Here is a 70496-nt window from a genome sequence, read left to right on the forward strand (position 1 = left end):
TAACAATTGGTTGCTTAAATACTACACAATTCATTTGACATTGCTGGGTAAGTCAACATATGCAGATAGTTGAAAAGAAAACTTACTTCGAACAAAGTCTGGACGGATGATTTTGTCGGGGAAGTTAGCATATATCTCATGACCAGGCCCTTCTATGTGCAGTGCAATTTTAGTGCCAGCTTTCAGTACATAAAACTTTGCAATTTCATTCCAAAAGCCAGTGCCAAAATAGGAGTCACCACGTTCATCAAGTCTTACAGTAGCAATGATTGTAAATCCATGGTTTGTGTGCAGTATGACATTCGTGGAGCCTTGATGTATGTAAAGGGAAAAATTGTGCACTACATAATCTGTTGCATAGCGAGGGATGTCCTGCAGAAAATGGTAGGATTGTTAAAGAAAATATGGTAACATGCAAATATGGGCCCAAATTGAAAGAACTGTACAACAGTTGAAATCGAAGGACAAAAGTCTATAATTAAACAGATAGGGTAAACATGATGTCATGGAAATATGAGAGTAATCGAAAGAACAATACATCATTAATTTGCCTAATATAGAAAGAAGAGGGGAAAATCCCCTTTGACGTATATGGTGCATGTGACACCTTTTATCCAAATGTTGTAATATTTAGAATATGTTCAGGAAAGTAGGCCATGCCAACCGATTTAGGGTGAGATTGAACATACCGCGCGCGTCCTCAAGTTATCTGGTACGATGAGATGGAATCTCTAGCGGCGGTCGCCAAGTCCTGAAGTGTCGGCGCACTGTACATTCTATGAATGAAAGAAAACCCTCAAATCAGCTCGAATAAAAATGAATTCACGGTGATTTCCGCCGGGTGATTAAAGGAGGCAGATGAACTGGGATAAGAGATGAGATAATATCTCGTTAAATTAGTTACCTTGTCGTCCATGAGAAAGAACCCTCAGTACGGCAGATTCCCCAACCGAGCGGAGCTGGGTCGACTGCGAGCAGCGTCGAGAAAGTTGATGGCGATAGGCGGCGGCAAGCGGAAGTGGCGAAATGCGGTGGGCTTTGCCAGCAGCCTGGCGGCGGCAGGCATCGAGCTAAGTGTTTACCGCCGCGATAGGCGGTGCCATGGCATAGACGCGGAGGAGCTTGTGCAGGTGTGAATGGGGAACGTACCGGAGGGGCCGAGGGGTGGCGGGCGGGGTGAGGGTTTTTGTGACGTGGGGATGGTGAGGGTTTTCTTTTTTCTTTTTTGAATTGGGTGGTGAGGGTTTTCTGTCCCACAAAGAATTTTGGGGGCGACGGTTTGCTAGAGCGAACCGTGTGTGATTGACGTAGCAGGCAAAATGAAAGTCATTGCACACGGTTCCAATTTTGGGAACCGTGTGTGATTGACGTACTACCTCCGTCCTGGTTTATTGGTCCCCCGTTGTAATTTTTACCAAAATTTGGCGAAATATTTAACATACTCAGACATAGATAATAAGCGTACACGTACATAAGCATAGTTCAACCATAAGTACATAGTTCAACCGTCATTAAGCATACTCAAGCGTACATAGTTCGATCCATCCCACATCTCATCTCACATGCGGCCGGCACGATCCTGAAGCTTCTCCAGGTACTCGGCGTACGCGCCGTGCGCCACCCTGCGAGAATACTTCTGCTTGAAGGAGCCAACGGCCCGTCCTCTTGCATGCGCCAGAACACTTAGATACGCGTCATGAATCTTGTGGTTGCAAAATGGGCATCCATAGCCGTCGTTCCAGGTCCTAATACGCCTGTTATGCATTCCCGCATAAAGCTCCCTCAGGATTCGCCTCTTGTACCTCCTCTGGGCATCTTCATCCTCGCTGTCCACATCGTCAGACAGCACCTATACAAATAGTAAAACAAATTTGGCATCAAATCACTGATTACATGCCGTGAAGTAGGATTAGGAATTTATGGCTATTTATTTATACATATCCAGAGATTATGGTTCGATTTTTAAGCACAGTCGTCTATGTACAGACCAATCTTGAAGAAAATAATGGCACAAACATATGTAGGTCATTCAAAATCAATTGTCAAGTCCTGGCTAGGAATTATTAGCACGAACACTAACCCTAGTCGGATTACTAGCAGAAATCATTTGCACAGATGAAACAACTAACCACTTATCACCTGTACCATTCAAACAATCAATACACTACACGGATCTAACGAAACTTACTCAGATTTCATGGATTGGGAGAACATAACCACAGGATTTCTATTCCAAAAAGGGGGAGGCAGGAGTAACCAGAGAAACCCTATGATCTATTTGACACATAAATGGGTATAGATGACTAACCAGCTTCGTCCGTCGGGTCGTCGGAGTCATCGTCGGAGTGGTCATCGGTGTTGTCGCCGGAGTGGTCGTCGGAGTCGGTGTGGAACTCTGCCTCCGGCTGTGGAAACTCGACGCCGTCGACGACGTCAGGGTGCAGCGATAACTCGCCGGCGGTGACGGCAACCTCTGTCTCCATCTCCACGCCGTGCTCCGGTGCTTTAGCAGCCCCGGCGTCGCCACTCCCTCCGATGGGGCGCTTCGGCGCATCCTCATACACTGACGGCTTTGAGGACTGAGAGCGGCGTCGAGGATGCAAGAGGAGAGAGAGGATTGTGTGTGCGTAGCGAGGATGGGGGTGCGGCCGCTCGGGCGCACCATTAATATGGAGTAGTGGGAGTTGTGGGAAAGAGACGGGCGGCGGTCAACCGATGGCTCGCCTCCCGGTGAGCCTGCGCACCGGACTGCTGGCATGCCTACCAAAGTTTCACACAGCTACTCGCACGCCTCCCGATGACACTGCGCAGCGAGCACGCCTCTGCCAATTCACACACCTGCACGCACGCCTCCCCGTCTGCCTGCGTGGCGGACTGCTCGCATGCGTCCCGTCAACTCACGCCTGCTCGCACGGCACACGGGTCGCGCGGCGGCACGTATATTGTTTTTCTATTTGGATGATTAATGCTTCCGCTTTATTGCTTAACCGAAGCATGGCACGTATCCATTGTTGGTCTAACGCTCACGGTTCGAATAAATAATCCGTTTGGGATATTGGTTCCCAATTATTAATAATCTCCCGTCTGTAATTAGATAAAGATTACATCAAAACTGGTCTCAAATTTGACAAAAAAAGTACAATGCCACTTTGTATTGGTGTCCATATGACAACACGATAAGTTTCATGAACTTCAAATAAGTTTTGGATGTACTAGAATTTAAAAATCAAGATTCTCAATGTTTGAAATTTGTTGCACGGGGAGTAAACATGCACCCAGTGAGACACATGTGTTTTTGCAATCCATTTAGGTGCACTGTCACGTGTGCATGTAGCTCAAATTTGATTTTTGCACATTATACCCATAGAAAATCAATCAATCAATGTACTAAAACGTCTTAATGATCTCTGTGATTTTTTTGAAATTAAAACGTCCCTCCTTTGGTAACATGTATGTTCACCGCGGGATAATTAATTTAACATGCATCGTAGTTGCGGTGGATTCGCGGTGTGTGTGTGGGTGTGTGCGTCTGGGGGTGGCGGGTGGCTCGCAGTACACTACGAGTTGTGAGCCACCGTGTGGGTTGGCCGTTTTGTTAGGCAGGCTGGTGCCACATCAGAGTCGTGAAATCGTTATTTAAAACATTACACAACCCTTTCATACATAAATGTTTTGGCCACATGCAGTCGATGGTTGTCCTACACGACACTCGATACTCGCGTGTGACGCTTTCTGTGGGCCCGCGAGGTCGTCGTCCATCACTTTGACGAACAGCCGGCAGTGAGGTTAATTTGACCAGCAAGGTAGAATCTTTTTTGTTTGTGTTATGGTGGTATATAGTACGCGTCGAAGAGGTGGGAGGGGACTAGCATATATACTATACGTATGCGTCCGTGAACAAGTACACCTCACTCAGTGTCGGGACTTTTTGGTTACCGAGGCACGTGCCACATCAAAATTGTGAAATTGGTTATTCAAACATCACACAACACCTTTTTGGGCCACATGCATATATATCCTAGCTAGGACACTCACGTGTGACGCTTCCATCTGTGGGCCCACGAGGCCATCGTCGATGCATGCATGCATGCATCACTTTGACCTACATCGGGAGAGGTTAATTAATTTCACCATCGATGAGGATTCTTTTGGGTTGTACATATATTACGGCAGGAGCATATAGTATGCGGTGAAGAGGGGGGAAGGGGACCATCATATGTAGTACGCTTGATATGAACCTCGCTCTGTGTGGGTGCATGGTTTACGGTTTTTGAGGCATGTGGCACATCAAAGTTGTGCATTTTGGGTATTCAACATATATATGTTTGGCCCACATGCAAAGCGGTGGTGGTTGTCCTCTCGCACCCACTTAAGCGGTTATCAGCGATATCGATGCTTTCCATCTGTGGGCCCGCTTGGTCCATCACTTCTTTTTGCCTGACAACAAGAGAGGTTAATTTGACTTAGGAGGGGATTATTATTTTTGCTCTGGGATGACATGCATGATACACTTTGAGCACACACACATGCATGTGTACGCATGAATCCCTCCCATCGAGTCGAAGTGGCTAGTACAACGACACCATCATGAACCGATCTCGCTCTGTGTGGGGAGCTAGTGTACGATTTTTGACACACGCGCCAGATCAATGTTGTGTATTCAAACATGCATGCACGCATCACCTCCATACATATGCATGTAGTGGTTGCCTTCGAACGATACACTCCCTCGCGTGGTTATCGGCGACAAGCCTATATATTCGTGGGCCCGCGTGGACATCCATGATCACCTTGACCAACAACAAGATAGGTTACCATGGCGGATTCTTCATTTGGTTCGTGTTATCGTAGTATAGGTCATGGTGAGATTCAGACCTAATTAAGTTTGAGCGCATATACTATGCACGCATGCATGCATATATGAATCCCCGTCGTTGGCTTGAAGTGTGGTGTAACATACATATGCATCGTCAACCTAACCCTCACTCAGTGTGGGGATTTCAGTTCAAAATCACGGTGCCACATCAAAGTTGTTCCATTGTTACTCAAAAACACACCTCTCCATACATATGTTTGGGCCACACGCATGCAGTGGTTGTATTCGGGGACTAGCTACTTGCGTGATTATTGGCGAGCTAGCCCATCTCCGGGGTCGCATGGACGGCCATCACTTTGACCAACAACAAGAGAGAGGTTGTACGACCAAGGTGGATTATTCTTGGTCCGTTTTACGATCCATCTTGGTGAGATATATGCCTCTCTGGCCCGCCGACTGAAAGTGTGTGTGTGTGGGGGGGGGGGTTGCTACATCGCACTTTGCTAGGTGAACCTCGGTTGGGGGGCATGCATTCATAGCTTAATTAGGATTCCCTTCGTGGCGACACGAGGGGGTGGGGGCTGCTAGCTACTTCGCACTTTGCTAGGTGAACCTCGGTTGGGGGGAGGGGGCATGCTCATAGCTTAGGATTCCCTTCGTGCCGACACGAGGGGGGCTGCTAGCTACTTCGCACTTTGCTAGGTGAACCTCGGTTGGGGGGCATGTGCATTCATAGCTTAGGATTCCCTTCGTGCCGACACGAGGGAGGGGTGGCTGCTAGCTACTTCGCACTTTGCTAGGGTGAACCTCGGTTGGGGGGAGGGCATGCATTCATAGCTTAGGATTCCCTTCGTGCCGACACGAGGGAGGGGGTCTGCTAGCTACTTCGCACTTTGCTAGGTGAACCTCGGTTGGGGGGCATGTGCATTCATAGCTTAGGATTCCCTTCGTGCCGACACGAGGGAGGGGTGGCTGCTAGCTACTTCGCACTTTGCTAGGGTGAACCTCGGTTGGGGGGAGGGCATGCATTCATAGCTTAGCTAGGATTCCCTTCGTGCCGACACGAGGGAGGGGGGCTGCTAGCTACTTCGCACTTTGCTAGGTGAACCTCGGTTGGGGGGGCATGCATTCATAGCTTAGGAATCCCTTCGTGCCGACACGAGGGAGGGGGGCTGCTAGCTCTACTTCACACTTTGCTAGGTGAACCTCGGTTGGGGGGCATGCATTCATAGCTTAGGATTCCCTTCGTGCCAACACGAGGGAGGGGGCTGCTAGCTACTTCGCACTTTGCTACGGTGAACCTCGGTTGGGGGGGCATGCATTCATAGCTTAGGATTCCCTTCGTGCCGACACGAGGGAGGAGGGGGCTGCTAGCTACTTCGCACTTTGCTAGGTGAACCTCGGTTGAGGGGGAGGGGGCATGCATTCATAACTTAGGATTCCCTTCGTGCCGACATGAGGGGGGTGGGGGCAAGCAATACCGTGCGCTTTGCGAGAGAGGTGCCACATCGAAGTTGCATTTGGTATTTGAAAATCAAACCACCCTTTTGATACATAAATTTGGTCCACATGCAAGTGTGTTCGTGTTCTGACCCTCTCCCGCGTCATTTTTCGCCAAATTTATGAACATTAGACAAGTCGGATGACGCAACAGACACGGTTCACTCAAACTAACCGTGTGCCACGCCGGTGCACCTGTCACGCACACATCCGCACAGTACATTGGGCTCCACGAGGCTCCCCCTCTCAAAAATATCTGCCCGCCTCGAGGGTTTTTCTGTTTCATAACACACGGTTGTTATCTCCGGACCGTGTGCGATGTTTCTTGTTCCCAATCCCGCCTGCATCCCTAGAAAATATCTGCCCGCCTCGAGGGTTTTTCTGTTTCATAACACACGGTTGTTATCTCCGGACCGTGTGCGATGCACTATCATCAAAATTTTCAATAGCCCGGCATTTCACTCCCGCGTTTGACTCCCGCGTAGTAAAATTTTCAGTACCCGCGTCATTTCCTCAAACACCCCGCCCCCCCTCCACACACACACACACACACCAAAACCTCCTCGGGCGTGCGCGCACACACACACACACCCTCCCTCGCTCGAAACCCTAGCAAAGTCCCCGCCGCCGCCGCCGCAAGGCCTCCATTGTCAACATCTGCCGGTTTGCCCGTGCAGCTTACCCACCGATCTCCATACCCAGGCCGCCCTGAGTTTCTTAGATGACGCCTGCCAAACGCCCCCTTTCCCACAGATCCCCATCCCCATCCCCCACTCCAGAGCGTCGCAGCCTAAGCCCGGCTACGCTTCCCGTGGAGCTCGAGGAGCGACTGGCCCAAAAGAGGTGTATAGCGGTCTCTTCGCCCGACGTCGCCGAGGAAGCTGACGACCATTACTGGCGGCAGGCACTCAAGCAGCGGGCTAGAGTATGCGGGCATGTCTCGTCCGCCGGCTACGACATCGAGGTCATCGACAGCGACGCCCTGAGGCGGGCTGTGTCACAGGTTAAGTGGCCCACCCCCAACCCCTCGGGTTCAACCGCCGTCGATCTCATCCATGGCCCCGCCGCTGATCTCCTCTGGCTCGCTGTCAACAATTTGCCATTCTACATCGCCATCGAGCCCCTTTTGTCATTTCTGAAGGACACGTTCTGCGACGCTGGCTTGGGATCCACAGCTTCCAAGTCAGACCTCATCGACGGCGACCACGAGGAGGGCACCCTCTCCGGCTCTTCCAAGGGGAAAGAGCCCATCTGCTCTTCCAAGGGGAAAGCGCCCGTCTGCGACATCAGGGAGGGCACCCTACAGCCGTGCTCTTCCAAGGGGAAGGAGCCCATCTGCGACAACATGGAGCGCATCCAGGGTCCGTGCTCTTCCCACGGGAACGAGCCCATCCGTGACAAGTGAGGAAACCCATGATTTGTTTTGCCGTGCCTCTTCACAGGGGGAAACCCATGATTTGTTTTGTCGAGTCCCTTTTGTAGTGTAGTGAGAATATGTCCAGTTTTAATTGCTATATCTGGTTGTTTGCAGTATGCCTTGTTTATTTCAGTTGTTCACAATGTGATGCTCTATATGTGCAATTATTTACTGTGCAGTACATTTCATCAATCCAGTTTTAAACATACCGATAGGAATGCATATATTTGCTTGCTGTTAAGCCTGTTATAGCTAGCATATGCCTCTTTTAAAGTTTTTTGATTGTTCGGTTGTTTGTAGTTAGCATATGTTCAGTTTCAAATGCTATCTTTGGTTGTTCGTAGTATGCCTTGTTTATTCCAGTTATTCACAACGTGATGTTCTATATGTGCAAGTATGAACTGTGCAGTTCAATTTCATCAGTACCAGTTTCAACAATACCACTATGAATGACTACATTTGGTTGCTGCATCTTGTAGTTAACACGCCTTTCCATTTTTATTTAACCATAACCAGTGTACTTAGACCGGCACAATACCAGTTTGAATGACCATGTTTGCTTGTTGTTAAATGTTAGGCCTGTTGCAGTTAGCACACCTTTCCACTTGTTTTGCTTTACTAGCGTGCTTAAACCTGCACACTGAAGCTATCTTTTGGAGATTATTTTGTCTGCCATGTGTAATTTTGGTTGATGTTTAGCCTGTTGTGCTTAACATGCTTCTTGATGTACCTACACAGGACAATTTTGGGAACGACTGCTGTTTTCCATCGAGGTTAGTTTCATCCCATGGCTTATATCTGCTCACTGTTCAGGATATCGGTAGCTGGTACCATATAGGCCGGCGGCTGATAAGGGACTAATCGGTGAATCGGACTTTTAACTGAATATATCTGCAACCCATTTTTCCTTAGGTTAACTAGGGCCATATGTAATATATCTGAGGCTACATAGCAACATGCACTGTACTTAATGTCTAAATATGCAATCCTAGGCTACATAGCAACAAGGAAGAGTGTTACATTAATGTTCTAATGATGTCTAGATATACGTAGAAGAGCAGCAGCAGCAACAGCAACAACACAGCCCTGTTTGGATACTCAACTTAGCTAGAGGTTAGAGTTAGTTTCTAGCTCATTACTAACCCTGAACTAACTCCATCCAAAGAGTTGTTTGGATGGCAGGGTTAGATTGACAATAAATGCACTAGGAGAACTAGCTCCAATTAGCACCTCTTGGGTTGGATACTAGTTTTTTGGGTGGGTTATAGATGCAACTAGCTCAAACTAGCCCTCATGTTTAGATATACTTTAGGGCTATTTGAGCCCGAACTAGCTCAAACTAACTGTAACCCGTGGATACAGCAGCAGATAATTTGTAAGAATGAACTAAACTCCTTCCGGCCCATAATATAAGATGTTAATTCATCTAATATGTGAGTATATTGGATGTTATAAGATACTCCCTCCGTTCCTAAATATTTGTCTTTTTAGAGATTTCAAATGGACTACCACATACGGATGTATATAGACATATTATAAAAGAGTGTTGTACTACATCATTGTGCAATTGCTGTTTAGCTTCTAATATTAACTTGGTGCTTTTAGGTACATATGTCATTGGTAAAGATCCGCGTTTCGACCCTTTCTGCGTATGGGGCAATGAGATATCGATGAACCAGCATCAAGTGAGGAAGCTGATAAAGATTGTTAGTAAAATGGGTCCAAAGATGGCAATTAAACTATTTGTTTACACTTTATCCAAGACAACAGCGAACTGCAGGATGGTAAGTAAGAACTCTGCAGCCTTCTTTTTACTGCCCATAATGAGTTGTGTTAGATGACAATGTCTGAATCTTTTTCCTTTGCAGTGGTTGCCAAAGCAGTTTACTCAAGATTACCTCTCAAACTACATGATTGGTGGGCATGCAAAGGTTAAAGTATTTCTACCAGAACACGATGATTATCTAGATGTTTTCATGAAGACCGTGAAGGATGGGCGGTCGGCCATCACAAGGGGTTGGACTAGAGTCGTGCGTGCCTTCTGCATGGAGGAGGGCACAATATGGGCATTCCGCTTCACCTTGTTCAGCAACCAGAATATATTTCGCCTCTTTCTTTACCGTCTTTAATAGTACAAGTACACAACTGTGGTTCATCATTCCTTATTTGGTTCTTATGTAATTCTTGAACATATGTACCTATGAATCGAATAATGCATTGGTTGTTTGAACCTGGTGGATATGAATAAAGCAGTAGCATACATTCAAATTCAAATCCAAATCCGGTACAATTTGGAAAAGCAACAATTAAATTACGGTGAAATTACGCTCTTCAGGTTGTTACGGCATACACGGTTGGTAAAACACAAACGTTTGCGATATGCACCATAATCGGAGACGGTTCACAGAGAGGAAACGTGTGCAAGCATGCACACGGTTGCCGTTTGCAAAGCGTGTGTGATGTCAAACAATATCACAAACGGTGCGGGCAAACTAAACGTTTGTGTTAGTTGCCTTATCATACACGATTCACAACCATGAATTGTTTCTGATGAAGTATGCATCGTAAACGTTGCACCATAGAATAGCGTGTGTGATAGTTGTCGTGTACGACGATGTTACGACGGTCCGACGTTTCGTAATCCTGTCCGACACTCGTACGACGATTAAAAAATCTTCTTAATGGTAAACCGTTTGTGATGGGCCGCGCATCATACACGTTCTATAATAGTGAACCGTTTGTGATGGGCCGCTCATCGTAAACGTAGCACCACAGAATACCGACTGCGATGGCAATGCGAGCAGAAACGAGTAGGACTATTGTAGGGGCCCTATCCCCGACGGTTTCTGGGTCGTGTGGGAAGGACCCCCCCTATCGCCCACACTAACTTGGTGACGGTTCCAAATGTCGTCGCGGAAAGGGGCTTTAAACCGTTTGTTTAGGACAGACGCGCACCAGTGTACCACTGTTGGGGAACGCAGTAATTTCAAAAAAAACCTACGATCACGCAAGATCTATCTACGAGATACATAGCAACGAGAGGGGAGAGTGTGTCCACATACCCTCGTAGACCGAAAGCGGAAGCGTTTTATCAACGCGGTTGATGTAGTCGTACGTCTTCACGATCTGACCGATCCTAGCACCGAACGTACGGCACCTCCGTGTTCAGCACACGTTCAGCTCGATGACGTCCCTCGTACTCTTGATCCAGTTGAGACCGAGGGAGATTTTCGTCAGCACGAAGGCGTGGTGAGGGTGATGATGATGTTACCGGCACAGGGCTTCACCTAAGCACTACGACGATATGATCGAGGTGTGTAACTGTGGAGGGCGCCACCGCACACGGCTAAAAGATCAACTTGTGTGTCTTTGGGGTGCCCCCTCCCACGTATATAAAGGAGGGGGGAAGAGGAGGCCAGCCCTAGAGGGGGCGCGCCAAAAGGGGGAGTCCTACTTGGACTCCCGGTCCAGGTAGCATTCGCCCCCCCCCCCTTTCCTATTCCAACTAGGAGAAGGGAAGGGAAGGAGGAAGAGGGGAGAAGGAAGGAGGGGGGCGCCGCCCCCTCCCTATCCCAATTCAGACTAGCCCATGGGGGCGCGCGGCCACCCCTTGAGGCCCTTCTCTCCTTTCCCGTATGGCCCATTAAGGCCCACTACTTCCCCGGGAATTCCCCGTACTCTCCGGTACTTCCGAAAAATACCCGAATCACTCGGAACCTTCCGATGTCCGAATATACTTCCAATATATCGATCTTTACCCTCTGACCATTTGAGACCGCTCGTCATGTCCGTGATCTCATCCGGGACTCGCGAACAAACTTCGGTCATCAAATCACATATCATAATACAAATCGTCATCGAACGTTAAGCATGCGGACCTACGGGTTTCGAGAACTATGTAGACATGACCGAGACACATCTCCGGTCAATAACCAATAGCGGAACCTGGATGCTCATATTGGCTCCTACATATTCTACGAGATCTTTATCGGTCAAAACCGCATAACAACATATGTTGTTCCCTTTGTCATCGGTATGTTATCTTGCCCGAGATTCGATCGTCGGTATCATCATACCTAGTTCAATCTCGTTACTGGCAAGTCTCTTTACTCGTTCCGTAATGCATCATCCCGCAACTAACTCATTAGTCACATTGCTTGCAAGGCTTATAGTGATGTGCATTACCGAGAGGGCCCAGAGATACCTCTCCGATACACGGAGTGACAAATCCTAATCTGGATCTATGCCAACTCAACAAACACCTTCGGAGACACTGTAGAGCATATTTATAATCACCTAGTTATGTTGTGACGTTTGATAGCACACAAGGTGTTCCTCCGGTATTCGGGAGTTGCATAATCTCATAGTCAGAGGAACATGTATAAGTCATGAAGAAAGCAATAGCAATAAAACTAAACGATCATATGCTAAGCTAACGGATGGGTCTTGTCCATCACATCATTCTCTAATGATGTGATCCCGTTCATCAAATGACAACCCATGTCTATGGTCAGGAAACATGACCATCTTTGATAAACAAGCATGTTTTGTCTATGTACACTCTGTTTTGATAAACAGTGATGTGATAAACAATGATGTGATACTACGGACACTCTGTTTTGTCTATGTATTCACACATGTACTAAGTTTCCGGTTAATACAATTCTAGCATGGATAATAAACATTTATCATGATATAAGGAAATATAAATAACAACTTTATTATTGCCTCTAGGGCATATTTCTTCAAACTTTACTATCAACGACCACAACTACGACAAAGGATACTACCTGGGTGACGGTATCTGTCCTCAGTGGACCACTATTGTGAAGACAATCCCCAACCCTATCGGAGAGAAGAGAAAAAGATTTGCCCAAGAGCAAGAGAGTTCTAGGAAGGACGTCGAGTGTGCCTTTGGTGTTTTGCAATCTCGATGGGGCACCATTCGGGATCCTGCTAATACTTGGAGCACGCAGAAACTGTGGGAGGTGATGACTGCTTGTGTGATCATGCACAATATGATTGTAGAAGATGAGCGCCCGAAACGTTTGTACGATCAAGGGTTTCAGTTTCAGGGTGAGAATGTTGTGTCTGAGCATGGAGGAGCGGCAACGTTTGAACAGTTCACCCAATTTCATCATGACTTGCGTGATTGGGAAACTCACATGCAACTGCAAAATGATTTGGTTGAGCATATGTGGGCTCATGTTGGCAACCAATAGATGTATCTTTTTTATTCGGTCTACAAAATGCCCCAACATTTTTTACTTTTATTCGGCTTGTAGTACTATGCTATTTTATTCGGTTCAAACTATGCTATTTATTTGGTTGTGGACTATATGTTTGCTTGTGAAATAATGAAAAAGTTGTGTGTGAAATAATAATAAATTGTTCTATTTGTTGAAAAAGGGCGGCCAGCCGGCCACGCCAACACATATGGGTCGACGCGTTGGGCGCACTGCCGGCCCAAAACTCAAACAGGGCGGACACCAGGCGAGCGGCCGACCCAAACAGACAAAAAATAGACAAAAATGCCGTCCATTTGGGTCGGCACATTGGAGTTGCTCTAAGAGACTGTGGTAGAGCATGAAGAATAGCAAGTTATGACCAAGATGATGTTCGTGGTGAAACTCAATGTGGTCATGAGATAATTAAGTCATTGATGATCAAGTATTGAAGTAATGAAGTGAAGTGAATAGTCCTTTGTGGCTTTCAAGAAATCAACATGGAGCATGAAGTAAGATAAATGTTGACCAATATGAAGTGTGAAAATTGCATTTTAGATGGTCAACTCACAAGCGTAAATGATATACCAAATGTGATCAAGTGATTTCGTGGTGTGGTAAGAAGTTGTGATTGCGCTCTATGATTTGACCCATATACTATGTGTTTTGCATGCCTATGTTGGTAGGTGATACTCATGGGCATGCATAAAAAAGGGCGATTTCAAATAGCCCATGTGAGGATGCCATCAAATGGCTATGATCAACAATCTTGAGAAGGACATATTATAAGCATCATTGATTAAATAGAATTTATGGCTACACAAACCATTGAAGATAGTTCTAAACCTAGTCCAAAAAGAACTATTGTAGGTAGTTTGCTAAAACCCTTGAATTCGGAATAAGGGAATAAAATGGGGCGAACGAAAAAGATGTGTTGCTGAGGGGAGGAGAGAAACTCAATGGTTATATGCTTGAAGCTTGTCGTCCATCGGTGGTAAATGGACATGTGAATATGTGTTTAAGTGAAGGCTTCGCATATTGGCACATGGAGGAGAAAATTGAGAGTCTTCGTTGACAAGTAAAAGGTTCGGACTAGAGGCAAACATGAATGTTTTCATCAAGCTCAAGAGAAATGCGCAAGAAAAATGTACGTCTAATCTAGATTTATTAGTTTGCCGGTCTCAAGGTGTTTGGCAGGAAACTTGACCATAGGTTTAGTCGACATTATTGCTATGAAGGATGCTAGAGTACTCGCCGCGCGAGGTACCCTCTATGCTGGCCTCGCGCAGCTGGCTCCCAGGCGTGTTGTGCGCCTTCTGATCTGCGTGACTGCCTCACACCCAACCGGTTTGCCTTGGGGGTCCATGACGTGTGGGCCACGGCGCAGTCGGGGGGGGGGGGGGGGCTTCCTATGGTTTTTCAGCGTCGATGTGCGCTGCGCTGCCCCGCGCCCTTTGGGCGAGGCTAGGTCGGCCTATCAGCACGCTCGCCTCTTGCCGAGCCGTTTCACTCGCCCGACCTGGGGCCTCTCGCCATTGGCTTCCTGGCATGCTCTGCAGTCTGCACCATCCCATCTACGTGGCCTCCCCACTCCCGGCTGGTTTCGCTCGGGGGTCCATGACGCGTGGGTCGTGGACACGTGGGGGAACCTTCATATGGTGTTTTTCGCAGCGCTGACGTGCATTGTCTTGCGTGCTGCCCCGCACACACTGGGCGAGGCTAGGTCATCATGTTAGCATCCTTTGCCCGCGGAGGCGGCAATGACAATGCGGCAGAACGAGTGGCCGATGCTGAAGCATCGCGAGCATTGGGAGCAGGCTTCGTGGGCTTTATGACAACGACAAAGAGGTGTTGAGAGGGGGCAAGCGTGATTAGAAGATTTTTGCAACTAAAAGGTCAGTTCATTTCGAGGCACTCCCCAAATGGTATACATTTCTTGTTTTCACTCACCTCATGGGGGCATATCAAGACTTTGTAACCAAAAACATAGCCTTCACAACAAACTCTACGAACTGTGTTATTATTATAGCCACATGCGTCACTCATGTCATTGCCATTGAAACCACCCTCGTATTTAGACTGGGGTATCCCCCATTCAAATTTAGGGAGGGTTTTTGTCCCCTACAGTTTCATAGTTCATCATTGCCCAAATCCCAAATCGATGGATCAAACAACTTCTAGGAATCAACATCCATGTAACGTGCCTCGCTAGTGATCTTCGCCCATGGCTCATCGTCCTTTGCCCTATCAACGCTGCCGAGGTCACAACCGACAAGTGGGCGAACCTGGCTTGAAGAGGACGCTATCCCTACAACATGCCTTTCTTCCTGCTTCTAGCTCGTCGTGGAGCCCTTCATGTCTATGACACGGTACAACGGCTTGATGCCAACTATGAGGGCATACAGGGTTGACAGTGTCGACATCGTCACCCACGGCTAAAGATTTTGAAAGGGGGGGTGGGGAATCTGATACGGCGGGCCAGAGATTTGGATAGTGCTGCCCAGGAACCTTCTAAAGTAAAACTGGTACACTATGGGGAGGTTTTCTCAGATTTTATCGAGAGGGGGGTGCATGATGCAAGCCAGTGTGGCGTGCCGTGTCATCGTGGGAGCAATTTGCAGGAAAATAATTCTGCATTAGTGTTAAAGGGCCACTTTTCTGCGTTTTTGGTTCTTGTATGATTTTGTCCCACGAGCACAAGTTTATGTACTAAATGTGCTAGTATTAACTCTGATTTTTTGAGGAAAAATTAAGGGCCAACTCTTTTGGGGCTTATGGTCGGCTATGAAAATAAATTGTCCCCTTCCTAGATTATTATAAAAACCCAACATAAAATTTTATTTTTAGAAGCTTGCTAGTTCTTTTGGGGCTTATGACCAGCTGTGGAAAATAAGCTACCCCTTCTCTAGATTATTCTAGAAGCCCAAGATAAAAATTTACTTTTAAAAGCTTGCTCTTTTGGGGCTTATGACCGACTGTGAAAATAAGCTGCCCCTCCACAGCTTATTCTAGAAGTCCAACATAATTTTTTATTTTAGAAGCCTGCCAGTTCTTTTGAGGCTTATGGTTGGCTGTGAAAATAAGTTGTCCCTCGTCAACATATTCTAAGCCTAACCTAAAATTTTATTTCAGAAGCCTAGCCCCAAAAGAACCGTCCTTAACTCTGCATTCATATAGCCAAAAGAAACAGGAAAACGTTTGTGGCCGGCGAACCGGCTAAAACTTCGACCGGTCGCGCACAACGCGTACTATATAGAAAAATCGAACGTTTCCTATTTCTTCTCCACGGGAACACACTAGTGTGTGGGCCTCGTGCGACAGCTGGCCCACCTGCTCGCCCAACCCCTCCCGATCCTCTTCTCTTGCTCAGCCGCTCATCTTCTTCCTCTCGATCACCTTCTCTCTCTCAGCCGCTCCTCGTCTTCCTCCTTTAGATCCCGTCGCCAGCTAGCCCCAATCCCACGTAGGTCCCCATCCCCAACACCAGCGCCCACAAACACTTCTTCCACTGCCCCAGGCTTGCAAATTTCTTCCGCCCCGGCGAGCCGGAGTTGGGAAGCCGCCATGGACATGCCGTCCACGAGCTACTACTCACAGTTTCCTATGCAGGAACTGCCCACTGGAGATGCTACAACATTCTTTTGGGAAGTTTCAACCGTTGAATTGAAAAGCTTCAACCCGCTTTTGCAGAAAGCTTCAACCCCCGCAGAAAAGTTGCAACCCCTTGGTGAAGGTGCTGGAACCGTGGTGTAGAAAAGTTGCAACCCCCAAGTCAACAACGGCGATGGAGAAGCAAAATAAATGAGGCAACTGACGACAAGAACTTTTGCTGGAAACGATCGAGTGTTTTGCTGCAACCGTCGCCATTTTTTGCTACTACCGGTGACGGATTTACTACAACCGCTTCACCAAAAAAGCTACAACCATGTTCATCACAGTTGCAACCCGAGTTCACCGGAGTTGTAGCCGGGCGACGCCGTGCTACAACCGTGTGTCACAATGACGTAAATTGCTACAACCGTCAACGCGAAATGCTATGACCGGTGGCATTTTTTGCTGGAAACAGAGAAAGCAAGGGCTTCGATGGACGTGCATCAGAGCTGCAACCAGTACTGAAAAATACTACGTTTGGCAACCAAGAAAGCTATAACCAGCTTTGAAAAAAGCTTCAACTGAATATGGGGTAGCTCAAGGTCGGCCATCGTGCGAGCCGCAAAAAGCGGCAAACGGTGTCGAGAAAAGCTACAACCCGAGAAAAGCTTCAAACACAGAACGCTAGCTAACAATGGTGAGCAGCGACGATGGAGCTGCATGGCGATACAGTGACGGACGTGTGCCGAGCTATGACGGCGGCTGGTGGCGATGCTGCAACCAGGGGGCGGGAGACACGTCGAGATGTAAAAGGCATGTGGCGCTAGGGATGTCTTTCTTTCGACCGGGCCGCAGAAGCTGCATCCGGCGAGCAGCCCCGACGAGCTGCGACGGGGCGGCCAAGGGCGAGCACGAGGAGGCTGACCTGCAAAGATCTTTTTTTTTTGTTCTCGCGTGCGTTCGGAAGGAAGATGACCTGATCGCGGCAATCTCGTCCCTTGATGCGTGAAAAATCAGACGCTTGGCAGTCAACCGGCCCAAACCAAATTTGGGCCGGCGGGCCGGCGCCTATCAGGGCTCAAAGAAAAAGAGGAAGAAGCACGCTCCCCTCACGTGACCGTCCGCACAGCTTCTTTCCTTCCGTGCCACGCCTACAGCTAACCAACTTTTAACCCATCCCTCCTACGATCTACACACAACTCCAGCGCGCAACACACTTTCCATCAATCAATTAAACAAAGCTCGCAATCAATCGCAGCCGCACTCCGCTAAACCCACGCCGATCATCCCACGCCCACGCAGCTCGCTCGATTCCCACTCCCTCCCACCAAATCCCCTGCCTCCCCGCGCGCGCGCCCGAGATCCAAATCCGGCCGCCGCCCGCGATGCCGGAGGCGGCGTCGCCGCCGCCGCTGCTCCCGCCGCCGGCCTCGGCGAGCTCCCCGGCCGCCTCCGTGCTGCGGACTCGGCGGCGGCGCAGGGCGTGGCGCCGCCCGCGCGGGCTGCTCTGCTGGGGCGCCCTGGTCGCCTTCTTCTTCCTCATGAACTGGTGGATGTTCTCCCGCCTCCAGGACCCCGCCACGCGCCCGCGCTTCCGCCTCCGCCGCCACCCGCCCCGCGCGACCAACTCCTCGCTCTCCACCCTGGTAATGCCGCTGCTTCTCTTTGAGTGCTTCCTGGCTTTGATCCGGCTTAGGTCCTCGGGTTATGCTTGCTTCTAGGGGACTGAGAACATGGCTCGTTGCTACATTCCGCAATCTGGCTTTTGGTTAAGAGAGTTTTTAGCCGGCGGACTTGAAAGAGTGCAAAATAGCAAAATGCAGTGTGTCGCGATGTTGAGCTACTATTTCATAAGCTTCAAAATTAATGTTCTTTTCTTCGACAAAAAACTTCGTAGTTGTGCATCTACTATCCATCAACTTGCTTTAGTACTACTGAGCTCAGAAACCCACTCTCTTGAGGTCATGGAAATTTATGGACAAAAAGGACAGCATTTTCATCATATGCGCCTACCATGTCAGAAATTTCAAATCTAAATTCGAACTACACATCGAGAAAGAAAAAACAATCCTGCTGTCAGTATTGTCTGACTCTGTGGGCTATTACTCACCCGATTTGGATCAGACATTATTCACAGCAGAATTCGTCCTTTCCGTTTATCAATGTGTAGGCCGAATTTGGGTTTGAATTTTTATGTTATTGCAGGTGCATGCTGTGTTAATGTTGATATTTCGTTATTTTCAGAAATTTTCATGACCGTTAGAGAATTTCTCTGGGAGGTACTATAATCCTGGGACTAGTCAATACACCCTCCTTATTTCCATTACTGGCATACATTATTGTTTTTTCGGACAATGTCATTATGGGATGCCATGTAATGTGCATCCTGCTTGAGGGAATGAAAGCTACCTTTTTTTTCTTTGTATAAAGATAAACACGTATGCTGTTGGATATAATATAACATTACTGAGGGATGATTTTGTGTTTTCAAATGTTTCAAGGAAGAGGTGAATGCTACTGAAAAGGGGAAGAGGCCTCACCCGGTCATGCTCACACGCCTGCTCGCTTTGGCGGCCCATGCTTTGGCAGAGGTAGCAAAACATTCATAAATGCAACTATGTGTTCATCCCAAGTTCAAAGTTGGTCCGCATGTTCATGAAAACTTTTCTTTTGTAACGTGTACTGTTAATCACCTAGGTAGATAATAGGCCAGAACCCAAAGACCTATGGAAAGAGCCAATAAATGCTACTTTGTGGAAACCTTGCTCTGACCAAAGGGATTGGGAAGCATCAGGCAATATCAGTTCATCAGGTAAGCATTACTGTTGCTGTTTTGCACTTACCCACACACAACGATTTTTTGTCTCCACCCCCTCCCCCCCCCCCCCCCCCCCCCCCCCTCTGTGTTATGATTTATCACTCTGTTGTTTTAATTAGGCTCCTGTTTGGTTAACTACAGAGGGAACCAATGGTTACATCATCATCAGTGCAAATGGTGGAATAAACCAGCAAAGGGTAGCGGTGAGTAATCCTAACTTGTGTAACATCAGATGCGCTCTATTTAGTCCTCAAGGTTTTAGTGTGGAAGAGGTCTGCAGTTGTTACATGCAAATAGAGACTATGAGAAGAAGACTCTGTTTTCTTCGTTCCTTGATGGATTGGAGGATGGTGGTTTACTTGAGTTCTACTCCCTCCGTTCCCAAATATAAGTCTTTCTAGAGATTTCAACAGGTGACTACATACGGAGCAGAATGAGTGAGTGTACACTCTAAAATATGTCTACATGCATCCGTATGTTATAGTCCATTTGAAATGTCTACAAAGACTTATATTTAGGAACGGAGTAACATCATAAGAGACTCTGGGTTGTTCATTACCTGAATAATTGTAATCAATATCACACTTTACTTCATTTTAGGGGGTCATAAATTTAATGCATTTCATTTTTTTAAAGCAAGTTACGACTTATCCAGACTATGTAGTATGTTCTGTGTTGAATCCATATCCTCTTTATAAAAAGGTTTGCCATAAATATGATGTCAAAGCTTGGCCAAGGATGACAAGCATCATTAGCATGAATCCCACAAGACTCTCATTTCACAGCAAGTTGGAGCAAGAGGATTGTAAACATTTTTTTTGTCTTATGTAATTTGAAACATCTTTCAGTTTTTCTGGTCTAATTAAAAAAAATCTTCAAGGAAACTACAGTTCAAGCTCTAGATTTCTTAACTGCTATTCAAACTTATTTCGTTAATTTTAACTGCATTCTGGTTTATCTTCTAACAGATATGTAATGCCGTTACCATATCCCGGTTGCTCAATGCAACTCTTGTCATTCCAAAGTTCTTGTACAGTAATGTCTGGCTGGACAAAAGGTATATTTCAACATTTCCTTACAAAATAAGTTCATCTTAGTCTTATGTGTTGATAGCTTGTGTCAGTGGTTGAATAATTCTATTATGTTCTAAAGTTCAATTAAATTCAATATCGTAGCCAGTTTCGAGATATATATCAGGAGGATTATTTTATCAAATATTTGAAACCTGATATTCGGATTGTGAAGGAGCTTCCTTTGGAGTTGCAATCGTTAGATTTGGAGGCAATTGGTAGCCTTGTAAGTAATCTTTGATTTGCAGAAAGCTGTAGAGGTGGAAAAATGGTTTTGATGCTCATACTGTATTGCCCAATTCTTATTCTTCTGTAGGTTAATGATACAGATGTCATGAAAGAGGCAAAACCAAGTATATATGTAAAAAAGATACTACCAATTTTACTGAAGAACAGAGTTGTCCACTTTGTAGGATTTGGCAACCGCTTATCTTTTGACCCGATACCATTTCAACTTCAGGTATTGCCATTTTCTATTGATTGTTTCCATTTACCTGCAAACCCATATGCATGTTAAATTCCATGAGTTCTCTTCAGACATTGTTAATCTAGGTTGCATAAATACTGGTGATGGGCAGTGTATTTTTACAAAACGCATACCAGAGCTATGACATGAGTTTCAATCCATACATGAAGTGAGATACAATAAAGAAGCTATAACTATGTTTGCTAGGTTTCTTATTCCTCTGTTCCTGATTTAGCCACATATTAAAATTACATACATGAAACATGGATAAAGCATTAGAATTTCACTGTGTTAGTGAGAAATAATAATTTGAAAGCATGTTCTAACTATATATATGCTAACTGTTCTACAGAGATTGCGATGCAGATGTAACTTTCATGCTCTTCGTTTTGTACACAAAATACAAGAAACTGGTGCATTACTCGTAGAGAGATTGCATGGCCACATGCCCCATCTGTCTCCTTTGCAAGATAATCTTTTAGGTCATTTTGCTGGGAAATCCGTCCCCGGTGGGAACAGGAACGGGTCGTCCAAATATCTAGCAGTTCATCTCAGATTTGAGATTGATATGGTTGCATACTCAATGTGTTACTTTGGTGGTGGGAAAGATGAGGAAGAGGAATTAGAGATGTATCGTCAAATTCATTTTCCTGCTCTGACAGAAATCAAGAGGACAACAAAGTATGTATGCCATCCTATGTTTTCCATTTCCAGTTACTTTTTGATGCCCTGTTTGTGCATTCATGACAATGAAATGATCTTCTTTGTATGTCTAATGTTGAAAAATGTTCCATCCAAATCAAATGCTGTCCAATCAAATATATTTTGCTTTCAGAAAAAAATATATGTTTCTGAAAGTCCAACTATTGTTTCAGATTGCCCTCTGCTGCTTTCTTGCGATCTGAAGGCAAATGCCCCCTTGCACCTGAAGAAGCTGTGCTTATGCTCGCTGCTATTGGTTTCAAGCGCAGGACTAGTATATACATTGCAGGTGCTGAAATTTATGGAGGGGGGCGTAGGATGGCTGCCATAAGTCGCCTTTATCCTGCTTTAGTAACTAAAGAAACACTTCTGTCCCCATCGGAGCTTGAACCATTCAGAAACTTCTCATCGCAGGTAACTTGATAAGATGTTTTATTTGATTCCGTATATAGGTAGAAAATTGTGCAAACAAAGTGTTGTTAGACATGGATGTAAACCATTCATAAGCAAATATGCTTCTTGAAGGCTTTAAGCCTCGGATGGGTATGGACCTTAGATATGGCCTGCAATTTGATTGAAATGTATACAAGTTTGCACGTGCAACACCAGGAATGCTCTAATTTTATGTGCTCCACTCTAAAGGTGGCTCATGTGGGCAGCTTAAGTATTTCTTTCGCCAGTTCCGTACTAAAGGTGACTCATGTGTGAAATTCAAATTCGAACCACTAGAGTGGCATACATGATAAAGAATATTAGCAATATCAGAATTTTGAATGAAAATCTGCACCTGCATGATAAAGAAGTGGAACCTTTCGTTTTCGAGGGTCAGCACGAACAACTGTGTTATCAGTTTCATTTTGAATGAAATGAAATTGGGAGCTCTGCTCCTTAATTTGAAAAAGAAAGAAGCACCTTATGCGTTCTAATTATACTTGATGAAATAATTTATTTTTTCTCTTGCCATTTGCAGTTGGCAGCTCTGGACTTTATTGCATGTGCATCAGCTGATGCATTTGCTATGACTGACCCAGGCAGCCAGTTCTCTTCTCTTGTTCAAGGATACCGCATGTACTATGGTGGTGGGGACCTTCCCACATTAAGACCAAATAAGCGTCGCCTAGCCAGCATACTTGTGAAGAATGCCACAATAGAGTGGAAGGAATTTGAAACTAGAGTAAACAAACTCATACAACAAACTAAGCAAGTCCATGAGAGGCCAATTGCAAGGAGCATATTCAGACATCCGCGTTGTCCAGAGTGTATGTGCAGAACAGATAATTGAGACATTTTGGAAGTTTCTTGTGCCTGTAACGGTATTATGCTGCCAGAGGCCCAGAGCTTGTTTTGGCTCTTTGGCTGATACCTCAATATGAAGCACAACTGGAATCAACTTTGAGATTGGGTGACAAAGTTCTCACTTTAGCTGAACAACAACTGTGCATTCTAAATATGGTTCCAGCACAGCTGATTGGGATCAAATTCAATTTACTGACTGCTCTGATCAGCTTGACATTGCGTTGCATTTGGATTATGGTAGATCAGGAACTATTTTTTTTGCATCTGAGCTACGATGTTGCTGCTGCCGTATTTTTGATAAAGTCAGGCTGGGAACGGCATTGTTACCGCGAGTGTATCAGGAACTTTTTTTTTGCATCTGAGCTACGATGTTGCTGCTGCCGTATTTTTGATAAGTCAGGCTGGGAACGGCATTGTTACCGCGAGTGTATTATCTGTATATCTGACAGATGGAAAAACAACTAAATTATTTCTGTTCAGAGTTCAGAAGATCTATCATTTGTCAACACAGGCTTCTGGCTTTCTGCGATTGGAGCATGCCATATCAATTGTGGTTCGTCCATCATTTGTTTAGTCAAGTTCTCAAACTTGCTGTACATTTTGTTCCCATTCCTTTTCAGTGGATAATGTTGTACTATACGAGCCGTACATATTGTAAGTTTATACCAAAGGGCAAAGTTAGCAATGCTGCCATTTTGTGTATCTATACATTGTGTATCATCAAAGTGCAGACTTGCAGCGTCATGCTGCTGCTATGAGGACGATCTCCATTCTCTTTTTGAATTTCCTCAACCGGTGATTTTGGCAGGAATACTATTGAAATTTCTTACTAGGTCCTGTTCTTCTGCTTCCAACTTGTACAAGTAGTACCTCTGCAGCTCCCTCTTGGTATGTCATATGGCTGTCTGAATCCTTGATGGCTAGGGCCTATCAATTGAACAGTTGCTTGAGATCACTGAAATTTCAGTCACTTTTTTGTTAGCTGTGTGATTTGCATCTAATGAAGGTAGTACATCTTATGGAAAGTGGATGTTTACCTTTTTAAAGGAAGGTTGGCTGTTTACTTGACTGGTCAAAGTTCTTTCTTAATGGACCAGCTCATAATATGTGCGACTATAAATCTATCAGCAACCCAGATGGGTTCACTAGGATGGCCTACAAATGATCAAATAAAAATATAAGAAAGAAGGATTAAAAATGTTGGCACAAAACCCTGACAGAAGTTTAAAATTTAAAATCAAGAGACATAAATTATCACAACTTGAATAGAATAACATGTTCTATATACATGGCATGAATCATGCCCTTTTCTGAAACGTGCAAGCACAAGTGAAATATGGTGCGACTTTGGGTTAGAAAGTCAACTTAGATTGCAAAAAAATCTGCTGCCTAGGAATTAGCGAAAGTGTAATAGTTTTTCTTTTCGAATTGTGCAAGAGAGCTACATGTAATCAAATACTCCCTCCGTCTAGGTGTATGTCACCTTACGAAAACCAAATAATTCTAAAACACTTAGGCACGGTACATTGACTTCCACCTTGTTTCTTGTTTCGTGACATACTCCCTCCTTTCCGGTTTATAGGGCTTAATTCAAAAATCTCACCAACCAAGGTACATGGTGAGTGATGGAATACTTTTCGTAATTTGCAAAAGCACCCAATTAATGCTCTTGTTTTCCTCCAAAAATTATGTCTACCAATGTAAATTGCAATGCATGCATGCATAAAGTACATGCATTGGTCAATTTTCTCTTAATACTTGCATGCAATGATTAATGCACCTTGGAATCTGAACTTGTGATGGGGAACAACCAAGTTGAGCCTTATAAAATGGAAAAACTAAGATTTTGAGATAAGCCCTATAAACCGGAAAGGAGGGAGTATCAACTAATAAGAGATGTGAGCCGTGCATGCTTTCAATGACTTAAGATTACCAAACACGACATGTCGTGGTTAGTTCATTGCATGCAATGCTATTAATTAGAAAACAACATTAAGTTCTCTCGTTTTCCCCTCCGCCTTGGTCGCGGTGCACAACCTAAGATAATTTATACACCTAGACAGAGGGAGTAGGAGTAGATAGAAAGACAACGCTCCAGTTGATCAGTGCAACGTCTCAAGAAAGAAAGCTCCCTTAATGTCCGCAATCCTTTCTTCTTTCTTCCCTCCAACTTCCTGCCACTCCTCCCCCTTCCATTTCGTTTTCATGTTCGAGCTTGTTCCTATTACCACCTTCCCAAGAAGATTGGAGGAGATCAAAAGCGATTTTGACCTGCAAGAGATTTATATTAGTCCCCCTCAATCATCTTCAATCCCATCAAACCCAACAAGCCCTTAAGGTGTTGACGAAAGAGCCAACCAAAGTCATTAGTCGTAAGGTTTTTTTTGGCATGGTTAGGATATTTTTAGACGTATAGCCAAATGTGGTAGTTGTCATATTGTTAAATTTCATCGGTCGTCTTTGTTGTAAAAAATGTAAGATGTAATTAATTATGGCCTTGTTATTTTCCCCCTCAAAAAATAATCAAGCCATAATTATTGCGAAAGACTAAGGGATGAATGGCGAACCAACCTGTGATTAGATGATTAGAGGGACAATGGTATGCCGGCTCAGTCTTTCGGAGGTGCTCATAGGGGTAGGATGTATGTTCATAGGGGTGAGTGTATACGTGTACGTATGAGCGCTTGCGTCTGTACTGTGTTAAAAAAAGGACCAAGGGATGAATGTGACATATACTACGAGTAATAATAATGATTTTTTAGACGGTGTAATAAAAATGAATTTAGCGTGTAACAGATGTCCAATTAAAGGCCATGACCCATTTCGTTTCACACAGTTAGGGAAAAAAGATTCTTCATCCGAACAATTTGGTTTTGGCTACTATTCATGGTTATATTTGTCAAAAAAAGATTAGAAATGATAAATTCTGAACGTTCAGATTTTAAGCATGGCAAGCCGAACATTTTTCATGGCAACTTCAGTTCACACGAGGTTGGAAAACATGGCAATGTTCTAAAAAAACAAAGCGGGACAAAGTTGTCATGTCTTAACAACGGAAAAAGTCCATTTTAAACCCTGAACTCGTAGAGGTCGGGTGAAAAAAAAGTTTGTTTTATTTTTCAAATTCACGAACCTTTTTACAGAACTCATAGATTTTTTCAAATCCGTGTCAAATCCACGAACTCCTTTTCAATTTATAATTTTTCCCGAAGAAAGTGAATTTTTTCCCAAATCCATTGAATTTTCTTTTGAAAATCCGTGAGCTTCTTTTCAAAATCATTGTACTCTTTCCAAATCTGTGAACATTTTTTTCAAAAATTGTAAACTTTTTTGTTTGCTATTTCCTACTAAGATGGCCACCGGTTTTTTTCATGACATGTGTATCACATTTGTGTTTGAAATTTGGTGCCACGGCAGACACACGTTCAGTCAACGTCGCGTGCAGAATTTTGTATTTTACGAATATTGGAGGTGATCACCATTCCTTTCTTTATTTCGGCATAGCATAAACCCATTTGCCGGCAACCGCAATCCAGAATCGGCCGCAGGATATGTACGAATTCCGAAGAATTGACAGCTACCAGAAGAAAATACGGAAAGAATGTCAACTTTGGGCGAAATTTAAGCATCGAAAAGCGGAAGTGGAGGAGCACAACTGGCGGTCGACAGCGAGGCGCCGACGACGACTCCCAGGTTGAAATCCTATTGAATTTCAGGGACGGGGGAGAGGAATAAAAACGAGGAGAGTCGACACTCGACAGACAGGTGGCGAGATCCCCCGAAGCCGTCCGTACTCTCGCAGCAGATCGGCCGGCGGAAGCCAGCAGGATGGAGGTGGCGTCGCTGTACCGGCGGGTGCTGCCGTCGCCGCCGGCGGTGGAGTTCGCGTCGGCGGAGGGGAAGCGGCTGTTCGCGGAGGCGCTGCAGGGCGGGACCATGGAGGGCTTCTTCAACCTCATCTCCTACTTCCAGACGCAGTCGGAGCCGGCCTTCTGCGGCCTCGCCTCCCTCTCCGTCGTGCTCAACGCGCTCGCCATCGACCCCGGCCGGCCGTGGAAGGGGCCCTGGCGCTGGTTCGACGAGTCCATGCTCGACTGCTGCGAGCCCCTCCACAAGGTCAAGGCCGAGGGCATCACCTTCGGCAAGGTCGTCTGCCTCGCGCACTGCGCCGGCGCCCGGGTCCAGTCCTTCCGCGCCGACCAGACCACCATCCACGACTTCCGCGCCCACCTCACGCGCTGCGCCTCCTCCCAGGACTGCCATCTCATCTCCTCCTACCACAGGAGCCCCTTCAAGCAGGTTCGTTGGTTGGTTGGTAGTGCTACACCTTCTCTTTGTTCCTCAATTCCCCAAAATTCCCCCTGTTAGATCACACACAATGTCTGATGCGGCGTGCGGGGGTGCAGACTGGGACTGGCCATTTCTCACCGATCGGCGGGTATCATGCCGAGAAAGACATGGCGCTCATCTTGGATGTTGCGCGCTTCAAATACCCTCCTCATTGGGTTCCATTGACGCTTCTCTGGGATGCCATGAACACGACTGATGAAGCAACTGGGCTTCTCAGGGGGTATATTCTCTTATCCATCTTTCTGTCTATTATTATCACCATTTCCTTAGTCAACATTTGTACTCCTGTATATAAGATGATGTTGAATGTAGTTCAGTTTGCTGTCCTGTTACCTTGTAGTCAAACAGGAGATTTGGGCTTAAGCAGCTGCATTTAGGCTGCACTACTGTTCATTGATTATCTGGATACACGCCGCTGCTTTGATCTTGTATTGACACGCGGTTTACTAATAGCTCTAAAATTCATATTTGGTTCAGGAAAACCTGCTTTGTGTGGTTGGTATTTTTATGTACTTCGGTGTCATAGTAAACTTTGCAACCTGCCCTATGGACTGCAGTTCCATTTTCATTAGGTTCTTTAGATATGTTATTTTCAGGGAGCATCTTGATTTCTTCAGTTGCAACTGTTTAGTCATTTCCTTTTTGCCTTCTTGATTGGCTCAACATGCTCATTGGGAGAGGCTGAGTGTTTATCCATCTTTCTGTCTCTTTCCACTGTTTCCTTAGTCAACATTGTACTCCTGTAGTCCTGTATAAGATGCTGTTGAATGTAATTTAGTTTGCTGTCTTGTTACCTTGTAACCAAATCGGACAGTTTTGATTTAATCAACCGCATTTGGGCTACACTACTATCAGTGATTATCAGGATACGCGTTGCTTCTTTGATCTTGTATTGACACGCAGTTTACTAATAGCTCTAAAATTAATATTTGGTTTAAGAAAACCTGCTCTGTATGGTTAGTATTTTTATGTACTTTGGTATCATAGATAGTAAACTTTGCAACCTGCCCTATGGGCTGCAGTTCATTTTTATTAGGTTCTTGAGACATGTTATTGCAGGGAGCATCTTGATTTCTTCAGTTGCAATTGTTTAGTTCATTTCCTTTTTGCCTTCTTGATTAGCTCGACATGCTTCATTGGGAAAGCCTGGGTGTTTGCTCTAACTCAATGCTACTTGAGGTGCCTGATTGTTTTGGTTCTGATGTAATGCTACTCCAGTTGTAGTTTAGTACTCCCTCCGTTCCTAAATATAAGTCTTTTTAGAGATTTCAACATGGACTACATACGGATGTATATAGACATAGTTTAGAGTGTAGATTCACTCATTTTGCTTCATATGTAGCCCATACTGGAATCTCTAAAAAGACTTATATTTAGGAACAGAGTGAGTAGTTCTTACAACTAGCTGGCTAGCTGCATTGTATCATGTGTCTGTGTAGAGTCATAGACCTTGACATCACATTACACATGTTTTATCTCCTGTACATTCAGATCTTTCCAGGTAGCCGACCGTAGACCTGCCTCTTCATTTAGAGAAAACATAGACTGCAAAATTGAACTGTTGTTCTAGTTCTTCCTATGGGAATTCATAAATAAATTATGAAACTGCAGTGTTGCATGCCACCTTATGATGGTGTTGTCTTCGTATTTGATAGGTTCATGCTTGTATCAAGGCGCAGTTCAGCTCCTTCATTGCTCTACACAGTGGTAAACATGCCATTGCTATGCTGTATCAAATGCAAATTGACATCTTCGGCTCTCCTTTTCTCATTGCTTCCAATTTTTTGAAGAGTTGCGGCCATGGAAGTTGGAAAAGCATGGCAAAGTATTGTGTGGAAGATGTGCCCAATCTACTGAAGGATGAGAGTCTAGACAATGTTACAACACTTCTGTCCCGCCTAGTGGAATCTCTCCCAGCCAATGCTGGAGATTTGATCAAATGTGTCATTGAAGTTAGGAGAAAAGAGGAAGGTGAATCAAGCTTGAGTAAAGAGGAGAAAGAAAGGCTTTTTTTGAAGGTCAGTTTCCATTTGCTTTGCTGATGCTGATTTACCGTTACTGTTTCTCCCTTGCATAACACACCATATACTCTGTTAATTTTCAGGAAAAAGTATTACAGCAAATCCGTGATACTGATCTTTTCAGAGTAGTCCACGAACTGCAATATCCCAAGGGGCTATGTGGTAGTTGCTCGTCTTCAAGTGATGAAGATTCGCTTGCCGAGATTGCAGCCACTGTGTGCTGTCAAGGAGCTGCATTCCTATCTGGTAACCTTGTATCTAGAGATGGGTTCTGCTGCCGAGAAACATGTATCAAATGTATAGAAGCAAATGGTGATGGACTAAAGACTGTTATCTCAGGAACCGTGGTATCTAAAGGGAATGAACAGGCTGTTGATTTGCTTTTACCAACATCCTCGTCAAAAACAAGCTTATGCAATTCAAACTTGAGGAGCAAGATTGTCAAGTATCCATCAAGCACAGATGTTCTAACTGTCCTACTGCTGGTTTTACAGCCTAACACATGGCTTGGCATAAAAGACGAGAACGTGAAAGCTGAATTTCAGAGTCTTGTTTCAACAGACAATCTTCCTGATCTTCTTAAACAGGAGGTGCGTTGATTCAGCCCAAGTATCTCACGTATCTATTTACCTTGCTCCTTAGCAACATGTTTTAAATTTATGTTTCTTATGCAAATTATATCAAGCTTTGTGCTAAATGGATCAGTAATCCAGTATCCTATTAATACTCAGTAGGAAATCTGAGATAGGTATCCGAAACCAGCACCACTAACGACAGACAAATAGAAAGCGCAACTGAATCTTTCTTTATCCTCTTTACACTAACGAAGTTAATCTTATGTACTTCCTGTATTGAGTGTGGTAGTCTGGGACTCTGGGATATATTGCAAGTTTTGACTTTCTGTTGTATTTGGGGTGCGGCAGTGGTAATCTGCTACATGAGTCCATGAATTGCTCACAGCTTGCACAGCCTATTCCAACTTCTTTTTGTTTACCTGAAATGGATTTTGTTATGGGTGCATCTTTTTTATGTCTTTTTATTTAAATTTATCTTGCCACATTGCGCTTTGAGCCGGCTAACTCCTATAGATGCAGACATTGGTCTACATGCCATCGTATAAGATGGATATTCTAAGTTATAGCAACTTTTCGTATGAATTCAAGAGCTGACTTGTGTATCAAACTGTTATGGGCACACATGTGAGTAAAAAACATAAGCGAATAGATGAGATTAAGGGTAAGGATACAAAAAACGGATCTATTATCGCATCAAGTCAGTACTCGGAACCAGGTGGTTATCAGCCGGTTACTGTCTTACTGGTCTTTATGTATTTTCGTCCTCAATGTCTGTGCTCCTTTGGTGATTCATGAGCATTTACGACAAGGTTTTCATTTAGTTTAGTGTTAGAACACCTCTTTGCAGATGGGTATCTACTTTACCAGCCCAGTTCATGCTGTCAATTTTCCTGACTGATATCTCTCTCTGACAGCAGACTGCTACTTTTAATCATCATTGTACCCACATGTTTTTCTTCCTGAATAAGCCTTCATTCCATGGGACAGTCCCATTCATATTCCCATGAGAGGAAAAAATAGTTCATTTATTCCTAAATGAACTCCCAAAACCTATTATGCATGAAGTATTATATGTACTGTAACTGGATTCTCTTTCCTGTTAACAGATACTGCATCTAAGGCGGCAGCTCCATTATTTGGCTGGTTGTAAAGGACAGGAGGCATGTCAAGAGCCTCCATCCCCTTAGGGACGCTGCTGCGACAATCTGCTCACTTGGTTAGGAGATAAGGCCCTTGGAGATCCCACGAGCATACTATCGAGGCAAAAATATATGATTCAATAAACAGACTTACTTCGTGAGGTAGGAGGACATACTAAGGATCAAAGTAATAGGATTTTGAGAGAGTATTGGAGCCAAGATAGCTGGTAACATCCTGGTTACCGGTCTCTTTTGGTTCACTATATATGTAAATTCTTTTGCGTTTATATTATTTTCTTCGACTATGTATCCATTTGGTTCCATTAACCATGAACACCAAGATTTCACTTAACTAGTAAAACACCTGTCAGCCAATGTGGTGACACGGAATAACCTGCTTCTGCATGGAACTGGTAGATTCATAAGAGACGCCAGAGCCAGATCGCAATGAAATTTAAATTGGTATTCACAACAGATATGCTACTCGGTATCCAATTGTCAAACTAAGCCTGCATAATAATAGCCGGCCACCTGACTGTGAGTGTTGGTAAAAGTGTTACTCCCTCTATTTTTGTATACAAGGTCACTTCAATTTTTTTATCTAACTTTGACTTATAATTTTGGTGTTCATAATATGGGTTATATGTCATAAAAAATATATCAGCAGAAAGTTCTTTGAAATGTGCATCCAAAGACATACTTTTTGTGGCACATAGCTCACATTTTGTTGGTAAATTAATAATCAAAATTAAGCATAAATATATGATGTGGTCTTGTATACAAAAACAGAGGGAGTACTGAAATTTGTAGCTACTCAATCCTGACTACTTGGAGTGCAAGCCGCTTGTTCCTCTGCGCTGACCTGACAGTAGCTCAGCATTTGATATGTTTTGTGTCTATTCCCTCCATCCCAAAAAATAAGTGTCTTAATTTTAGTACTCCCTCCGTCCCATAATCTAAGACGTTTTTGAACACTGCAGTAGTGTCAAAAAACATCTTACATTATGGGACGGAGTAGTACAACTTTATACTAATACTAAAATTAGTACAAAGTTGAGACACTTATTTTATACTTTATACTAATACTAAAATTAGTACAAAGTTGAGACACTTATTTTATGACAGAAGAAGTACTATCAAAAGAGACGGCCTTTATAGAAGCTTGTTTTGCATATAGAAGTGTTTAAAAGCAACCGCTATAAACAGATGTTGGCGGCTCTAATCCTTGTGATAATAAATGTTGGAGTGCAGCTATCGCTGACTGATGTGGCGAAATGGACTTGTTGACCAAGGCAGAGAAAGGGAACTGCTGCCTTGTGGAAGGGGGTGTCAAGATGAAACGACTTCTTTTACTTGCTTTCCAAGAAGTTTTTTTTTTTTGGGGGGGGGGGGGGGGGGGGCTCTGATCTATTCATTTATTTCTTAAAATAGAGATTTTGAGTTAGAGAACATGAAATTGAGCTGGTTTGATTGCTACAAATAGGATGCACTGTATGCTCTTATCCTATGAATTTTCTTTGGTTTCATAGAGCTATGCCATTATATTCTTCTAGTATTGTTTGAATTATTCTTACCAATGAAACGATCTATTTGTGACAATCACTTACTATTTCTAAAGTTCCATTTTGGGCGGTTGTTTAAACCAAGAAGGATCCAATTTTAGGCGATTATGTTGTTTTGCAAAGAAAGGTGTGGCAAGTCATCAAATTCCCCCTTAAATGACTACATCAAATGAATATTTGTTATTGTGTTTTTTTACTTGGTCTATATTTTAGCAATCGAAATTATATCTCTAGTGTTATATTTGAAGATGCATAATTTCTTTTACTATCTTTTTGAGCAATGCTACACACACGGATATATTATTACGGGATCAACGGGGTTCCTCACGTGTGCTAGTTTGATTGGATAAAAATCAGCGTGGGGGGCTCACCCCCCACTGATAATAAGGGGGGGGGGGGGGGGATTTTGTTATGTAAAGGTCCGTAAACACCCCGTATTAGCCCGTTGATGTAAAATTATCGATTTTTTTTGTGGGTTCAATATTTCATATTTCCAATACTTAGATCTTTCTTAAATTTTCAATTCTGATCTTTTGTGTTTCAAAATTTCACATTCAGACATCGAAAATACAGACAGTTTTTCTGACGAGATTTAGAATAATTAATAAATATAAATACGAAAAATTGTATCTCAACTTCAATATTGAAATTTTAGTTCACAATATGTAAATAAAATATTGTTTCAATCGTTGAAAGTCCAAACTACTATACCCTGAATTACTTCATATTCCCTCCGTTCCATAATGTAGTGCGTATATATTTTTTGAAAAGTCAAACTTTACAATCTTTGATCAAGTTTATAGAGAAAACTAATTCGTAAAAAGAGTTTATAGAGAAAACTATTTATATCAAATTTAAAGATATATATTTGGCATTCTAGATGTTAATAGTTTTCTCCACAGACTTACTCAAATTTATGAGGTTTGACTTAAAAAAATCTACATTTACTAGATTATGAAATGGATGGAGTATTTCCTTCGAACCAACCAAGATAAAACAGAGATGATGCAACAGCCGAGGGTTTCATAATCTCTGTTTATGAACGTTCACTACATTGTAAAATCACATAGTAGTATAGCTCAAGTAGCTACGCTGCCATCCACGTCACTGCTTATGAACGGCCGTCTACATAAGAACTCGCCGCCTCCGACCTTTCCGCACACCACTGCACCGCACACCACCTGCTCGATCAAATTACCCAGCGCCCGAACAACGCCGCTAGCCTCCGGCCGCCTCCGCCCCCGCCGATGAGCTTTCTCGCCGGGCGCCTCGCCGCCCAGGAGGGCGCCTACTTCCTGCAGGAGTCCAAGCTCGCCGCCGGGCGCCTCGCGGCGAAGCTCCCCGCGTCCGCGCGTGGGCCCAGGCCGGCGTCCCCGCCTCCGTCGCCCGACGTGCTCCCGGAGATCCTCCGCCACTCCGTGCCCATCAGGCCGACGCCGCCTCCTGCCGACCCCACCCTCTACGGCTCCACCCGCTGGGCCCTCCCACAGGGCGGCGCCGAGGCCGCTGGGGTGTCCCCCGACGTGCTCAACCCGCTTCGCTCGTACGTCGCCCTGCCGCAGGCCACCTTCGGCCCCAAAAGGTGCGGCTCTGCTGCCTTCAGTTCTGCTCCAATTTTTTCGCTCACAGTAGCTTTGAAATCGGGTGCTTGTTCGTATATGTGTACGTTCTGAATTGGGGAAAAGTACACCCGATCATTCATGCTTGGATGATCAGCAAGCGATTACCTGTTGGTGTATATGGGTGATGCATCTTTTGATCTGTGAGAGCAATTGTTGGTTCGTGTGGACGTACCTGGAAAATCATATATACCCCCTCTGTCCCACAATATAAGATTTTTGCAAGCTAAAATAGCTTGCACAAACGTCTTATATTGTGGGATGGAAGGAGTATATGACTTATACACACATTGAAAGAAAACATGCTTATGAGCTCATGTGAGGCGGTGGGTGTGCTTTCATATGGAAATTGTTCTAAAATTGATTCTATTCACTCAATGCACTGAGCTTATGTAATTTTACACGGATCACTTCAGAATGTACAGCCTGATGAATTTGATATGTTTTCGATATGTGCAACCTAATTACAATGGACTTCCCAACCTTTACTCCAAATAGGTTCGCAATATTTTGACCAAACCCTATTTGGTTTGGCTTCTAGAGTGGCTTTCCACTGAAAAAGGCTGCAGCCCAACCAAACAGTCTTTTCCTACCTTTAGCTTCCTAGCTTTCACCAAGGCACTTTGGTAATGGCTGTGTGCGTCCTAGCTATGCAGAGGCCGGGTGTGCTCATTGTTGTTTTTATCCTCTTGATGCTCCATTTTGAGCAAATAAAATACACCCTTTATATAAAAAATGGGGAGCGAAGCAGCCAAGAGGTGCTTCTAGCAGGAAAACCCAAAGTTGCTTTCAGTGAAGCCACAACCCAACCAAAAGGGTGTTAATTCTAAGTTTCTAACTGAATTTGTATCTATATCTGCTACAAATCTCTAGTGACTTAAAGCATGTTGAGCCGAGCTAGAGCGGTAGGGATGTACATGGAGCAAGTCAATAATACTGAAAAATCAATTATAAATTTCATATGTAATTATCTGTCACTAGATAGTTGTGGTCAAGCAAGAAACCAATCACAAACCTACACTACTAGATCCATGTTATAAATCATGAATTTGAGACAATGTTCTTTTATTTGCAGCCTGCTTTCTATAATGTCATAACGAGAGGTTGCTTGAAGTGGTCATTTTTAGCATGTGCATAAGCACTTGTTATAAGTCATCCAGGAATGCAGTTTCGTACTTGCACATACTGTACCAGATACAGAACCGTTATGGGATAGCTCAACCTTTGTACTAGTTGGTTAGAGAACTCAACTTGATACTAGAGCAAGAGGTTATGTGCTACTTGCTCCATTTATTTATTTTTATAAGATGAACTCATAGTTTAAGATTAAAACTTTGCAACGTTTGATCAACAATTAGTTCTGCATACTAAGAGCTGCAAATGGTACCGTGAGATTTGTAGTGGGAGTACTACTTCCGAAATTTTAAATAAAAACTATTTCTTCTGGGTGTAGCATATAGTTGTTCTGCGTGTGAGTGAGTGTGTGTGTGTGTGTGGGGGGGGGGGGGGGGGGGCAGCGGCTCTTGTTGGCGCGAAGAAATCTGGGAGAATGCTCGTAACTGGAGGATAAAGAGGATCTACTTTCAGATGAAGAATGGGCGCTTGAACCATACTCCCTCCGTCCCAAAATTCTTGTCTTAGATTAGTCTAGATACGGATGTATCTAATACTAAAACGTGACTTGATACATCCGTATTTAGACAAATCTAAGACAAGAATTTTGGGACGGAGGGAGTACCTTGGTAAGTTAGAGTGGTGGAGGGTAGTACGGAATTTATATTTAAAGTTACTTGCAGAGCATTTCCTATGTTCTTAGGCCCTAGCCATTCTATGAGATAATTAAGTTAATGTTGTAAAACATAAGTTGATGATTCATTTTCATATTTTTTCTGTGTTTGGCGTGAATTTGTTTACAGATGGGAACTTCCAACTGAGCAGCCTTACTACTCAGCGGCAACTGCCAATGAGCGGCGGCGTGATATGCACCCTCCTCCCATGGATCCTGAGAAGTTGAAGGCTGTAATTGCTGGATACTCACAGGGTATGTAATTTTGCCAGAAAATTCTGTGTTCTAGTGTTGTTCAAGATCTGCTATTCTCACCTTTTCATTGATGCAGTTGGAAAGGCATTTCTTGCTGGCACTATATTGGTGTTTGGAGGAGCAACAGCTGTGTTGTTGTATACGGCGAATAAACTACAGTTGCATTCAGTAAGTCATGGAACTTGCTTTAGACTGAACTATACAAGAGTAAATATACTTCCTACCTTCAGGAAAAAGGAAAAAAAATGCTATATCAGATTGCAATTAAAATTCTAGGTTCGGTGATCTTCACCTGTCTTGTTTGAGACTTATGTTTTGTATTCAAGTTTTGTAATCTCATTGTTTCCCTGTCTTCAGTTGCTCATTGATTGTTCCCCAAAAATGTGGTCTTCAAATCCTAGCTGTTATGCTGTTAATCTTATTTCAGCGTTCTTTTAGTTAATCACTCAGTTATTTGGCATAGTTGTCCAAGAAAGCCCCCGCTGCCCCCTATTCCTGACCATTAGCCAAGTTGATTATTCCCGCATATCATTGTTGTTCGCGCTCTGACCAAGTACAGTTCGAATAGTTATATCACTTGCTTGCCAGTTACCATGTTGCAATAAATGGGAAAACATGTTTGAGCGATAATGGGTTTAGATCCAATTTACTGGTGGGGAGAACATTAAGGATGTTAAGGGGTTCTTCTGCGTAATGATATTTAAGAGATCGAAATTTTGAAATAGTAGAGCCCCACTCCAATGATGCAATGACATGTTAAATCTCCCTTTTTCTGTTATAGTACTAGCTTGATGCAATGACCGTATTATAAACCAATTTCGAATATTGTTGGATAAGCTGACGTTAACATATTAAACTGTGAGTAGTTCATATCCTTGATAATAACAATTGAACAAAAAAAAAGAGTTGAAAATCCAGACATCTAATTGGCAAGTATCCTCTCTGAAACAACACTGGTATCCCCTTTCAGGTAGACGACGTCAGAGCTAAAGGAAAAGACGCAGTGCAACCACATGCCGATATGATCAAAGAACAGATAGCTCCACTAAGGAAATGGGTAACAAAACTTCGGAACCCATCCCTTGTTTCTGGTTGTTGTATTGATCCTCTTGTCTTTGATGAGTCAATTGTACTTCAGATTGGTCCTGCTCTGGTTTCTTCTGTTTCCTATAACACATTTTTTTGTGTGGAAAAAGTCCTGTAACACAATTGACATGCCATTTCCACATACTGAAATTATAGGCTGAAGGCACATCCCGAAAATGGCATTACGAAGGCGACAGAGAGTCCGGGGAGAAGTCTGTCCTTGTTAGAGAGCTTTCAAGGGCACTTGGTTCTAAGACGCGTCCTCCGAATTGATCAATACTACTGGCGAGTGGCTGTTGTCGTTGTTGTTGTAACCTGTAAGTCCACCATTATGAAGCTTTCGCTTGTTTTACGTGTCTGCCTTGTCTATATGTGTAAGGCTACAAGGAACGAAATCAATGTACATATGTTACCCCTATGTTAAATAAAGCAGGGTTTGCCACTCTAGTGGGGAGGCAATAGCTGGTATGTCGGGGCTTGTGTTTATCTGGAGCCATTATCTAGTGCTGACGGCCAATTTGCCACTCTAGTGAAGAGAAGCTGTACAGGACGTATCTATCTCCAACAGATTCCGGAAGCCAAGGGCAAGTGTAGCGAGTGTAGCCAAGGCTAGTCTTGCTCTTCCGATTCCAGAAGACAGATTCCGCCAGCACCAACAGCAGGAGGCTTTCGTCCAAGTAAATATTTGCAAGACTGGAACATCCTCGCAAACAACGTCATTGTGACGGAAGTGCCGCGCGACATCCCAGGGCAAACCCTCCTCCCGGGGCTGAATGGGATGCACTACAGGTGTGTTTGGTTATCCGCATAGTTTTTTGGCTATTTGCGTATGTGCTTCGGTTGGGCCCGACTCGGTGAGTATATGAATAAAACTATGTTTTACACATAGTTTGATTGACTGCATTGTATCAATGCATGATTGTCACGGCCCGGCTGATTGCCGCGCAGGTTGTAGTCGTGGTTGGTAGGAGGACGAGGGCGAGGCCCTCGCTTGCCTATGGTTGGAGAAGGGGGTGAGGAGGGGCGCCGTGGCGCAGGAGCAAGGGAGGAGAGGTTGTAGGATATTCTGCTTGCGTTTATTGATCCAAGGGCTGACTATATATAGCCTAATTACAAGACCAGACTAAGACTCCTATTACACTAAGACTCCTATTACAATTGAGTGTTGGCAGGGTAACCTTCTTCGGGACTAAACCTTTCCAACTAATACCCAGACTCCTAATCTAAAAAGACTGTAATTAAACTAGGACATATCTTTAGGCAGGTGCAGGGCCGGCCCGTGCAGGTCCCTTACGCCTATAGGGCTGGCCGCACATGACATCTCCCCCTCCATTCTGAAACAACTCATCCTCGAGCTGGAAGCTTGGATAACGTTCGCGGAAGGTTGTAACATCCTCCCATGAAGCAGTAGACGCCGGCTGGCCCTCCCAGTGAATGAGCACATGCTGGATACCGCGGGCAATACGAGCATGCAATGCTTGGACAGTGGTTGGATGTACTCGACCCTGAAACAGAGGTGGAAGCATCGGCGGAACTTCCGGCGGTGGGCCATGGTACTTCTTCAGGACCCCGACATGGAAAACATTGTGAATGCGGGCGCGTGGGGGCAGCTCCAAACGGTAAGCAACCGTATCGATTTTAGCGAGGACTTTGAAAGGCCCATAATATTTGGGAGCCAATTTCCCTTTGGCGCCTACTCCAAGGAATGCCGCCGGCCGGTGCTGAAGATGGAGCCAAACCCACTCTCCAACATCAAAAGAAAGGGCCCGATGCTTATCATCATAGTAATGCTTGTACTGTTGTGCTGCCTGGAGGAGATGCTCACGAATGTCGTGTAAGAACTGATCGCGGTCAACGATCTGCCGTTCCACCGCCTGATTGCGAATCTCGCCCGGCGTATAGTCCCGGAATGAGGGGGGATCCCGTCCATAAACCACCTTGAAAGGCGTGTCCTTCAACGCTGAGTGGTACGAAGTGTTGTAGCAGTACTCTGCCCAAGGCAACCATTGGAGCCACTGCCGTGGGCGATCCCCAGTTATGCAACGGAGGTACATGGTGATGACGCGATTGACAGCCTCAGATTGCCCATCAGACTGCGGATGGAAGGCCGAACTCATGTGCAAGCGTGTCCCCGCGGCGGCAAACATAGCCTTCCAAAAGCCCGAAGTGAAAACCACATCCCTGTCCGAAACGATGGATGTGGGAAACCCATGAAGTCGGACAATGTTGGAGAAGAAGGCTTTAGCAACAGACTCCGCAGTGTACGGATGCGCCAAGGGGATGAAATGCGCATACTTGGAGAAACGGTCCACAACGGTCAGTATCACACTTTTGCCGCCCACCTTCGGAAGTGCCTCAATGAAATCCATGGAGATGTCTTCCCAGATACGAGAGGGCACTGTCAAGGGCTGCAATAAGCCGGCTGGATGAAGCTGCTCCGTCTTGTTGCGTTGACAAACCTGACAAGCACGAATATACTGCTGAAGTGCGGCCCTTGCTTGCGGCAGATGGAAATCCCGGCGAAGACGATGAAGTGACTTCTGGATACCTTCATGGCCCGCATCATGGGCTGCAGCCAGGACCTCCCCGAGCAGCGGCGACGCGGGTGGTACATAAGCCCGCTGTTGGAAGGTAACAACACCATCAACAAGAGCCCAAGGCTGTCCTAACTCACCAGATTCTAGTTGTTCCCGGAAAGTGACAAGCGCCGGGTCCGTGTGTGCAGCCTGACGGAGAGCTTCAAACAGATCAAAAGAAGGCCCGGATATGGCGAGTGCCTGGCCGGTAGGAGCATCACGGCGAGAAAGAGCATCGGCAACGATGTTTTGGCGACCTGGTTTATATTCCACCGTGAAGTCGAACCCCAACAGTTTGCCCACCCAATGATGATGTGGAATGGTAGCGAGGCGTTGGTCCAGCGAAAACTTTAGGCTGTAGTGGTCAGTTTTGACGACGAACGCACGTCCCCAAAGATAGGGCCGCCAGTGGCGCACGGCGTGCACCAGACCAATGAGCTCCCGCTCATAAGCGGCGAGAGAAGCATGACGCGGACCGATGGTTTTGCTGAAATAGGCAATGGGGCCGCCACCTTGATGCAGGACTGCCCCAAAACCAAATCCAGATGCATCACACTCCACAATGAATGAAACAGCAAAATCCGGCAGCTGAAGCACAGGGGCTGTGGTAAGAGCTTTCTTGAGGGCTTCAAAGGCAATAGTCGCTGCAGGCGTCCAAAGAAATCCGTCTTTCTTGAGGAGTGCCGTGAGGGGAGCTGCAATGGTGCCAAAATCCCGGATGAACTTGCGGTAGTATCCTGCCAGTCCTAAGAAACCACGCACAACGCGGACGGTGCGCGGAACCGGCCAGTCTACCACGGCAAGAACCTTGTCGCTGTCCATGGCAACTCCTGCAGCGGAGATGACATGTACCAGATAAGCCATGATTTCCTCCCCAAAGGAACACTTGGAGTGCTTGAGAAACAGTTGATGTGTGCGCATAGCCTCCAAAACGAGCTTGACATGACGTAGGTGATCCGACCAGGACGAGCTGTAGATCAAGATATCATCGAAGAACACAAGCACAAACCGACGAAGGTAGGGACGGAGGACGTCGTTCATGAGTGCTTGGAACATCGCTGGGGCATTTGTCAAACCAAAGACCATCACTACAAACTCAAAGAGGCCCTCATGTGTGCGGAAGGCCGTCTTGTGGATATCCTCAGGGGCCATCCGAACCTGGTGGTAACCCGACCGGAGATCCAATTTGGTGAAAAAGCGTGCGCCCTTGAGTTCATCCAGAAGTTCATCGACAACAGGAATTGGAAACTTGTCCTTGATGGTGACAAGGTTGAGACCACGGTAGTCGATACAGAAACGCCAAGTCCCGTCGGCCTTTCTAACGAGTAGAACGGGGGATGAAAATGCAGAAGAACTAGGACGGATCAGACCGCGAGCTAGCATCTCTGAACATTGGTGCTCTAGTTCATCTTTTTGAATCGTTGGGTAGCGGTAGGGACGGACAGCAACCGGCGGTGTCCCAGGAATAAGATGAATATGATGGTCATGTGCGCGCTGCGGCGGCAGGCCCTGTGGATCGGCGAAAACATCGGTGAAAGTGGCCAGCAAGCTGTCCAGAAGTTCCTTGCCTTCGCACACGTGTAGGTGGGCAGGACGTCCGAGGGAGCCGAGGCCCGACCACTCCACACGGTGATCCGAGTGCCAAAACGACATCCACTTCGTAGTGAAATCCCAGAGAATTAGCCCAAGAGTTTTGAGGAATCGTGTACCGAGGACGATGTCGAACCCGCCCAATGGAATGGCATGCAGATCAACAACGAAACGCTCCTTGTCAATGGTGATCGCGGCCTGCTGAAGGAGTCCCCGACAGGTCACCTTATCGCCATTAGTGACCGTGACTCCCAAACGACGATTGGAGGAGAAAGTTATGAGTGCTGCCTGAATCAAGCAAGGCGACCAAGTCACGGTCCCCGACGCGAAGAGTGACCTGCATTGTGTCGCTGGTGGGAATTCCGGTAACAGCCAAGAGTGAGATTTGTGCTTCCTGGAAATCCTCAAACTGCTCCTCTTCGGCGTCGGCGGATTGAATATAGAACAGCCGTTTGCAGCGATGGCCCCGCGCGAACTTCTCGTCACAATTGAAGCAGAGACCCTTAGCGCGCCGTTCATCCATCTCGACGGGCGTGAGTCGTTTAAAGACGAGTGCGGGCGTGGAGTTGGAGGAGTCCGGCAAGGCCGGAGTAGGTGCAGCCATGGGGCGGAGTGGACGGTTGGGCCGGCCTGGAGTGGTCACGGTGCTGGTGACAGTATTGAGGTGCTCAAAGGAGATTGCTAAGTCCATAGCTGCGTCCAAAGTCACCGGTTTCAGCATCTCGACCTGAGTTTTCATAGGCTCGCCCAAGTTGTTGGTGAAGATATCCCGCTCATCGTCGTCAGCAATGGGGCGCACCCGAGAGAGATTCTCTAGAAAGCGCTTGGAGTATTCTGCCCCGGTGCCGGAGCGGCGGGTGGAGATCAGCTCGCCAAAGGGGTTGGCGCGGGTCGGCGGTCCGAAGTGGTTGGCGATCAGTTTTTAAAACTCGGTCCAGGACGGCCGCTGGCCCAGCTTAGTCTCGAGGTGGCCATACCATAATGCGGCGACATCGGTGAGGTGGTATGAGGCGAGCCAAGTCTTATCCGACTCCGGCGTTCGCTGCCCGAGGAAGAAGAGATTGCAACGTGTCAGCCATAGCCGTGGATCGCTGGCCCCGTCAAAGAGGGGAAAATCAATCTTGTAGAGGTGCGGAGCCCTATCCCCTGGATCGTCCGAGGCCCCGGTATGGGATGGCGCATCTAGGGGCCGCAGGAGCCCGGTACCACCCAATTGAGGCGTGCCCTTGCCTTCCAGCTGAAGGAGGGCCAGGTTCTGCGTGCGCTGCTGCTGTGACGTGTCCGCCAGCTGGTCCTGGAGGGTTTTGAGTGTCGCGGCGATGGACTGGAGGGTGGCGCGGTCCTCGGCGCGCTCTGTCCGAGCAGTGTGGTTCTCCTCCGAGAGGCTGTTCAAAGTGGCGACCACGGCCTCATGATCCTCGTGCTGTTTGGTCGCGAGGTCTGCTAGGGTTTGCGGTAGAGGCGCCGGCGGCGGTGGCGGAGACATGGCCGCTGGGATCGACGAGGAAGCTGATACCAAGTTGTCACGACCCGGCTGATTGCCGCGCAGGTTGTAGTCGTGGTTGGTAGGAGGACGAGGGCGAGGCCCTTGCTTGCCTATGGTTAGAGAAGGGGGTGAGGAGGGGCGCCGTGGCGCAGGAGCAAGGGAGGAGAGGTTGTAGGATATTTTGCTTGCGTTTATTGATCCAAGGGCTGGCTATATATAGCCTAATTACAAGACCAGACTAAGACTCCTATTACAATTGGGTGTTGGCAGGGTAACCTTCTTCGGGACTAAACCTTTCCAACTAATACCCAGACTCCTAATCTAAAAAGACTGTAATTAAATTAGGACATATCTTTAGGCAGGTGCAGGGCCGGCCCGTGCAGGTCCCTTACGCCTATAGGGCTGGCCCCACATGACAATGATGTTTGGTTGGCAGTAGTTCTTGGTTATGGCTGTGAACATGTAAATATTGTGGTTACCCTTTCTTTCTCACTAGTGGTGATCTTACCCATGCATATGCAATATGAACTTAACACCGTTTCAGTCCTAAATAGTGAACAAATGGCAGTTCATCCTAGCATTGCAGTATAAATTGACAATCATCATATGACTCAATAGGGGAAGTTCATTGATGCCAAACTAGGGGGAAGTTATCAATCCTTGTTCTTTCATTGCTCCGCTTCTCCTTCAGATCCTTGTGTTATCTCCATTGGCGTACATTGCTCTGCTTTATTGCCTTCACACCATGACCGGGGTCATGCTCATCATCAGCCATTACATCCTCCTCCTTGGGCACAAGTTCGTCATAACTCCATTCCAAGATCAAGTCATGGAGAATGCAACATCCAAGAACAAGCCTAACTTGGGCGAGAAAAGAGTGAAATGCCTTCTGATTTAGGATCTGAAATTTATTCTTCAAAACATTAAATGCCTCTCAACCGTAACTCTAAAGTAGAGTGTCCGAGATTGAACAATTCGACAACGGTCCTAGGATAGTTTCTAGAGGAGAACTCGTTCGAGCATCTCCTTGTAGAGCTTACCATCGTGGGATATTGATCCCATTAGGTTGAGGCACGCTGTCAGTGGGAACGTTAGCATTATGGGATGATCCTTCCCAAGCAGCTAACATATATGTGGACTTTAGATCAAAATCAATAACGTCAAGCACATTCTGGCTGTATGTTGTAGCTTGTGACCTCAACACTCTAGCAGTCACATGACTACCATCTATTGCGCCATACAATCCTGCGATGGAATGAGAAAACCGGTATGACTCGCTTACAACAATACAAGCATGTCATGGCATGAACTACGAGTAATGCTCACCTTGAAATACGGATACTATATAGGACTATGCAAATCTTGGTAGAAGTTTGCCCAGTTGGTGTCTTGGTCATCTCTCCTCCGAGCTCTCCAATCGCATATAATACTTGCTTGAAATACCTTGAAAATTGTCTTAGTTGATCTCCGGAATATGTTGTGAATAACTTTGAACCTTTAATTATGACATATAAGGCTATAATATGAAGGAGCATTCCTACTTGCTCTTCCACAAATGTGTGGATGCTATCTTTTAGCAACTCACTGGTCATAAACGTCTCCAGTAACTTGGCAAAAGGTTCTTTTCACATTTGAAGGATGTTCATTTTTTTTATAAAGGGTGGATTTTATTAGCTCAAAGAGGAGCATCAAGAGGATACAAACCCAAAGAGCACACACCCGACCTCTGCATAGCTAGGATGCACACAGCCAACATCAACACACACACTAAAAAACACGCCAGATAGCAAAGTCATATAAGACCAAAGCTATGTGTAGGCGAGTAAAAGAAAAACCCGAAGCGTCCAGATCCACGATCGGCAAACTATATCAACGACCATATCCACACCAACCATCTCATGACATCACACAGACGACGAGGTTCTTCAACAGTAACGCCTTCAAGAAGGGAACAACACTCAAGTGTTGCCGTCACCGGATCCAACCACCAAGGCCTGAATCTTGGTTTTCACCCTGAAGAATCAGTGCAAGCATATCCGAGCAATGCCTTCAACAAGGTAACGACGTAAAAAAACATCGCCATTGCCAGGTATAACCAGCGCTGGTCAACCTAGGCTTTCACCCCGGATCTCGCGACCGGGTGCTCACAGCACCACCTTCGAAGTCACTCAAGTGTTCTCGCCACCACTTTTCCGTAATCCCAGCAGCTACATACGATGACCGCCGCCACTGCACAACCATTCCTCCGCGTCAAGCCGACATCTATAGTTTGCATCTCACCACCGAAGTCAACCATTGGACATAGAGAGATTAACCCTCCCGAAGATCCCTCGGTGACCACCGTCGCCGTGGAGCCGCAAGAGGTCACTGCAACACAGTCTGCAGTCACCCCACTCGACCGATCGAATCTGGATCACCACCACCAAGCCGTCCAGATCTGAATTGAGCAACCACGCCGGGTCGGTCATGAACAGACCATGATCTAGAGTCGCCGGAGCCCGCGACCTCGTTGCCTCCACGCCCTGCAGCAAGCCGGAGCCAAGCCACAAGAAGAGACAAGCCGGCGTCGCACGAAGGCGCTCATCCAGCAGAGGGCAGTCTTGCCGTCGCGGGAGAGCTGTGCCGCCCGACCATCAAGTCACCGCAGCAGGACGCCCATGCAGGAAGTGGAGCTGCATCGTTGCCCCGTGCAGCCATGAACCGAGGAGCTTTCCCCATGCAGCCGCCGCCACACGCAGATCCAGAGCGCTGAGGAGCCGCCGGCCGCCAGAGAGAAATCCCACCGCCGCAGGCACCGCGCGGGCCTTGCCCGGTGGCACGCGCCGGTAGCGGCTGGGGAGGAGAGGAGGTGGTGGGGAGCCGAGGCCTGCTAGGGTTGGGGCGCCCCGGTGCCGCTCGGGAGCGGCACGGGAGCGAGATCTTCCCGTAAGAATGTTCATAGCCTCTACGTAGTTCAGATTCTTCGCCATCTTCTCCCTATCTCAGGCTACCAATGGACCATAACAGGTCACATATTTATCACTCCGATGAACCACTCTCTTGTGGACCAACATGACCTAGGCCTGACTCACAACTATAAGTGATGCTACATAAACAACTAGGTTCATCCCAGTGAAACTGATGTGACAGTAAGTAATGGCGAAGCATGGCTGTGTGGTCCTTACCACCATCGAAGCCGATGATCCGCCCATGTTGGAGCGAGGGAAACGAACGGAGACGAAGGCGAATGGGATAAGCAGGTCATGTTGCCGGAGATGAGTGAGTAAATGGGGGTGTGGCCAGATTTTGCGCCATCACGCGTCGGCGGATTTTGGTCTCCTGCCATCTCCATGTTGATTCTCTCCTGCACCACCGCGTACGTCGTGCCCCTTTTTGTGCTGGAGTTAGCCCGGCTCGCTGAAAACGGCCAATTCGAGAGAATCCTGATAGGACGCTTTAAGGTTCGTGCGCGTGTGGAATAACTCTCGTTTATGCAACCAAACTGGTTTTTCTTGCACTCAATAAGTTTGTTTGACCTAATGCAGACTAGCAAGCACAAGACGCCACACATCAGTGGCGGATCCAGGATTGGAGCAAGCCCCGGGCTCAAAAAATAATAATTTCGTCGCGAGAGAAAAACTTAACGTCCATCAAGCTATAGCTACCTCAAAAGAATACCTCAAATATGGCTCAATTGCATCAAAAATTTAGAATTTAAACTCCATGCTTAGAGATACAGCAAAATAGATAAAAAAGATGACAAAAACTATAAACAGTACATGCAGTAAAAAGAATACCAAATCAATGGCTTGCAGCAGCAACATTCACATTTATATACAATTCAAGTGATTAAATGTTTGACAGCAGCAGCAAGCCAACAACCATAAGCAGCAGTAGCAGATCCAAACATTATAGCAGATAAAAAATGTTCAATCTTTAAAGTTTCTATCTACAGCAGGTCGGCACTCAGGTAGCAGCAGCCATTACCAATTTACACCCTGAATCCGAGGCCGCGTGGCGGAGAGCAGGAGAGCCGGAGCCTGGCCGGAGCAGAGTAGGCGAGGCGGCGAGCACCGGAGCAGCAGGGGACCGGGGCCAGGCTGGGCGAGCGGCGGAGGCCGGAGGGTGCGGGCGGGCGAGCGAGCGGCGGACCGGCGGAGCAGGCGAGCGGTGGAGCAGCCGAGCAGGGGAGCGCCGGACCGGAGGGCAGGCGGCGGCGGCTGGCTCGCTGCCTCGCTCCACAGGGCGTGCCGCGTGTGTCTAGGGTGTCAGGGTGGCGTCCTCGCTCCTGGGCCATGCGAATGTGGAGATGGAGTAGGTGGCCTGGGCCTCGGCTGTGTGTTGGGCTAAGCCCCCGGCCCATTCGAAAAAATGGCTATATAATAACTAAAAAAATTGCCATGCCCCGGGCCTGGGCCCAGATCCGCCCCTGCCACACATCATAGCGCACAGAACATGTGGGTGACGCGGTCGCTGAAGCCGGAAGAGCGTGGAGTGAGAGCATCTCCAGCCACGCTCCCACCAGCCCCCCAAACGTTTTTTAGCGCCGGCGGGCGAAAATCGGCCCAGCCGCGCTGCCAGGAGCCCGTTTTTCGCCGGGTTGGGCCGAAATAATAGCCGGCGCATCCGAGCCGAACCCGGCGCACTGGGACGCCTGCACAAGCAAAAAGGGCGTGGGGCCGCTCTGTCGGCGAGAGGAGGGTCTTTTCCCGCCGTTTCTTCCCTCTCATTCTCTCCATTTCTCCTGCTAATCTCCTCCTCCTCCCCTCCCAGCCGACCGCCATGCCGCCGAAGAAGTACGTGCTCCCCCGCGCCGCGACGGCTGCGATCACCGTCGTCGCCCAGCCGAAGCAGAGGAAGCCGAGGGCGCCACCGTCCAAGCCCCCGGGCATGTCCAACGCCGACTGAAGGGCGGAAGTTCAGCGTCGGGAGGCTGTCACCACCGACCGACGGAACAGGGCCAACGCCAAGAAGGCCCGGGACAGCGGGGCGCTCGCGGCTGCGGCGTCGGCGGATCAAGCGGAGCGCTCGGCCGAACAAGCCGAGGCGGCTCGCGTGGGGATGTTGAATCCACCCGGCGGCCACGCCCAATACGCGCCCTGGAGCCAGCAAAGCGTCGGTTCTCCGGCCGGCTTCTCGTCGTCACCGCAACCCTAGGGCTGCACGCCGCCGCCGGGCTACGCCGACGGGGACGCGCACGGCGGGTTCAACCCCAACATCACCTTCCCCCATGGTCACCCGGCCCAGCGCACGCCCTCGCCCGCCTTCGCCGGCGTGCAGTACCCTCCATACACCTACTCACCGCCGGCCTACGCGTCCTCCCCGACGCCCCCTCTCCGCCGTGGCGCGCTGCCCTTCTCATAAGCTTCCACGTTGCATCTCATCGTCATCGACGCGACCGAAGCCGACATGGACGACATCATCACGGCAGGCTCGGCCGCCGCCGCCGCGTCCCCCGGGTTCATTACCCAGGACGACACGATGGACCTCAACGACGACATGGACGGCGAGCCCGAGTACGGCGAGGAGGAGGAGGAGGAACCGGCGCCGGCTCCGGTGAGGAAACGCAAGAAGAAGAAGGGGGCGGCCAGGACCGGCGAGCCACGCAAAGTGGGCGTCCAAGGAGCAGGAGTGTCTCGCCGAAGCGTGGAAAGTCGTCTGGCTCGACCCGATCACCGGCACGAACCAGAGCATCGAGACGTATTGGGAGCGCATCAAGGCCGAGTTCGACGAGCGCACTCGTCGACCCCTACTTCAAAGGCGCCTACATGCAGCGTGGGTCGAAGGCAATGGCGAACCATTGGGGGCTCATCCAGTTGGCGTGCAACAAATGGCATGAGATCGTCGAGGAGATCGCGGCTCGCCCGGAGAGCGGCACCAGCATTGAGGATCAGGTATGGCACACCGGTCTCCCACTTCTTTTCGCCGTGCGCGCCCACCAACTGTTTGTTCCTCGGCGCAGCTGCTGCAGATGTTCGCCATGTATCGCCAGGACAGCAGCGACCAAGAATTCAAATACCTCCACGTCTTCAAGCGGATCGAGAAGTGCGAGAAGTGGGCGGATGTCCGGCGCACCCTCGCCAAGGCCAAGGAGACCTACAAGCCGGACGCGCCGACGCCGGGCGCCCCGAAGGCAACAAAGGGGCCAAGAAGGGGAAACACGCCGACTAGGCTACCGCGCGAGTGCAGGAGTCCACCGAGCATTGCTTCGCCGACGCACAGGCCCGGGCCGCCCTGCGTGAAGAGAAGACTGAGGCGCGGTCGTCGGCGTTGATGGCGAACAGCGCCGTCAAGCTCGACCTACTCCGGACCAACGTCGCCACGAAGAAGAGGAACACCGACCTGGCTTTTTTGATGGGCGGGGTGGACATGCTCCAGAGCAACGACGAGCAGCTCAAGGCGTGGTACCTGGCGGAGCGCGGCCTCATCCTGAACCAGCTGCCGTCGACGGCGTCGCCAACTCCCACGCCCACGCCGACGACGCCGCCAAGCCCGAGCGATGATGCCTCCACGACGCCCAGCAGCACAGAAGCCGCGCCGACACCGCCCAGCACAAAAGCAGCTCCGACATCGCCAAGCCCGCGCACGCCGACTCCGCCGACGCCGGAGGCCGATCCCGCCGTTTGATGCGTTGCCCACGCGTCCTTTTTTTTTGTACGCCGAACTTTTCATCCGATCGCCGAACTGTGGCAAGGTGATCGCCGAACTGGGCCGCTGATCGCCGGACTTGTGGCATTTTTTTGTGAGCGGGAATGACCAAATTTGAATTTGCCGCGACTTGGGGGCGGCGCCTGGGGGCGTGGCTGGGAGCTAGGTCGCCCCAGAAGCCAATCTAGCGCCGGTTTGCCCCCAGGCGGCTCTTTTTCGATGCCTTGGGGGCCCGAACGGCTGGAGATGCTCTGAAGATCCGGAATGCCATTGTTGACGCCCGCCGGGTGCGGCCATCCCGAGTCCTGCTGAGCTTGGGGAGCGCCGGCGAGAAGGAGACTCGCTCGGTGCCGACCTCCCACGTGAAAGACTTTGGCGCTTCGTGCCCTGCGCACCTCCCACGTGAAAGACTCGGAGCTTTGCTACACGTACAGGGTGTTACAGGGATGAGGGGTTTACAGGGTGTTGTGGCGGTTTTTAATTGGTCATTAGTAGAGGCACGGGTCCACCCCCAGTGAAATCAGGAGGGTGTGTTTAGAAAGTTTGAAAGGAGGCCGTAGAAACCTGTAAAAGCCTGTACGTCTAGCATTTTTGCAAATAGGCAGTAGTACTACTCGATGCAATAGTTATTTTCTAATCTAAGGGTCATGTGGGAGACTCGACCGAGGACCAAGCACGACGACCACGAGTCCACGACCAATGAATCTGGCCGGGTTTTCTCTTTTCCCCACGGAAGAGCAAGTGCGCCGCTGGTAGATAAAGGGAGGAGGAAACCACGGGGAAAGAGACTGCTGCTTGGCCGCACATGCATGTAGGATGATTAAAAGCTTTGGACGTAACGAAACCGTCTGTATAAATTATCCTCCCTGCAAGCAAAGCTTGTGCGTACTACTACTAGCCACAGATTCAGCCAACTTTCCATTTCCCCACCCCAAGAATGCTCTCCGGCGTGTTTCTCATAGCAGCGCTGCTGCTGCTCTTCTGCCCCACACCGACAGCCGGCGATGGTGGGTTTTCAATGTCCTCTCTCGGCTTCAACAGCTCCCAACTGATGGTTTTCACCAGAAATATGCAAAGGTCAGCCCATGAGCTGTTCCTCGACAAAAGTCTCTCTGCGTTGAACAACTCAATGGGGCTCATCGTCTTACCGGTGATGTTCTCCTTCTCCCTAGAATCCACTTCCGTCTACGCAAACTTCACCATGCAAGGCTCTTCCCCTGCCTCCTTCACCGTAGTATTCGCCATGCTTCCGGCAGATGTCCTTAGGAACGTCGGCACGAGGTACATCATCAACGGCGTTGACCAAACTAACAACAATGAGAAGACGATCGGCAGCAACGAGTTTGCTGCCGTCGAGATTGGCACGCTGAGGTCGAGCTTGAGCTTCCCAGGCCAGCCGGGTGTTGGCCTCAATGTCACCGTCACGCCCATCAAGATCCAGAGCCTCGCCGTGAGGGTCGACTACTTCTACTCCAAATCCAGGGCGGCGGTGTACGTTGGCCCCGTCGGCTCCGAACAAGGGCCCGACTTGGTTGCCAGTGGGCCGGTCAATATAAAGAAGATGGAAGAAGTCGATTTCGCCTTCATCGGCTTCTTCAGCGACCGTGTGAGCAACATCTTGAGCAATATCAAACCTTGGGGGCTGAGTGTGCAAAGTGTTCGTCCGAAGCACAAAGGGCCGTCATGGCTGGTCATACTGCTCTCGGTTGTCGGATCAGCGGCTGCCACGGCCATTACTGCTGCTGCTTTCGCGGTCTACTACAGGTCCAAGTACAGGAGGTGGAACAAGGACCTGCAGCGGCTGGCCAGGTCCATGCAGCACCTCCCGGGGATGCCAAGGCACGTCGACTTCGCCGACATCAAGAAGGCCACCAAAAACTTCCATAGCAGCATGCAGCTGGGAGCAGGCGGATTCGGGGCCGTCTACAGATGCAAGCTTCCGGCGGCGCCCGAAGTTGGGGGGCCGGAGGTGGAGGCGGCCGTCAAGAAGTTCACCCGCAACCACAACGGGTGCTACGATGACTTCATGGAGGAGGTCAGCGTCGTCAACCGTTTGCGCCACCGGAACATCGCTCCTCTTGTCGGTACGCGCAACTCACTCCATCTTCCAAGTTCCATTTTTGAAACCAGTTTAGGTACTTGTAAAAGTCGCCTGAATGTACAATTTTGTTCATATCCCTTCAGGCTGGTCTTACCACTCAGGCGTGCCCCTCCTCATATTCGAGCTCATGCCAAACGGCAGCTTGGACCAACATCTGTTCCATCCAACAAGGGCACGCTTCCTCCAGTGGGAGACGAGATATGACATCGTCAAGGACATAGCCACCGGCCTGCACTACGTCCACCACGAGTACGAGCCAGCGGTGCTCCACCGCGACATCAAGGCGAGCAATGTCCTGCTCGACTCCGCGTTCCGCGCCCGCCTGGGCGACTTCGGCATTGCCCGCGCGGTGGGCCTCGACCGGAACTCGGTCACCGGCTTCGCCGGGACACGGGGTTACATAGCGCCGGACTACGCGTGCAGCTACAAGGCCACGAGGGAGACGGACGTCTACGCGTTCGGGGTGGTCGTCCTCGAGATCGTCACCGGCAAGCCGGCGCTCCATAGGGACGTCCCGTCTGACAACATCATGTCCGACTGGGTCTGGCAGCTTCACCGGGAGGGGGAACTGATCAACGCCGTGGACGGTGTGCTCGCGGCTGCCGGGTTCGACGCCGACGACGCCAGGCGGCTGCTGCTGCTTGGCTTGGCGTGCACCAACCCAAACCCGGCCGACCGGCCGAGCATGGCGACAGTGGTGAGGGTGGTCACCAAGCTGGCGCCGTCGCCGGACGTCCCTCTGGAGAGGCCGACGTTCGTCTGGCCGCCTCAGGGGCTGTGCACATCAACGCCGGGATCAACCTGTGGAACAGGAACAAGTATTTTTCGTACGGTGGGCTCATCCGCCATGGTGGAGCTCGAGCAGCTGAGTGAAGAGCTGCCTATTGTTGTATTCCAGGCATCAGCTGGCACAACAAGTGGGCAGGCAAGGACATCGATCGAAGTAAGTCCTGCTGCTTTTCTCGTGGCCTCAGTTTTCTGGTTCACTTAACTATGAAGAAGTCTTATTGATTATGCAGTTACTTACAACAATTTTATATGCCAGACAGCACCAGCTCAGCCATCTCGTGGCACCACCAGGTCTTCCTGAGCTGCCAGAACAATTTCATTTTCTTTCGTATAGAAAACAGACAGAGAAAAAAGGGAGAGATTTTCGCTTCCCTGCCTCCGCACCAACTAGGAATGTATAGTCATTTTAGTATGAGTAAAATATAAACAAGGTCCTCAATTTTTTTTAAATAAGTATCAAGATATTTCTTTTGGGTTTTATCAGTTTTGTCATCGGTTGTACTACACTACTCAGTTCTGCCACTAAATTTTTTCACTGCTCAGAAATGTCACTGTTCCGTTAGGCGCGTGCTCAAAAAAGCCATTTTTTCACCGTTATTGAGCAGTGAAAAAAATTAGTGGCAGAACTGAGTAGTGCAGTAGAACCGATGGCAAAACTGATAAAAACCCTTTTTTTAATGAGTGGTCCCACCACACACCAAGCTTGACCCTTAATAAATAGAGGAAAACCCATGTGCATCACCTATCAATTCTAGGAATTGAACTCGGGTTGTTAGGCTGCACAACTACATGCCTAACCACTGAGCCAAAGCTCTCTCTGCACGGCATTATCCGGAGATCGACGACCAAACAGAAACTGCCCCAGTGTCGTCCGCTCGGGCGACACTGGAGGGCGAATCCTAGCCAATCAATGGCCTTCTCTCCGTCGATCTCTCCCTCGCCGCTGCTGGTGGCCCGCATGGGCAAAGCCACTGCGGCGGTAGGCGGCGACGAGGCCTCCTCTCGCGCCCTCCTTGGTTGGTGGGAGGCTCCGTTGCACCCTGGCCGCTAGATCTGTTCGTCTTCGGGGCGGCGGCGGCTCCTTAAGGAGTTCGTCGGGCGGGATCGGCTGCTCGCCGGGCGCGTGGTAGTGAGGCGAGGTGGAGGAAGCGACGGACGTGGTGCTGGAGGCCAGAGGAAGAGGCGCGGCCAAGCCCTGCGGCGCCGGTGCTGAAACCGGTGTGTCTTGCGGCACTCGCGCCTGAACTGTTCAACCTTGGGCTCGTCTGGGCCGGAGGTTGACCCACTCCTTTCGATCGCCGGGAGTCGGCCGACGGTGTGTGGACTGCTGGATCGACCAAAATAATGGTGGTTTTGGCCCTGTTATTCTTCTAACGCCAACTCGTCGATCGACCAAATCTGCCTCCTCGATTGGACCGCCGTCGAGTTCCGTTCTTCCTCTCAGAGATATTCGTAGTTTGTCACAAGATGCTACGGATATCTAGAGCGGAATCGATGCGGTCATGCACACCCTTTTTGGGTGAGGCGCGAAGGTTCGTCTTTTCGTCGTCATCATGGGACATGTCTTCATATAGATTTCCATGGAACTGACAGAGATGAAGAAAGACATGGCGGCTGCAATTGGAGGTTTGTTTTTTTTGGCAAAGAGAGTGTTGGTTGTGTTGAAGACGATGCGGCACAAGTTCTTCCTGTGTGTCGTGCGTTCTAGTAGCAGCCTTGGCAAGCGGGGGTGGCAACACAGGTTGTCGGGGGGATGAACCCCGGGCAGGCAACGGAACCCGGATCCTTTTCAAAAACGACGGGGCCAGCATTGCCCCTCATCCCGGCACATGCTTGGCCGGGTTGCTCAACCCGGCCCAACTCTCCAACCCGGCCGAACTCCTCAACCCGGCCCCAACGACCAGCTCAAGACAGCCGAACCCGGCACATCAAGACTTCCCCAACAAGCCAGCTTCACCCTTGGCACGTTCCTCAACCCGGCCACGGGTCAGCTCCCGTCCCATCCCAGCCGTACGATGGGACGAGTCTCCATCTACTAAAGACCGAGGCAATAGTGCCCCGCCCATGCCTCTGGTCAGCCGGGGCGTGGCAACAGTGCCCCACCTACCCGCTGACCAGGGCCGGCGTGGCAATAGTGCAACCATCGTCACTGCTGACGCCAGCAAGCGGCGACCTAACGGAGCACCACTGTAGCGGACTCGACTGGGCCACTCCCTGACGATCGACAAGACGGCGAACAGTGTCCCTATACCCGACGGGCCCGCGCCCGGAGAACCCGGCGAGCCCTGACACCCGGCGGGTCCCAGCACCGGCTTCCCGGACGATGACAATCCGGCCCCACGGCTTTGTAACATTACCATTATACCCCTGATGGGTTGGCCTATAAAACCCCCTAAGAGCCCTCATGCATACGGGCAACTAAGCAACTCACGCACTACGAGAACCACAACACACTCCAGATCAACTAGACTAGCCACACCAGGAGAAGGAGCAGCCTAAGCCCTGGCCAGCTTCCCTTCTTCCTCAATACAGCTCTAGGAGCAACCCTGTACTGATTCATATCAACTACACTCGGCAGGATTAGGGGTGTTATCTCTCCAGAGAGCCCCGAACCTGGGTATGTCTTGCGTCCCACGCTCGGTCATGCTGACCTCGCCTCTGGAGCCCACCAGTGCCCTCGAGCCTCCTCCTATCTTTAGCCATCCCTTGGCATCTGCCGTGTGCCCACCACGACAGTTGGCGCCCACCGTGGGGCAGCTCGAGGTCCTGGCCGGGAGCATGCTTCAGACGGGGCTCCTCTCTGACTCCGACGAGCCTGTCACGCTGGAGGACGACGTCATCGACGCACTCGCCACCTCCTTCGCCACGCTGCACATCTCTGATGCGCCTACGGCCAACGAGTACCCCAGCGAGGTACTTGACTTTTCCGACTCCCCCCTCTCCCTCGGCGGCAGCACTCCAGCCGGGGCAATGGACCTCTACGTGGAGGTCTTCATCACCGACACCGTCGCCTCTTCCTCGTCCAGCGCGGCGAGGAAGGCCGCCAAAGCCAAGGCCGCGGCGAAGCGGGCCAACTCGCCCAACCCGCTCCGTGCCACGATGTAGAGCCTTCGCGTCCCCATTGGCACCAACATCGACGCCTCCAACATCGCCGAGGCCTGGACCCATCTCGACAAGGACCGCCAGCGCATGCTGGACCTCACCGAGACGCTCGCCACCACGCAGCGTCGCCTCGACTCCGCTCAGCTGGAGCGCAACGCCGCCTACGGCTTCACGCCTACCGCGGCTGAGCCAAGCCGGGTCGCCGACGTACGAGCCCGGGGTGGCGCGATCGGCCGCGCCTTCGGCGCCCTCCCTCCCGTCTACGAGACTCCCGTGAAGAACATGCGTGCCGCCCAGGCGGCCGCGGTCGTCCTGGATCAGCTCGAGGGCGATGAGCTGAAGGACCGCCCGAAGCGGGTGCATGACCTCCTCGACGCGGCCAACACGCAGCAGGACCGCCTCAACCAGCTCGCCAGACCGGCCGGACCCGGCGATCAGCAGAACACGGCGTCCTCTCCACCCGGCGAGGCGCACTCCGGCCGCATCTGGACCCGGCGCAACCCCGCCCCGACGACTGCCGGCGGCTTGGGCGACGAGCCGCCCTGGAAGACCGGCACAGACTCGACGCTCCCCTGCAACCCGGCCGGCGTCCGGCCTCAGTCGACCCGGCCCCCCGCAGCGCTGTCGCCAGCCGGCTGGGCCCGCGTGCCATCGACGACACCAACGCCCGCCACCGCTTCGACCGACTCGCTCTCTCCCTAGAGGTGGAGGAGAGCGGCACCGTCGGACCGGCGTGCTTTGGCCCACGCATCCGGGACGAGCCCTTCCCCAAAGGGTTTACGCTCCCCCGCGACACCCCCAAGTACAACGGCACCGTGAAGCCGGAGGACTGGCTCACCGACTACACCACAGCCATCGGCATCGCCGGCGGCAACCATCGCCTCGCCGTGCGCTACGCGCCGCTCACGCTCCAAGGGTCGGCCCGCACTTGGTTGAACAGCCTGCTAGTGGGCAGCATCAACACATGGGTCGATTTCGAGCAAGCCTTTGTGCGCAACTTCACCGGGACCTACCGGCGACCCGGGCACCCAAGCCAGCTCGCCATGTGCATGGAGGGGCCGGCGGAAACCGGCCGAGAATACCTCGCGCGCTGGACCGAGCTCCGGGACAGCTGCGAGGACGTCCACGAAGTCCAAGCAATCCAGTACTTCGTCAACGGGTGCCAGGATGGCACCCTCCTCAAGCACAAGCTCCTACGCTCCAAGCCGGCCACTATGGTCGCGCTCATGGTGATGGCGGACAAGTACGCCAACGCCGACTCCGCCATGAAGATCCAGGTGGCGCTGGATGAAACCGGCAAAGCAAAGCCGGTTCCCCCTCTGAAGCCAGCCGGCGAAGGAAGCCGGCAGTAGCATAACCAGCAGAACAACAAGCGCAAGGCCTACCAGCCGGCCCAGCGCTACGACAACCGGCTCGTCGCGGTTGCCGAGCAGGCGCCCGTGACCGACCCGACCGCCAAGCGCCGGCAGATCGGCAAGACGACGTGGCAACCCGCCATGAGTTTCAAGGAGATGCTCGACGCTCCCTGTAAGCACCACAGCGGCGCAAGGCCGTCCACGCACACGCTTCGGTAGTGCGCCATCACCAAGCGCATCATGAGGGGCGACATCCCGCCTCCCCCAGCGCCGACTCCGGGAGTGGGGCAGCCGCCTCCGCCGCCCCCGGCTGGCGGCGCGATGCGCGACGACGTCTACCCGGCCCAGAATGCGACTTACGTCATCTTCACCAGCCTCGGCGACGACAAACGCAGCGAGCGCCTCCTTCGGCAGGAGGTGAACACCATCATCCTGGCCAAGCCGGAATACATGCACTTGTCGGAGCGCCCGGTCACCTGGACTCGGGAGGACCACCCGGCCGTCATGCCGAACCCGGGTGGTTACTACCTCATCCTCACCCCACCATCATCGCGCCTCGGCGCACGTGCAAGTTCTCCCGGGTTCTCATCGACGGCGGCAGTAGCATCAACATCCTCTACCGCGACACCATGACCAAGCTCGGCCTCGAGGCCAAAGACCTGGAGCCGACCCGGACAATCTTCCACGGCATCGTTCCCGGCCTCTCCTGCTCTCCGATCGGCCGGATCCGGCTTGACGTCCTGTTCGGCGACAGCAACCACTTCCGACACAAGCCGATCTGGTTTGAGGTGGTGGATCTGTCCAGCGCGTACCACGCGCTGCTGCGCCGACCCGTACTCGCCAAGTTCATGGCGGTCCCCCACTACGCCTACCTGAAGATGAAGTTGCCGGGTCCGAAGGGCCTCATCACCATCACCGGCGACTACCACAAGTCCCTGGAGTGCACTCAAGACGGCGCCAAGCTGGTCGAGTCGCTGGTCATAGCCGAGGAGCGGCGCCAGCTCGACCGGATCGTCGCCCTGGCCAACGAGACGTCGGCCGTGCCTATCTCGGTCGAGGAGTAGGTCGACGAGGCCTCGTTCAAGCCCTCCAAGGAGACCAAGAAAGTGAAGCTGAACTCAGAAGACCCCGGCTGCAGCAAGAACGTGGTCGTAGGCAGCCGCCTTAACAGCAAATAGGAAGGCGAGCTCGTCGACTTCCTCCGTGAGAATCGGGATATTTTTGCATGGACCCCAAAGGACATGCCGGGTATCCCGAGGAAGTACGCCGAGCACAAACTCCACGTCCGCAAGGACGCCAAGCCTGTCCGCCAACCCCTACGACGTTTCTCCGAAGAGAAGAGAAGAACCATCGGTGAAGAGGTCGCCAAGCTTTTGGCGGCCGGCTTCATCATGAAAGTGTTCCATCCCGAGTGGCTGGCCAATCCAATCCTCGTCCTAAAGAAGAACAAGACATGGCACATGTGTATCGACTACACCAGCCTGAACAAGGCCTGCCCCAAGGATCCGTTCGCCATCCCGCGGATCGACCAAGTCATCGACTCCACTGCCGGGTGTGAGCTCCTGTCCTTCCTGGATGCTTACTCCGGCTATCATCAGATCAAGCTGTACCCGGCCGATGCCCTGAAGACGTCCTTCATCACGCCCTTTGGGGCGTATTGCTACATCACCATGTCGTTCGGCCTGAAGAACGTCGGCGCCACCTTCCAGCGCTGCATGCAGAAATGCTTGCTGCCGCAACTCGGCCGCAACATCCACGTCTATGTGGACGACATCGTGGTGAAGACCAAGCAGCACCTCACGCTCCTCGATGGCCTGAAGGAAACCTTCGCCAACCTGCGCGAATACAAAGTCAAGCTCAACCCGGAGAAGTGCGTTTTCGGCGTCCCGGCCGGAAAGCTACTCGGCTTCCTCGTCTCGGAGCGCGGCATTGAGGCAAACCCGGAGAAGATCAAGGCCATCGAGCGCATGCGCAAGCCGGCTCGGCTGCGCGATGTCCAGAAATTCACCGGCTGCTTGGCCTCGGTCAGCCGGTTTCTCAGCTGGCTGGGCAAGTGGGCCTTGCCCCTATATCAGCTAATGAAGAAGACGACGCCGTTCGAATGGAACGACCAGGCGGACGAGGCTTTCCGGGACGTCAAGCGCATGCTCTCCACCGCACTAGTCCTGGCCGCACCAGCCGAAAAGGAGCCGCTGCTGCTCTACATAGCTGCGACCTCGCGGTCGGTCAGCACGGTGATGGTGGCCGAGCGACCAGAAAAGGGCAAGATCCAAGCCGTCCAGCATCCTGTCTAGTATCTGAGCGAGGTGCTCTCTGCCTCCAAGCAGAACTACCCGCACTACTAGAAGATGTGTTACGGCGTGTACTTCACCGCCAAGAAATTGAAGCAGTACTTCCAAGAGCACGTTGTCACCGCGGTCAACACGACCCCTCTTGGCGAGATTATCGGGTGCCGGGATGCCTCTGGCCGGGTCGCCAAGTGGGCGCTCGAGCTAGCCGGCCACACCATCCTCTACGAGTCCTGCACTATGATCAAGTCCCAAGCTCTGGCCGACTTCCTCGTCGACTTGACCGAGACCCAGTACCTGCCACCGCCGCCGGACTCAACGCACTGGACCATGCACTTCGACGGCTCGAAGATGCGTCTCGGCCTAGGGGCCGGCATTGTGCTGTCCTCCCCGAAGGGTGACCGGCTCAAGTACACGCTCCAGATCCACTTCGCCACCTCCAACAACGTTGCCGAGTACGAAGCCCTTGTGCATGGCCTCCGGCTTGCCAAGGAACTCGGCATCCGGCGCATCCTGTGCTACGGTGACTCGGATTTGGTGGTACAGCAGTGCTCCGGCGAGTGGAACGCCCGCGACCCCAACATGGCGACCTACCACTTCCTCGTTCAGAAGCTGTCCGGATTCTTCACAGGCTATGAGTTCCTCCATGTCCCGCGCGTGGAAAATGAGGCCCCGACATGCTCGCCAAGATCGCCTCGTCCCGGCAGTCCATCCCGTCCGGCGTCTCACTCGAGCACCTGCACAAGCCATCCGTCAAGCCGTCTCTGGACTCCGAGTCCATCTACGTCCTGGACGACCCGGCCGTGCCTCAACCCGGCCCGGGGGCTGCCGAACCCAGCCCAGAGGCTGCCGAACCCGACCCGAGGACTGCCGAACCCGGCCCAGGGAGTGCTCAACCCGGCCTAGGGGCCGCAACCGTCGACCCGGCCGCCGCCATTCTCGACCCGGGGGCCGCTGAACCCGGCTCGGGGGCTGCCGCCTCAGAACCCGCCATGGTAGCCGTCTTCGCCGTGGTGACGGCGCCATCGTGGGCCCTGCCCATCTCAGAGTTTCTGGAGAACGGGGTCCTCCACATGGACGAGACCAAGGCCCGGCAAGTGCAGCGCCGGGCGTCCGCCTACAGCATCATCAACAACGAGCTCGTCAAGCGCAGCTCCACCAGCGTGTTCCAGCGCTACGTCGAGCAAGACAAGGGCATTGAGATCCTCCTCGACATACACCAGGGCGAGTGCGGGCACCACGCCGCCTCGCGGTCCCTGGTGGCCAAGGCTTTCCGCCATGGTTTCTACTGGCCCACGACCCTCCAAGACGCCGAGCCGCTCGTCCTCAAGTGCGAGGGATGCCAGCGCTTCAGCAAGCACAGCCACCAGCCGGCTTTAGCACTCTGAACCATCCCGATCGCCTGGCCTTTCATGGTCTGGGGACTCGACATGGTGGGGCCCTTCAAAACCGCTCGAGGCGGCATGACGCATTTGCTGGTGGCGGTGGACAAGTTCACCAAATGGATCGAAGCAAGGCTAATCAAGAAACTGGACGGGCCAACGGGCGTCCGATTCGTCAAGGACATCGCGGTGCGCTACGACATGCCAAACAGCATCATCACAGACAACGACACCAACTTCGCCAAGGGCGCGCTCGCGCAATACTGCTCCGTCTCTGGCATCCGCCTCGACCTGGCTTCCGTTGCACACCCGCAGTCCAACGGCCAGGTCGAGCAGGCCAATGGCCTCATCCTATTCGGCATCAAGCCGCGGCTCGTCGAGCCACTCATCCGTTCACCCGACAGCTAGCTCGACGAGCTGCCGGCCGTTCTCCGGAGTCTCCGAACAACGCCAAACCGATCGACCGGGTTCACCCCATTCATCCTCATCTACGGAGCAGAAGCCGTCATTCTGACCGACGTCGAGCTCGACTCGCCGCGCGTCACGATGTACACTGAAGCCGAAGCCAAAGAAGCCCGCGAAGACGGCGTCGACCTGCTCGAAGAAGCATGTCTCCTAGCGCACAGCCGCTCAGCCATCTACCAGCAAGGCCTGAGGCACTACCACAGCAAGAAGATCAAGCCCCTCACTTTCCGGGAGGGAGACCTCGTCTTCCGACTCTTCCAAGTCCAGACCGGCCAACACAAGCTGTCCTCCCCATCGGAGGGCCCCTTCATCGTCAGCAAAGCCTTGTGCGATTGCAACGCTTACTACCTCATCGACGCCCGCAAGTCAAACAAGCGCAAGAGAGACACCGCCGGCGAAGAAACAACTCGGCCGTGGAACGCGAAACTCCTCCGCCCGTTTTACAGTTTGCCGTGTTTATGTATGTATCGCTGCCTTTTGTAATCATCCGAAAACTACGGAGTCCCCGAACGATGCTCGGGGGCTGCCCTTTCTGACCAAGCTATTATGTCTCCTACATTTTTGCATTATTTACCTCTTTGTAAAACCCGTCCACCGGACCGACTCACTCGACCCGGGGGCTCGGGGGCTGGCCGGCTCGGTCACTGCCTGCCGCCTTCCTTAGCAGTTCCTGACGTATTGGGATCGCCGTGGCCTTCTGCTTCGCCCTAAGCCATAGAACCGGCTTCGGTTGTCGGCCGGCAAGCGCGCGAGGCCAGAGCACCAACACGCCACGAACACTAAGTCAAGGACCGCCGGGTTACCCGACCCGGCCCCGCCACTTTAAGTTGCTGCACGATCGGCTGCTCGCCAACCGGCTTCGCCGGATTGCCTCCAACCAGCCCAATGGATGTTTCACTCGCGCTCAGCGTTTCGAACGCCTAAGCACTGCGCGCTCCTCTCGAAGGTCAAACCCCTTGTCACGTACCGGAGCCTCGGCCGTCAGACTCGTGGGGGGGGGGGGAAGCCCAAGAGGGGAAAGTCGCAAGAAAACGGCTCAAAAGACGAAAAGCAAAAGCGCAGGCATCCACGAGATTCATACATACCGCCGGATCGATCGACCCGCCCCCCCACTTTAAGTTGTCGTACGACCGGCTGCTCGCCAGCCGGCTTCGCCGAATTTCCGCCAGCCGGCCCAGTGGGTGTTTCGCTCGCGCTCAACATTTTGAACGCCTAAGTACTGCGCGCTCTTCTCAAAGACCAAACCCCTTGTCACGGACCGGTGCCTAGGCCGTCAGACTCGCGGGGGGAGGCCCAAGAGGGGAAAGTCACAAGAAAACGACTCAGAAAACGAAAAGCAAAAGTGCGAACATTCACAGAACTTATACATCATAAATTCGAAGGACAGGCCCAAGGCCAGAGTTCATTACACCCAGATACCCCCAGTGGGTGGGTGGACCTACTACCAAACAGAAATTTTTACTAAGTTAAAAACAGGCAGCCTCAGGCATCTCCCTCGGTGGCCTCCGGGTTCGCCGAGGTGCCGGTGTCTCCCTCCTCGGTGTCCGTGTCACGGTAGATGTCCGTCTCCTCGGAGCTGCCCTCCGGGTCGTCCAGAAGCAGGCCGTAGTCGTCGGCAGGCACGACTCCGCCATCCTCCGCCCGCTCCGGCCGGGACTCGTCATGGAAGGCGAACCCGGCGATGTAGCTAGCCCGAGCAGCAATCCGTCCGGCCTCCGCCTGCAGCTGGTTCTCCGAGCCGACTCGCTGGCCCATCAACGCATCTAGCGACAGGACCGGATGCCAAGACATCGCAAACCTGAGCGCCATCTCGGCGCCAGCACGCGGGCGGAAACACACCAGTCGTGGAGCCGATCCGGCCCCGCCTCCAACCACCACGCCAGCCATGTGAAGTTGCTCGACGCAACGGATCCCGGCCAGAGATCCGCCGTCATCGCCGCGCCGGCCTGAGAGAGCCGCCCCATTTGGTCGCCCAAGGCGTGCAAGCGAGCCTCGGCGGTGGTCACGATCTCCGGGAAGGTCCAAGCCACCTGCGGGTGGGTCTGGAGCCGACGATTCCTTGCGGGTCCCGCTGAAAGAGGACGGTCTCCTCTGCCAGCTAGCACGACTCCGGGAAGGCCCCTATCAAGAAAAAGAGCAAGTCAGAACAATCACCAAGGGAAAGAAGTCGGGACCCCAACCCGGCGGAACCCAAAGGAAAGTACTTACTGGAGAAGGACTCTTCCAGGTGCTGCGCTTCGAGCAACGTACCGCGCCGCTCTAGGGCAAGGGTGCGGTCACGCTCCTGCAGTGTCTTCTCCAGGTCAGCGACGTTGGCGAGAGCCGTTTTCAGCTCGGCATCCTTGGCCTCGGTCGTCTTCTCAGCCTCCTCGCGGCGACGGGTTTCCCCCCGAAGGGTCTCCTCCGCCGCAGCCACCAAGCGCCTTCAAGCGCTCCACCTCTCCCTGGTGCTGACCCTTGTCGTCGGCCAGCTTGCCGCGTTGCTAGTCGACCTCGGCAAGGGCCTGCTGCGCCTCCACAACCTTGGCGGCTTCCGCCTTGAGGCATTCCTCCTCGGCCTCGAGACGGCTCCTATCGCCCGCAAGCTGCTCCCGCAGCCGGCTGGCTTCGTCGAGCGCCTGCCGGGCTCCCGTCGCCTCCGCCTTCGCTACCTTGGCCTCAAGCCGGCCGACGTCGGCAACAAGCCGGTCATAATGGAGGTCGGCTCGAAATAGCCGGGTCCTCCAAGACAGCACCTCGGCTGCAGAAGAAAGATTCAGAAACAAGGTACTAGTTTAAGATTCAACCCAACTGCTACGCAGTTGGCCCGAATCTTGGGGGCTACACCCAGTGGGTGCGCTAGCGCCCCCACTAAAAAAGAGCACGCAAGAAAAATACCTGCCATGGCGCCAAGCTCCTCCTCCTTGGCGGCGAGCTGCTCCTTGAGCCGCCGGTGCGCCTCCAGAAGCCGGTTGAAGACGCCGACCCGGTAGGAGTCTGAAGGAAATATGCCCTAGAGGCAATAATAAAGTTATTATTTATTTCCTCATATCATGATAAATGTTTATTATTTATGCTAGAATTGTATTAACCGGAAACATAATACATGTGTGAATACATACACAAACATAGTGTCACTAGTATGCCTCTACTTGACTAGCTCGTTCATCAAAGATGGTTGAGTTTCCTAGCCATAGACATGAGTTGTCATTTGATTAACGGGATCACATCATTAGGAGAATGACGTGATTGACTTGACCCATTCCGTTAGCTTAGCACTTGATCGTTTAGTTTACTGCTATTGCTTTCTTCATGACTTATACATGTTCCTATGACTATGAGATTATGCAACTCCCAATTAGCGGAGGAACACTTTGTGTGCTACCAAACGTCACAACGTAACTGGGTGATTATAAAGGTGCTCTACAGGTGTCTCCGATGGTACTTGTTGAGTTGGCATAGATCAAGATTAGGATTTGTCACTCCGATTATCGGAGAGGTATCTCTGGGCCCTCTCGGTAATGCACATTACTATAAGCCTTGCAAGCAATGTGAATAATGAGTTAGTTGCGGGATGATGCATTACGGAACGAGTAAAGAGACTTACCGGTAACGAGATTGAGCTAGGTATTGAGATACCGACGATCGAATCTCGGGCAAGTAACATACCAATGACAAAGGGAACAACGTATGTTGTTATGCGGTTTAACCGATAAAGATCTTCATAGAATATGTAGGAACCAATATGAGCATCCAAGTTCCGCTATTGGTTATTGATCGGCGACGTGTCTCGGTCATGTCTACATAGTTCTCGAACCCGTAGGGTCCGCACGCTTAAAGTTCTGTGACAATTGGTATTATGAGTTTATATGTTTTGATGTACCGAAGGTAGTTGGAGTCCCGTATATGATCACGGACATGACGAGGAGTCTAAAAATGGTCGAGACATAAAGATTGATATATTGGAAGCCTATATTTGGACGTCGGAAGAGTTCCGGGTGAAATCGGAATTTTACTGGAGTGCGGGAGGGGTTACCGGAACCCCCCGGGGGTTAATGGGCCTTGTTGGGCCCTAGTGGAGAGAGAGAGAGGGGCCGGCCAGGGCAGGCCGCGCGCCCTCTCCCCCTCTAGTCCGAATTGGACTAGGAAGGGGGGCGGTGCCCCCATTTCCTTCTCCTTCTCCCCCTTCCTTTCCCCCTCCTAGTAGGAGTAGGAAAGAGGGGAGTCCTACTCCTACTAGGAGGAGGACTCCTCCTCCTGGCGCGCCCTACAAGGCCGGCCGGCCTCCCCCTTGCTCCTTTATATACGGGGGTAGGGGGCACCCTAGGACATACAAGTTGATCAGTGATCTCTCCTAGCCGTGTGCGGTGCCCCCTCCACCATAATCCACCTCGGTCATATCGTAGCGGTGCTTAGGCGAAGCCTGCGATGGTGGCTTCATCAACATCGTCACCATGCCGTCGTGCTGACGAAACTCTCCCTCGAGCTCTTCTGGATCGTGAGTTCGCGGGACGTCACCGAGCTGAACGTGTGTTGAACGCGCAGGTGCCGTACGTTCGGTACTGAGGATCGGTCGATCGTGAAGACGTACGACAACATCGACCGCGTTGTCATAACGCTTCCGCTTAATGGTCTACGAGGGTACGTGGACGACGCTCTCCCCTCTCGTTGCTATGCATCACCATGATCTTGCGTGTGCATAGGAATTTTTTTGAAATTACTACGTTACCCAACAGAGTCCAGTTGCTGCAAGAAGCAACGATCAACACAAGACAGCAGTTTAAGAATTGACCCAACTGCTACGGAGTTGGCCCGAATCTCGGGGGCTACACCCAGTGGGTGCGCTAGCGCGCCCCCACACGGAAGAAGCAACCAAAAGAAAAAACAGAAGGCAATGGAAAACTTACAAACACGGCGCACTCCAGCTCCTGTGTCTGCTCCACCTCGGCCTAGGCGAAGGCCTGGATCCGGTCCGTCCGCCCTCGCAAGCGCTAGGTCACGGCGACCATCGCCTCCTCCTCCTGGGTCAGAGGCCCGAAGAAGACCTCATTGGCCCCGCTCCGCGCCGGCTGCGGCCCGACGGCCCGGCGACCCCCTGGCTTGAGCACCAGGGCGTGCTCTCCGCTGACCGCCTCCCCCACGACCGGCGCCTTCTCCAGCACCCTCTCCGGCACCGTCGCCGGTTCGGTGGTCGGAGTGGCCTGCGGCTCCACCACCGGCGGCACCTCGCTCATCGGCACCTAAGGCGCCCCCTCCGGCGCCGTCCGCGGGGCCTCCTCCAAGACAGCGTCACCGCTGCCTCCGTCGGCCCCCGTCCGCTCGACCTCATCGGTCCATGTCGGGGTGTCGTCCCCAACGACCACGACCTCCCGGTCGAGGTCCATCACATCTGCACGGCCGCCTTGGCCGCGCGCCCCCTCCGACGACGGCATGAAGAATGTCGCCGCCGCCACCGTCCCTGCCGGCATTTCCGGCCACGCCGGCCCCTCGCTGGCTCACGCCCACGTCACCGCGGCGTTAACACAGGCCTGGGTCGACGCCGCCTCCAGCTCCGCCTCGGCCCGGTTCCGGTCCCGCCAGGCCAGGCCTTCGGTGTCGTCCGGGTCCAGACCGAGGTCCGGATCCACCCGCTCCTCCTCCTCGTCCCGGTCGACGGTGCCGGACCGGCTCCTCCGGAACGCGGCGCCCTCATTGGACGCGGCATCTGCCGCCGCCAGCGCCAATGAGATCGGCGACCTGAAACCCAAGACAGAGTAAATTTGCAAGAGCCAAGCAGAGCCGCTCGGCCACTCGGATTCAAGCAAGGAAGAAACTTACCCAGGCACCACCGGAATGGCGGGCCTCGCTGGCCTCTCCTGCGGAGCGCCGCGCCTCCTCTTGGCGGGCGGCTTCACGCCTCCGGCCGGATTCGCCGCGCACTTCATGGCCGGGGCCTGCGGTGCGACGTTATCCTTCCCATGCGGCCGACTCGCCGCCGGCGCCCCCCGAGACGACCCGGCTCCGGCCGCACTGCCGCCTCCTCTGCCCGGCACCACTGCATCAGCGGCTCGCGTCAGGACCCCTAACGCCGCCTCACGCCCGGCAATTTAAGAAATACACAAGACGAAACTAACCCGCACGGTGCCCTGCGCCGACGTCGGCGGCCGCCTCATCCCCTCCGCCGTGGGCCGCGGGCTCCTCCGAGTCGGCCCACACCTCCTGCGTCTGCGCCCGGTCGTAAGGATGCCAGATGGCGTTCAAAAGCACCTCCCGCGTCGCATCGGGGTGAATAAGAAGATGAGCGGCAGCAAAGTATGGAGACCAGGGACTCACCACGGGTGCCGGGTTCGCCTGGCTATACGGAGCTTTCCCGAACCCCAATCGTCCCGCAGGTTGGCCTTGGAGATATCATTGACCCGGCGGGCGACCTGGTCCGCCCCCAGCCGCAAGTTCGACATGCGGTTGGGGTCCTGAAGCCCGGTCATCTCGCCGATGAGATGGCTGCACCGCTGCAGCGGCAGCACTCAGCAGACGATGAAGGCGGTGATGAGGTCGGTGCCGGTGAGCCCTTCCCGCTCCTTCATCACCGGCGCCCGCTCGCACAGGTTGAGCACCTCCTGCGACGAACGCTTGGGGTAGTAACCCCAATTCTGCTTCGCCCACGGCGGCGAGTTGACGAACAGCTGCAGATTGATGCGGTCCGCGCCGAGGTTGCGGACAGAGAAGACAGACTTGTGCCATTTCTTGGCAGAATCCTCCAGCGGCATCTTGGGGCAGTCAACGCCCGACCACTTGGAGATGAGGCGGCCCCGCAATCAAACATCTCTCCGGCCCTCGGCTCCTGCTGCTTCACAGAAAAGAAGTGCACCCAGAGGTGGATCGATGGCTCGACCCCCATGTACCCCTCCCAGAGAGTGACGAAGCCTGAAAGCTGCACAATGGCGCCCGCGCCAAGATGGCGGGGCTGGAGCCCGAAGAACTCCAGGAAGTCGCGGAAGAAGGTGCTCGCGGGAAGGCCGAACCCGCGCTTGAAGTGCGGGAAGAAAACCACGCGCTCCGTGCCCTCGGGCCGCGACTCCCGCTCGCCCTGCGGCAGGCGCACGACGACCTTCGTCTCCCCCGGCAGGCGCCTGGTGGTGCAGAGATAGGTGACGTCGTCCAAGGTGACTGTCGAGCCCATCCACGAGATCGACGACAGCGCCATCGACGAAGACAAAGGAAAGGAAGAAAGAAGAACGGCGATGAAGCTCTGCTCAAAGCAATGGGCGTCGCAGCACGCGGCAGTCGCAAGAAGCAGAGGAAGGTTGAAGAGGCTGGGGAGTGCGAGCGGGCATGGTTTCCGCTGCTCCCCTCCCCCCAATTTATAGCCCACGGTTCGAACATGGGGAAGTAGGATCGTTTACGCTCGCCCGTCCCACTTCCGCGCAATAACTGCGCACGTACGTGTGCAATAACTGCCTTGAGAATGGCAACCGACTTGCGGACGCCGCAATAAATCCGTGCGCGTGGGCCGAGGGCGCGCGGCCGTGGGCCCCAGCGCGTTGCCCTGTCCTGTCACGCGCGTGGCCTGTCAGGCCCCCTGGCTTCCGGGTGCCATGTGGCGCCCGCGCGAAGCCCAAAAGATTGCCTCGGTTTCCCGCCCCTGCCTTGGTGCCGCGATCCGGCTTCTGGAAGCCGGCACACAGTGGGTGTTGCCGGACCCGGCGGTCACAAAATTCGCCTCCTCAAAAGGGGGGAAACTGTGAAGGCCCTTCCATCCGAAGACGGTGGACCTTCATAGCTTCGGGGACTACTGTCGGGGGGATGAACCCCGGGCAGGCAACGGAACCCGGATCCTTTTCAAAAACGATGGGGCCAGCATCGCCCCTCAACCCGGCCTAACTCTCCAACCCGGCCGAACTCGTCAACCCGACCCCAACGACCAACTCAAGACAGCCGAACCCGGCGCATCAAGACTTCCCCAACAAGCCAGCTTCACCCTTGGCGCATTCCTCAACCTGGCCACGGGTCAGCTCATGTCCCATGCTAGCTGTATGATGGGACGAGTCTCCATCCACCAATGACCGAGGCAACAGTGCCCCGCCCATGCCTCTGGTCAGCCGGGGCGTGGCAACAGTGCCTCACCTACCCGCTGACCAGGGCCGGCGTGGCAATAGTGCAACCATCGTCACTGCTGACGCCAGCAAGCGGCGACCCGAGGAAGCGCCACTGTAGTGGACTCGACTCGGCCACTCCTTGACGATTGACAAGACGGCGAACAGTGCCCCTGTACCCGACGGGCCCCGCGCCCGAAGAACCCGGCGAGTCCCAGCACCGGCTTTCCGGACGACAATCTGGCCCCACAACTTTGTAACATTGCCATTGTACCCCTGGGGGGTTGGCCTATAAATCCCCCCAGGAGCCCTCATGCATACGGGCAACTAAGCAACTCACGCACGACGAGAACCACAACACACTCCAGATCAAGTAGACTAGCCACACCAGGAGAAGGAGCAGCCTAAGCCCTGGCCAGCTTCCCTTTTTCCTCAATACAGCTCTAGGAGCAACCCTGTACTGATTCATATCAACTACACACGGCAGGACTAGGGGTGTTATCTCTCCGGAGAGCCCCGAACCTGGGTATGTCTTGCGTCCCACGCTCGCTCATGCCGATCTCGCCTCTGGAGCCCACTAGTGCCCTCGAGCCTCCTCCTATATTTAGCCATCCCTTGGCATCTGCACCACTAGGGAAAACCTTATACACAGAACTTTAGCAATAGCTTGTTAAAAAAGGGCGCTAGTGCTAAGTAGCAGTAGCGCGTGCACGATAAGGGCGCTACAGATACAAACGTAGCAGTAGCGCGCCTAACTATAAAAGCGCTACAACTAAAATTCTCACGACTAAGCCGATAAGCTACACATAGTAGTGGCGTTCTTATTTAAACCGCGCTACTGCTATGTCTATTGTAGCAGCGCGTTTACGCAGAAAGGCGCTACTGCTAACGAAAAGAAAATAAATCGAACAACAAATAGAAAAGTAAATGAAAATGAAAGAAATAGAAAAAGGAGAAAGGAAAAAAATAAAATGTAAATAAAAATAGATGAGAAAGGGAAAAAGAGACAGGCTTAGCAGTAGCGCGTTTTGTGAAACATGCTATAGCTAACTTAGCTATAGCGCGTTTCCTTTAACACGTTACCGCTATGTTTCACTTAACCAGCGATTTTCCCTCCACCCAGCCACCACTTCTCCCCCAAATCCCTCGCCCCCACTTTGCCGTCGTGTCCCCAATTCGCCGTCGCCCCACTTCACCGACGTCTCCTGCCGACGTCGACGCCCCCGGAGCCACCAGAGCCGCGCGCCGTCGACGCCACCAGAGCCGCTCCCAACGCCACCGGAGCCGCGCGGCCTCATCAACGCCACCGGAGCCGCCCTCAGCGCCACTGGAGCCACCCTCGACGCCCCTGCCTCCCTCGCCACAACTGCCTCCCTCGTCGTCACCGGAG

At 50.7% G+C, this 70496-nt stretch overlaps 4 protein-coding genes across 5 annotated transcripts; all 4 read left to right on the forward strand.

Annotated features, from left to right (window-relative positions):
- The first annotated feature begins 17747 nt into the window (after positions 1-17747).
- Positions 17748-23730, forward strand: LOC123166184 (O-fucosyltransferase 15). Its single transcript, XM_044583953.1, has 10 exons — positions 17748-18195; positions 19051-19140; positions 19247-19361; positions 19509-19570; positions 20336-20424; positions 20543-20663; positions 20754-20897; positions 21256-21584; positions 21779-22019; positions 22576-23730. The coding sequence occupies exons 1-10, from the start codon at positions 17935-17937 to the stop codon at positions 22885-22887; spliced, it is 1764 nt and encodes a 587-aa protein (XP_044439888.1). The 5' UTR covers positions 17748-17934; the 3' UTR covers positions 22888-23730.
- A 2682-nt stretch (positions 23731-26412) lies between these two features.
- LOC542834 (glutathione gamma-glutamylcysteinyltransferase 1-like) lies at positions 26413-31646 on the forward strand. Its single transcript, NM_001427927.1, has 6 exons — positions 26413-27200; positions 27308-27471; positions 28907-28958; positions 29042-29269; positions 29356-29862; positions 30954-31646. The coding sequence occupies exons 1-6, from the start codon at positions 26730-26732 to the stop codon at positions 31032-31034; spliced, it is 1503 nt and encodes a 500-aa protein (NP_001414856.1). The 5' UTR covers positions 26413-26729; the 3' UTR covers positions 31035-31646.
- A 2010-nt stretch (positions 31647-33656) lies between these two features.
- On the forward strand, positions 33657-37719 carry LOC123168007 (uncharacterized). The gene is made up of 5 exons (NM_001427928.1): positions 33657-34130; positions 36084-36208; positions 36285-36376; positions 37179-37265; positions 37451-37719. The coding sequence occupies exons 1-5, from the start codon at positions 33796-33798 to the stop codon at positions 37565-37567; spliced, it is 756 nt and encodes a 251-aa protein (NP_001414857.1). The 5' UTR covers positions 33657-33795; the 3' UTR covers positions 37568-37719.
- Positions 37720-49799: 12080 nt separating this feature from the next.
- LOC123170265 (probable L-type lectin-domain containing receptor kinase S.5) lies at positions 49800-54017 on the forward strand. Of its 2 annotated transcripts, XM_044588101.1 has the most exons (3): positions 49813-51657; positions 51758-52617; positions 52720-54017. In XM_044588101.1, exons 1-3 carry the CDS (start codon positions 50511-50513, stop codon positions 52762-52764), a joined length of 2052 nt encoding a protein of 683 aa, XP_044444036.1. In that variant the 5' UTR covers positions 49813-50510; the 3' UTR covers positions 52765-54017. The 2 variants fall into 2 exon arrangements, with proteins under 2 accessions (XP_044444035.1, XP_044444036.1); XM_044588100.1 differs by lacking the exon at positions 52720-54017 and having other exon boundaries at positions 49800-51657; positions 51758-52713.
- Positions 54018-70496: the final 16479 nt, after the last annotated feature.

Source organism: Triticum aestivum, chromosome 7D (genome assembly GCF_018294505.1).
Source record: "Triticum aestivum cultivar Chinese Spring chromosome 7D, IWGSC CS RefSeq v2.1, whole genome shotgun sequence".
In the NCBI taxonomy this organism is placed as follows: Eukaryota; Viridiplantae; Streptophyta; class Magnoliopsida; order Poales; family Poaceae; genus Triticum; species Triticum aestivum.

Coding starts and splice junctions, on each gene's coding strand:
- LOC123166184 (XM_044583953.1), top strand. CDS start 17,935: ATGCCGGAGGCGGCGTCGCCGCCGCCGCTGCTCCCGCCGCCGGCCTCG. Junction 18,196..19,050: donor ACTCCTCGCTCTCCACCCTG/GTAATGCCGCTG, acceptor AAATGTTTCAAG/GAAGAGGTGAATGCTACTGA. Junction 19,362..19,508: donor AGGCAATATCAGTTCATCAG/GTAAGCATTACT, acceptor GGTTAACTACAG/AGGGAACCAATGGTTACATC.
- LOC542834 (NM_001427927.1), top strand. CDS start 26,730: ATGGAGGTGGCGTCGCTGTACCGGCGGGTGCTGCCGTCGCCGCCGGCG. Junction 29,270..29,355: donor AAGAAAGGCTTTTTTTGAAG/GTCAGTTTCCAT, acceptor GTTAATTTTCAG/GAAAAAGTATTACAGCAAAT. Junction 29,863..30,953: donor CTGATCTTCTTAAACAGGAG/GTGCGTTGATTC, acceptor TCCTGTTAACAG/ATACTGCATCTAAGGCGGCA.
- LOC123168007 (NM_001427928.1), top strand. CDS start 33,796: ATGAGCTTTCTCGCCGGGCGCCTCGCCGCCCAGGAGGGCGCCTACTTC. Junction 34,131..36,083: donor GCCACCTTCGGCCCCAAAAG/GTGCGGCTCTGC, acceptor ATTTGTTTACAG/ATGGGAACTTCCAACTGAGC. Junction 36,377..37,178: donor ATAAACTACAGTTGCATTCA/GTAAGTCATGGA, acceptor ATCCCCTTTCAG/GTAGACGACGTCAGAGCTAA.
- LOC123170265 (XM_044588100.1), top strand. CDS start 50,511: ATGCTCTCCGGCGTGTTTCTCATAGCAGCGCTGCTGCTGCTCTTCTGC. Junction 51,658..51,757: donor GAACATCGCTCCTCTTGTCG/GTACGCGCAACT, acceptor ATATCCCTTCAG/GCTGGTCTTACCACTCAGGC.